The sequence below is a fragment of the Rutidosis leptorrhynchoides genome, chromosome 1, assembly GCF_046630445.1.
Source record: "Rutidosis leptorrhynchoides isolate AG116_Rl617_1_P2 chromosome 1, CSIRO_AGI_Rlap_v1, whole genome shotgun sequence".
Classification (NCBI taxonomy): domain Eukaryota; kingdom Viridiplantae; phylum Streptophyta; class Magnoliopsida; order Asterales; family Asteraceae; genus Rutidosis; species Rutidosis leptorrhynchoides.
In genome coordinates, this window is record NC_092333.1 from 680,779,125 (window position 1) to 680,851,213 (window position 72,089).

The window sequence follows — 72,089 nt, forward strand, 5'->3', positions numbered from 1 at the left end:
TTAGTAAATTAGTTTAAGTTATTTTCTTTTACTGTTATTTTACAATTGCCTAATCCAAAACCCTCTTTAATTTAGTTTGACATCAAAGACTATTAAAAACCATTAAACACTCCATCTCCCTGTGGAACGAATCGGATTTACCAACAAACTAAACTACACGGATAGGACTAGTTGCCTATATATATGTGTGAAATCAACCTAAAATCAATAAAATACCACATATACAATAAATCAATTCGTGTAACAAAACAACTCAAATCCGTTCATAAATAAAGGTCTCGATCGCACACATCAATATATATATATATATATATATATATATATATATATATATATATATTTGCTCTGTATTATTTCAAGATATTATTAGTATACATAAAATATTACGACGGAGTGATGTCCGAGTGATTTCAAAATAGTTTTTTGAATGAGTCGAAGCTAAGGAAATTATGGGTTATAGCTATGGAGGTGATGGGTATGGTTCATGGGTATGCTCGTGAGGTCAATCTAGTGTTTATCATCTCCGTTGCGTCTACGTACTTTCCTGCAATATTGAATCTCAATATTGATACGTGAGCACTCATAACTTAACTTTTATATATCAATAGTGTATCCCTGACTAGTGCTCGAGTATATAGGATTATGCATGCTTGTACATTCGATATTGTCCTTAGATAGGTTTGTTGAATCCTGAATTAGATACATATGCTACTGAGATAGGGTATATGATATGCATGTCATTGGAAAGCTAGCGAAAAATTAAGAACTTTTCATTTAGATATCGAATGGTTTCGATGAACGGATTAGAAGTTATAGTCAACTGAATTTTAGTATTATTGTTAAAATGATTATTATTACTATCGTCGTTATTATTTTAATAGAAATATCATTGTTATTATAAAATATCATTATTAATATTATGTTAGTAAAATCATTTTATCATAATACCATTTTTAGTAAATATAAATATTGTTATAGAATAATAATAATTATTATTACAAAATAATACAACTTTTACTTATTATTATTATGATCAATATTATTTTATCAAATAAATAGGGGATACAAAGATATTTTTCACCACGCGTAATATAATTACATTAATAATACTTACCACTATAGTTTTACGATATTAAGTGAACTTTATAAATTTTACTACTTAAGATATATAAAAGTATATATTATATATAAACGTTAATATAAATTTTTATTAATAAATGACTTTTATTATTATAAAATCTAATAAATATATTTACATATATAAAACGACTATAGTTAAGTTATATAATAAACACGTATAAATTTTAGAAGTCATTTTGGGTCAAGTTGACTTTTGTTGACTTTTGCATATTAGTCTCGAGCATTAGGATTGTGGTACACTATGACTTGAACAAAAATTGTTAGACAAATATTGACCAACATATAAATATATATAATTAATATAGGTTAGTGAATCCGAGGCCAACCTTGCACTTGTTAAATGACGTTATATGTATTTTTACTACGAAATACAGTATGGTGAGTTTTCATAGCTCCCTTTTTAAATGCTTTTGCATTATATATTTTTGGGCTGAGAATACATGCATATTTTATAACTGTTTTACGAAATAGGCACAAGTACTAAAACTAATTCTACGTGGGTTTAAACCAGAAATATCCCCTTAGCTTGGTAACTATAACTACTGGTGTATGACTGGTAGGCGCGAATCCTAAAGATAGATCTATTGGGCCTGACAAACCCCATCCTGACTATGGGATGCTTTAGTACTTCGAGGTTTATATAACACACCTGATTCGGTGTACTTTCAGAGGGTAAAACATGAACGTTAAGGCTTGTTAACGAGTGCCTACAACTTATAGAATACTTTTATACACTTGCGAGTGTACATATATTTATAAACGAAAATCGTGTGGTCTATTAATATATTGAAATGATTGTTATGATAAACCTATGAACTCACCAACCTTTTGGTTGACACTTTAAAGCATGTTTATTCTCAGGTATTAAAGAAATCTTCCGCTGTGCATTAGCTCATTTTAAGGATATTACTTGGAGTCATTCATGGCATATTTTGAAAGACGTTGTATTCGAGTCATTGAGTTCATCGAGATTATTATTATGTCAATTATAGTTGGATGTATTATCAAATGGTGTGCATGCCGTCAACTTTCGTTGTAAAGAAAGTTTGTCTTTTAAAAACGAATGCAATGTTTGTAAAATGTATCATATAGAGGTCAAATACCTCGCGATGTAATCAACTATTGTGAATCGTTTATAATATATATGAACGGGTCCTTTCAGTTGGTATCAGAGCGGTGGTCTTAGCGAACCAAGTCTGCATTAGTGTGTCTAACTGATAGTCGTTAGGATGCATTAGTGAGCCTGGACTTCGACCGTGTCTGCATGTCAAAAGTTTTGCTTATCATTTTTGTCGGAATTGCCTGCTTATCATTCTTAGTCTAGACACGTCTTACTGCATTGATTGCATAAATAGTGTATAGACAAAATACATATCTTAGCGTATCTGCTAATCCATATCTTAGCGTATCTGTTACTGTAAACTTTGCCTGACATATCACGTAAATTCCTCCGTAATCTACGAAATCTTTTGCGCTATATATATAGATATTCTATGTAATTAGAATACCACCCGATAGCCGAAAAATCATTTCATATCGAAAAATCCTTTATTCAATTGAACGAAATGGAATTCGTCATTAGTTCAAGTCCCTCGAATTCCGATATGAAATCCCACTCAAGCTCCGAAAGCAGTGTGACCGGAATGGATCAACCAATTAGCCATCATCTATTCTAGATGAATTGGGGATAGGTTCGTAGCCTCCTCAATAATTGGAAACAAGAAGAAGGTGATCCCTTCAATCCACCACATTGCCCTCTTGGCGATGAACCTGAAGCACTTATCGGCGAACCGGTCTGAAACACTATTTTCTCTCTCATTTCCAGAGTATCTCGTCACGATTATATACTACATTAAATTCTAGATTTTATTTATCCGCTCGTCCGAACCGACAATCACCCCGGTGTAATAGAAGAAGTCAACGAGCTTCGCGCTCGAGTAGTGGCTTTAGAGAATATGGTGCAAGGGTTACAAACACCAACAAATAACGAAGTATTAATTCATAATTTCAATTTTATTGAATAAATACTCCGTAAAAGTTATGTAATTTTTAAAGTCTTTAGGGATTATTCAGTTCTAGTTTCAACCGTAAATCAAATGAGTTTAATTTAATATTAACTCATTAAATTTATGTTACATCTGAAGAAAATATGCACATATATATTTTCATAAAGACTGTAATAATATTCTGTTGTACAAAATATTAATTGTGAAAATTTTTTTAACGGGTAGGTAATACCCGAGAGATATCTAAATTCAAAATTAATATGTTACATTTTTCGAATCTGATTAAGCAAATCATCAACTATACTCCCAAAATCTCACAACAATATACATTCTTGTATAGTAATCAAAACAACCATTCTCACCCAAATTTGATTACGCATTCTGATTTTGACAAATCAAAATCCAAGTCATGATTTAACAGAAGACATCACTCTTAGATTCCTACATCTTTCAAAGCTATACTTTGGCTTCAAAAGTGTGTTAGAACATCATATGTATATTAACGATTACAAACTGTGTTCAAACTCTTCGAAGTTTTCGAAGACACTTCAAACAATGAACAATCGAGATGATGATCCAACCACATATTACCCACATTTATGTAGCTAAAAAGCTCTCGAAGCCAAAGTCATAGTTCGACGCGTATACGTGTCAGACCCTTTGGCATTTATTAGCTAAAATGACTTTTCAATTCCTTTTCAAAGTAGACAGTTTTGTCACAGCTCCAGCAAGTCAACTTCGACTTTTCAGTCGGACTAGTCTTATTGTAACCTCAATAGATACGTTGCCCTTTCGTCATCGTTACTGGGGGCCTTTCATATCTCGCCACCTTAGCAATAAACTTACCAACAACTTCAATTATCTTTGACTTTTCAAAAAATCATTATATTTATTGAAATCACATCATTTACTCATTCGCATCTTGTAACGAGAATTGTCATACGAATCATCGGAAAACAGTAACCAGTATTTTGAAATCTCGCAGCATGTCTACGCCAACAGTTATATGTGTACGTAAAACGTCTATCTCCTGGACTTACATACTTTGAATGTGAAGTTCTGAAAAATATTTTGAACTGCAAACTAGTTCTTGAAATGCTGACGAAGCATCAAAAACTGTAAACGATCTTAACAGTAAAAAAGTTTGATGACAAAGAATAGTAAGGTAGTAAAGCTGAGAAAAAGAGAAGGTTTGGAACTGGAAAACGGATTGAACAGACTATGAAGGAGGCTGTGGACAAATCACAAAGACTAAATCTGCCTTCAAAGAATCCAAATGATTCAGTGCCTGCTAAAGTCGTTAACGAATACCTTACTCTTTATCTGAAGTCATTTATCTCTTTGCGCTATCAGTGTTACATCATATAAGAAACTATTAGTTTCTATATTCTATAAACTTTCGAGTTTAAATTATGAATGTTTTGAAGTAGTGTTGGGAACTGAAGCATGAGTTAGTATAATATAATGACACTTGATCAACGTGATTATATTACAGTAAGTCATGCTGAGTTTCTAATGGGACATGACGATTCACAGACCATGCCGTCATCATGTTCCATGTTACAAGACTCTTGTATTCTATTTAATCTCTAAAAATATCAAGAATATATTTTCTTGATGATTCGGTCTTTTCAGGGTATTCTGGTAAATTAATAATCAAGATCGTGCCATTACCATTTCCTTCTTAGAACATTAACTATGTTCATTCTGAAATTCATATCTGCGAATACTGGACCATTACAAACGTTGCTTAATCGCAAGAAGAAGAAACGAAAGGACAAAACTCCAAAATAGAAATTGGAGTATAAATCGTAGCAAATAGAAGGGAGCATTAACTGTGGATGTCAATGATTATAGAAGACAAAAGCAGGGGCTTTGAAATATAAGGGAAGATATAAAACCCAACAACCACCCAAAAATTATAAATCATATATCTCGATGCATAATGCAATATAAAGACACGGAAGAACTAAAAACACTATAAAACCGAGAGTATAGTAGAAGTAAATAGATTCTTCCAGAGGCAGATGAAAAAGAAGAACGACAGATATGAAAATGAGGAGTATATCGAGAATCAGTACTGGATGAAGCATATTGACAAATACTTTAAAATATGAGTTGAGGGAGAGAGAATAGAAGGTGTGAGTTGTAAGAAAACGAAGGAGGTGGATTTATAATGAAATACCCGACAGAGAAATCAAGATGGATTATCGTATTAATTTGAAGAGAATCATAATCTCCCTAATCACCGAAGCATCAAATCCAACCTAGATTACAAAGATTTTCTTTAAATTCGGAGATCAATTGTGATGATGTCAAAAGATATGAAGAATCACTATAATCTTATTTCCTTCATTTAAGATAACTTCCCTCATACGCTTCGAGTAATCGAATTATTTTATCCATACTTCTTAGACATGATAAAACTTCATAATCGTTACGTCATAATAACATTCTCATTGTTAGCCATAACGACCTCTATCAAATTTCGGGGACGAAATTTCTTTAACGGGTAGGTACTGTGACGACCCGGAAATTTCCGACTAAATTTAAACTTTATCTTTATATTATTCTGACACGATAAGCAATGTTTGTTAAGTTAAACCTCAAGGATTTTAAACTATGTTTATACATTCATTTAAACCTCGACCAAATTCCAATGATTCACGAACCATTAAATGAACATATATGAATATGTATGTATATGTGTATATGTTATAAATTGAAAGTGTCAACAAAGTATTTAAACGTATAATGCTTTATATGAACGTATTTGTTTCAATATGATTATCGGCGAAATTAAAAAAATATATATTAAATGATTGAATTATCAGAAACATTGAATTATGATTACAAGTCTCTGTTGAGAGGTCCACTATGATTTGAGAAAATCTATTCCTCTTAACGATATTCGAAATAATTTGTAAAGCTATTTATAAATAAAAATAAAAAGTGTCATTTACGAAAGTTAGACAAAAGCTAGTGGAAAATTGGTTTCCATAATATTCTATTAATCTATTTTCAAACGTACAAAAACATTTTCAGTTTAAAAAGAACTTTATTATTAAAACGTATATAACTTTTATAAATATCTAGAATCACTTTTGACAACTCATTACTTAACCAGTATAATAAATATAACGATATTTATATTTTATTTCATTAAATATATATAACGATTTAAATTAATATTATATATATTTATACGCGTATTATACATACATAGTTTTTATACTTTTACTATACTTTAACTTTACCTTTACTTTACTTTTACTTTACTTTAACTTTAATAATTCACTTTAATAGTTCATACTTTAATAATTCACTTTAATAATTCATACTTTAATAATTCACTTTAATAATTCATACTTTAATAATTCACTTTAATAATTCACTTTAATAATTCATACTTTAATAATTCATACTTTAATAATTCACTTTAATAATTCATACTTTAATAATTCACTTTAATAATTCATACTTTAATAATTCACTTTAATAATTCAAAAATCTATTATAAATAGAATTCAATAGGTTTCATTATTTCATAGAAACTTGAAAATATATTTCTCTAAACTCTCTCAATCGATTTACACATATATATATATATATATATATATATATATATATATATATATATATATATATATATATATATATATATATATATATATTTGCTCTGTATTATTTCAAGATATTATTAGTATACATAAAATATTACGACGGAGTGATGTCCGAGTGATTTCAAAATAGTTTTTTGAATGAGTCGAAGCTAAGGAAATTATGGGTTATAGCTATGGAGGTGATGGGTATGGTTCATGGGTATGCTCGTGAGGTCAATTTAGTGTTTATCATCTCCGTTGCGTCTACGTACTTTCCTGCAATATTGAATCTCAATATTGATACGTGAGCACTCATAACTTAACTTTTATATATCAATAGTGTATCCCTGACTAGTGCTCGAGTATATAGGATTATGCATGCTTGTACATTCGATATAGTCCTTAGATAGGTTTGTTGAATCCTGAATTAGATACATATGCTACTGAGATAGGGTATATGATATGCATGTCATTGGAAAGCTAGCGAAAAATTAAGAACTTTTCATTTAGATATCGAATGGTTTCGATGAACGGATTAGAAGTTATAGTCAACTGAATTTTAGTATTATTGTTAAAATGATTATTATTACTATCGTCGTTATTATTTTAATAGAAATATCATTGTTATTATAAAATATCATTATTACTATTATGTTAGTATTATCATTTTATCATAATACCATTTTTAGTAAATATAAATATTGTTATAGAATAATAATAATTATTATTACAAAATAATACAACTTTTACTTATTATTATTATGATCAATATTATTTTATCAAATAAATAGGGGATACAAAGATATTTTTCACCACGCGTAATATAATTACATTAATAATACTTACCACTATAGTTTTACGATATTAAGTGAACTTTATAAATTTTACTACTTAAGATATATAAAAGTATATATTATATATAAACGTTAATATAAATTTTTATTAATAAATGACTTTTATTATTATAAAATCTAATAAATATATTTACATATATAAAACGACTATAGTTAAGTTATATAATAAACACGTATAAATTTTAGAAGTCATTTTGGGTCAAGTTGACTTTTGTTGACTTTTGCATATTAGTCTCGAGCATTAGGATTGTGGTACACTATGACTTGACCAAAAATTGTTAGACAAATATTGACGAACATATAAATATATATAATTAATATAGGTTCGTGAATCCGAGGCCAACCTTGCACTTGTTAAATGACGTTATATGTATTTTTACTACGAAATACAGTATGGTGAGTTTTCATAGCTCCCTTTTTAAATGCTTTTGCATTATATATTTTTGGGCTGAGAATACATGCATATTTTATAACTGTTTTACGAAATAGGCACAAGTACTAAAACTAATTCTACGTGGGTTTAAACCAGAAATATCCCCTTAGCTTGGTAACTATAACTACTGGTGTATGACTGGTAGGCGCGAATCCTAAAGATAGATCTATTGGGCCTGACAAACCCCATCCTGACTATGGGATGCTTTAGTACTTCGAGGTTTATATAACACATCTGATTCGGTGTACTTTCAGAGGGTAAAACATGAACGTTAAGGCTTGTTAACGAGTGCCTACAACTTATAGAATACTTTTATACACTTGCGAGTGTACATATATTTATAAACGAAAATCTTGTGGTCTATTAATATATTGAAATGATTGTTATGATAAACCTATGAACTCACCAACCTTTTGGTTGACACTTTAAAGCATGTTTATTCTTAGGTATTAAAGAAATCTTCCGCTGTGCATTAGCTCATTTTAAGGATATTACTTGGAGTCATTCATGGCATATTTTGAAAGACGTTGCATTCGAGTCATTGAGTTCATCAAGATTATTATTATGTCAATTATAGTTGGATGTATTATCAAATGGTGTGCATGCCGTCAACTTTCGTTGTAAAGAAAGTTTGTCTTTTAAAAACGAATGCAATGTTTGTAAAATGTATCATATAGAGGTCAAATACCTCGTGATGTAATCAACTATTGTGAATCGTTTATAATATATATGAACGGGTCCTTTCATAGCTGCTTCTGATTGTTGTTGTTGCGGTTGTTATTGTTGTTGGGATGATTGTTGTAGTTGCTGTTGTTGTTGTTGTTGTTGTTGTTGTTGTTGTTGTTATTGGGCCGTTTGTTGTAGTTGCGATTGATGTTGCGATTGTTGGGATAATTGTTGCGATTATTGTTGTAATTGCCGTTGTTGTTGTATTGGTGATTCTTATCACCGTTTTCCTCCCACTTTCTTTTGACTTGCTTCACATTGGCCTCTTCAGCCGTCTGTTCTTTAATTCTTTCCTCAATCTGGTTCACTAGTTTGTGAGCCATTCTACATGCCTGTTGTATGGAGGCAGGCTCGTGTGAACTTATATCTTCTTGGATTCTTTCCGGTAATCCTTTCACAAACGCGTCGATCTTCTCTTCCTCATCTTCGAACGCTCCCGGACACAATTGGCATAATTCTGTGAATCGTCTTTCGTACGTGGTAATATCAAATCCTTGGGTTCGTAACCCTCTAAGTTCTGTCTTGAGCTTATTGACCTCAGTTCTGGGATGATACTTCTCGTTCATCAAGTGCTTGAATGCTGACCACGGTAGTGCGTAAGCATCATCTTGTCCCACTTGCTCTAGATAGGTATTCCACCATGTTAACGCAGAACCTGTGAAGGTATGCATAGCGTACTTCACTTTGTCCTCTTCAGTACACTTACTTATGGCAAACACCGATTCGACCTTCTCGGTCCACCGTTTCAATCCGATCGGTCCTTCGGTTCCATCAAATTCCAAAGGTTTGCAGGCAGTGAATTCTTTGTAGGTGCATCCTACACGATTTCATGTACTGCTAGATCCAAGGTTATTGTTGGTATGTAGCGCAGCCTGTACTGCGGCTATGTTTGAAGCTAGAAAAGTACGGAATTCCTCTTCATTCATATTCACGGTGTGTCGAGTAGTCGGTGCCATTTCCTTCAAAATAGTCAAATGGAACAAGTTAATCATACAGAATATTAAGAGTAGTTAATAGTATTTCGTAGCATAATATGAACTCATTTATAAAAGCTTTTTCTTCATATTAGCATTTTATAAGTTTAAATTCGGGTAGTACCTACCCATTAAGTTCATACTTAGTAGCTAATATACAATTCAACTACTACAATTCTATATGAAAAACTGATTATAATAATATTTCGCGTTCAAACTTTTATACAATACTTTACAAACTTACAATACCGCTTATTTTACATAAAGCATGAAATATAGCACACAATAACTTTGATACAAGATAGTTGTGAAGATAATTCTAGCTAGTACACAAGTCGTTCAGCAAAGGCAATAAAGACGCATAATTCATACGTCCAGAAACAAGTCATGCATTCTGGTTTTACTAGGACTACTTCCCATCCTTGGTCTTGTAGAACATAATCGTTATGGCCGTTGATAAGACAGCGTGTTGTAACGTCGTCAAAGGGACGAGGGTTACGTAATGACCAACAGTCTCGTAATAACCTAAAAACCTCATTTCTTACCCCAATTACCGACTCCGTCACTTGTGGGAACGTTTTGTTTAATAGTTGTAGCCCGATGTTCTTTTTCTCACTTTGGTGAGAAGCGAACATTACTAACCCGTAAGCATAGCATGCTTCTTTATGTTGCATGTTAGCGGCTTTTTCTAAATCATGAAGTCCTATATTCGGATACATTGAGTCAAAATAATTTCTTAACCCGTTGCGTAAAATAGCATTTGGGTTCCCCACAATATATGCGTCAAAGTAAACACATCGTAACTTATGGGTTTCCCAATGTGATATCCCCCATCTTTCAAACGAAAGTCTCTTATAAACCAAGACATTCTTGGAACGTTCTTCGAATGTCTTACAAACTGATTTCGCCGTAAATAGTTGTGCCGAAGAATTCTGACCGACTCTAGACAAGATTTCATCAATCATGTCTCCGGGTAGGTCTCTTAAAATATTGGGTTGTCTATCCATTTTGTGTTTTTATACTGTAAAATAGACAAGAGTTAGATTCATAAAAAAAAAAATACTTATTAATACAAGCAATTTTTACATATATCATAAAGCATAAGCACACTATATTACATATATTACACCACACGAATACAACTATCTTATTTCGACTCGCCCGTTTCTTCTTCTTCGGTTTTGGTTCGTTTTGCCAAGTTTCTAGGGATATATGATGTTCCCCTAATACGAGCTGTCGTTTTCCACAATGGTTTAGAAAAACCTGGTGGTTTAGAGGTTCCCGGGTCATTGTTACAACTTAAGGGCTTCGGGGGTTGACGATACATATAAAGTTCATCGGGGTTGGAATTAGATTTCTCTATTTTTATGCCCTTTCCCTTATTATTTTCTTTTGCCTTTTTAAAATTCAGTTGGGCTAATTTCTATAACATCATCGAAATTCTCGTAGGAATCCGATTCATCGGAGAATTGGTAATCCTTCCAATATTTTGCTTCCTTGGCGGAAACACCATTGACCATAATTATCCTTGGTCGGTTGGTTGAGGATTTTCTTTTACTTAACTGTTTTATTATTTCCCCCACCGGTTCTATTTCCTCCTCCGGATCCTCCTCTTCCGGTTCTGATTCTTCTTCCGGTTCCTCTTCTGGAACTTGTGAATCAGTCCAATATATATTCGACTCTTCGTTATTATTAGGTGAGTCAATGGGATTTGTGCTAGAGGTAGACATCTATCACACAATATCAAACATGTTAAGAGATTAATATATCACATAATATATACATGTTAATAATATATAGTTTCCAACAAAAATGTTAAGCAATCATTTTTAAAGAAAACACGGTCGAAGTCCAGATTCACTAATGCATCCTAACAAACTCGATAAGACACACTAATGCAAATTTTCTGGTTCTCTAAGACCAACGCTAAGATACCAACTGAAATGTCCCGTTCTTATTGATTAAAAACGTTCCATATTAATTGATTTCGTTGCGAGGTTTTGACCTCTATATGAGACGTTTTTCAAAGACTGCATTCATTTTTAAAACAAACCATAACCTTTATTTCATAAATAAAGGTTTAAAAAGCTTTACGTAGATTATCAAATAATGATAATCTAAAATATCCTATTTACACACGACCATTACATAATGGTTTACAATACAAATATGTTACATCGAAATCAGTTTCTTGAATGCAGTTTTTACACAATATCATACAAACATGGAATCCAAATCTTGTCCTTATTTTAGTATGCAACAGCGGAAGCTCTTAGTATTCACTGAGAATAAACATGCTTTAAACGTCAACAAAAATGTTGGTGAGTTATAGGTTTAACCTATATATATCAAATCGTAACAATAGACCACAAGATTTCATATTTCAATACACATCCCATACATAGAGATAAAAATCATTCATATGGTGAACACCTGGTAACCGACATTAACAAGATGCATATATAAGAATATTCCCATCATTCCGGGACACCCTTCGGATATGATATAAATTTTGAAGTACTAAAGCATCCGGTACTTTGGATGGGGTTTGTTAGGCCCAATAGATCTATCTTTAGGATTCGCGTCAATTAGGGTGTCTGTTCCCTAATTCTTAGATTACCAGACTTAATAAAAAGGGGCATATTCGATTTCGATAATTCAACCATAGAATGTAGTTTCACGTACTTGTGTCTATTTTGTAAATCATTTATAAAACCTGCATGTATTCTCATCCCAAAAATATTAGATTTTAAAAGTAGGACTATAACTCACTTTCACAGATTTTTACTTCATCGGGAAGTAAGACTTGGCCACTGGTTGATTCACGAACCTATAACAATATATACATATATATCAAAGTATGTTCAAAATATATTTACAACACTTTTAATATATTTTGATGTTTTAAGTTTATTAAGTCAGCTGTCCTCGTTAGTAACGTACAACTAGTTGTCCACAGTTAGATGTACAGAAATAAATCGATAAATATTATCTTGAATCAATCCACGACCCACTGTATACGTATCTCAGTATTGATCACAACTCAAACTATATATATTTTGGAATCAACCTCAACCCTGTATAGCTAACTCCAACATTCACATATAGAGTGTCTATGGTTGTTCCGAAATATATATAGATGTGTCGACATGATAGGTTGAAACATTGTATACGTGTCTATGGTATCTCAAGATTACATAATATACAATACAAGTTGATTAAGTTATGGTTGGAATAGATTTGTTACCAATTTTCACGTAGCTAAAATGAGAAAAATTATCCAATCTTGTTTTACCCATAACTTCTTCATTTTAAGTCCGTTTTGAGTGAATCAAATTGCTATGGTTTCATATTGAACTATATTTTATGAATCTAAACAGAAAAAGTATAGGTTTATAGTTGGAAAAATAAGTTACAAGTCGTTTTTGTAAAGGTAGTCATTTCAGTCGAAAGAACGACGTCTAGATGACCATTTTAGAAAACATACTTCCACTTTGAGTTTAACCATAATTTTTGGATATAGTTTCATGTTCATAATAAAAATCATTTTCCCAGAATAACAACTTTTAAATCAAAGTTTATCATAGTTTTTAATTAACTAACCCAAAACAGCCCGCGGTGTTACTACGACGGCGTAAATCTGGTTTTACGGTATTTTTCGTGTTTCTAGGTTTTAAATCATTAAGTTAGCATATCATATAGATATAGAACATGTGTGTAGTTGCTTTTAAAAGTCAAGTTAGAAGGATTAACTTTTATTTGTGAACAAGTTTAGAATTAACTAAACTATGTTCTAGTGATTACAAGTTTAAACCTTCGAATAAGATAGCTTTATATGTATGAATCGAATGATGTTATGAACATCATTACTACCTCAAGTTCCTTGGATAAACCTACTGGAAATGAGAAAAATAGATCTAGCTTCAAAGGATCCTTGGATGGCTTGAAAGTTCTTGAAGCAGAATCATGACACGAAAACAATTTCAAGTAAGATTTCCACTCGAAATAAGATTGTTATAGTTATAGAAATTGAATTAAAGTTTAAATATGATGATTACCTTGTATTAGAAAGATAACCTACTGTAATTAACAAAGGTTTCTTGATCTTGGATGATTACTTGGAATGGATTTAGAAAACTTGAAAGTAAACTTGCAATCTTGGAAGTATTCTTGATTTTATGAAACTAGAACTTTTGGAATTTATGAAGAACACTTAGAACTTGAAGATAGAACTTGAGAGTGATCAATTAGATGAAGAAAATTGAAGAATGAAAGTGTTTGTAGGTGTTTTTGGTCGTTGGTGTATGGATTAGATATAAAGGATATGTAATTTTGTTTTCATGTAAATTAGTCATGAATGATTACTCATATTTTTGTAATTTTATGAGATATTTCATGCTAGTTGCCAAATGATGGTTCCCACATGTGTTAGGTGACTCACATGGGCTGCTAAGAGCTGATCATTGGAGTGTATATACTAATAGTACATACATCTAAAAGCTGTGTATTGTACGAGTACGAATACGGGTGCATACGAGTAGAATTGTTGATGAAACTGAACGAGGATGTAATTGTAAGCATTTTTGTTAAGTAGAAGTATTTTGATAAGTGTCTTGAAGTCTTTCAAAAGTGTATGAATACATATTAAAATACTACATGTATATACATTTTAACTGAGTCGTTAAGTCATCGTTAGTCGTTACATGTAAGTGTTGTTTTGAGACCTTTAGGTTAACGATCTTGTTAAATGTTGTTAACCCAAAGTTTATAATATCAAATGAGATTTTAAATTATTATATCATCATGATATTATGATATATTAATATATCTTAATATGATATATACATTTAAATGTCGTTACAACGATAATCGTTACATATATGTCTCGTTTCGAAATCCTTAAGTTAGTAGTCTTGTTTTTACTTATGTAGTTCATTGTTAATACACTTAATGATATATTTAATTATCATATTATCATGTTATATATAATATAACAATGTATTAATAGGCTTTATATATATATATATTTAGTAAGACGTGGTTATAACGATAATCGTTATATGTATCGTTTCGAGTTTCATACGTCAATAGTCTCCTTTTTAAGTATATAACTTATTGTTACTATTTTTAATGAGATACTTGATGATCATTATATCATGCTAAACATATATATTTATTCATTTATGTATCATCATGTTATATACAATTTATAGCGTTCGTGAATCATTGGTCAAACTGGGTAATCAGACGTTTACAAAATTTCCGTTTCAATTAACCAAGTCTTAACAAGTTTGATTGCTTAACATGTTGGAAACATTTAATCATGTAAATATAGTTTTCATTAAACATATAATCATAGAAAGGTTCGGAAAAGTTCGGGTCACTACAGCGTCGGTTAACCCAAACGGCATCACTAAGAACTCATAATGACGATAATGAGTATGAAATGAAATTTTAGGAATGTCAGATTCAACAACACGAACCTGATGATATTCTGAACGGAAATCTATTTTTGAAAAGAATGAAATTCGTTGAAGCTGATCGAATAAGTCATCTATCCTAGGAAGCGGATACTTACTCTTTATTGTTCTTTTATTTAATTCACTATAATTTATACACATTCAACTGTACCATCATTCCTTTTCACGAATAACACTGGTGCATCCCATGGCAAGAGCTTGGATGTATGAATCCGCGGTCCAACAATTCTTAAATTTAGGACATCATTTCGCGAATTTCTGAAGAATTTAATCTATACGGAGCTTTCATCATCAAAATTAATGGACAACGGAGTCCGTCGCAATCACTATAAGCCACTACCCATTTCACCAGTCACAGAAAAGAGATAATCTTCCTATGGTATTTAATGCTGGCCTTATGGTCACTATGACAATTCATGCCTAACACTACATCCGAGCTTGATATAGGCATCACTAAACAAGTCACAGGGAAAAGGCTACCCTCTATGTCAAAATAATTCCAGACACAAACTTTGTGACTGGAAAAATTCTATCGTCACCCACTTCGACACTTAGGGTTCATTTATTACTCTAATGGGCACATTTAATTCAGTGCAAAATGTAGTTGACACAAACGAGCGATTTGCTCCATAGTCAGAACACAACATTACACTAATCTTTAGACACAAATATAGTCCAGGCATCACCATCTGGTCGGAGTACACAATCAACACACTTCCCAACACTAATAATGGAAAAGTTGATATCTTATGATGGTATTCATCATTAACTTCAACTCAACGACAGAATTCACCATCGTCATAAGCACTGGGTGTTTAAATAGTCACATGCAGTCACTTACACTAGACACAGACTACAAGGCACATTCTAAGCACATATCACTAATCACTAGTGCTCACAATTTCCATAGTCACTTATCAGTCAAGGTCCTAAATTATGTCCTTATGTCACTCGATACGATCAAATTCACGTATTTATTGTCAGGTTTAACTTTTTACACAGTTAAATTCCTTCAAATTTTAAAGCAATGACAACAGAATTCCCTTTATTTCACTAAAATCTGTACTTATGTCCTTAAAACACAACTTTAATTCATTAAAATTGTCTAGGCTAGTCGTATTATATGCGAACGATTCATTGTCCAACAGTCATTTCACGGTCCATGTATGATTCAAGTCAACTAAATTTACTTAAACTTCTCAGAATTCCTGTATGATTTACTATAATATACTTCTGTTGGCCAGGCGCGAGTATATTTCACTAAATCATACCCATATTCTGAGTTACTCGTTGAGGAAATTCCTATATGGATTACACCTTATCCTGGTACACAATTTCCTATTAAGCTCTGTTAAAAGGAAAATTATTATTATTATTTTATTTTATAATCACTAGTCTCAATAGTCTTATGCTATTAACCACCACTAATTCTTCACACATGGTTATCTAATTAACTCTTATCTAGTCATCATTGACAACATATCACAGTGGTTTAAATCCAATTACTTAAGTCATGTCACTTGTAAATCACTAACAGTCTTGGCATTATTAATCTAGTTCCCGAAGATTATAACGTTCAAACTAGAAGGTCACACAATCCCCTGTGCTTAGGAATATATCTAGGTATACCATTTCATCTTAATGATATACTAATCGCAACTTCAAACATTGTCTAACAATCCGCTCTCTTTCCAAATCACAACATGATTCGGGTACAAATCCCCATTCAGGTCAAAAGCTTCATTATTTTCTAAAGACACAACACAAGGGGCACCACCCACGCTCACTTCTAACGGTCACAATTAAATTCGTAAGGGTGCAGGAAAAAAAAACAATTCCTTAAGGTATCACTACGAATCTTATACCACCAGTCTAATCTTGCATATTAAAATAACAGGGCTAGTATCACACTTAACGGTTCATTCATGATTCACATACACGCAAATCACATATTATGTCAACAGAACATAGGGTTCAAGTCCATCATCATACACACCTGTGGACTACTATTCAACCCTAATTCCTAAGGGCCACTACGGGTGTCCCGATAAGTCAAGTACAAGTATTTAATATAAGCCCTACATAGTCCTAGCGAATCATGCATATCACTATATTTAGTCGAATATAACAGTAATGCAGTATCATATGCATATGTAATACAAAACCAATAATTCTCACTAATCATGGTAAGCATATCTAACGCATCACATCTGACCAATCTCACAGAACATGGCAATCACAGTGAGCATGACAGCCCATCAAATGGAGTAAATCCCAATAAGGTCATTAGTAGCTACAGACACAGCTATTGTGACTAAAGCTGTCAAACCACTGGCTACTTCTACCTTATTAGGAAGAAGCAATCATGTCACAACTGTTCTTAGTTGAGCACAATATATATAACAAACATATATAGGCATTTGTTCACAATTAAACGGTACACCTATATATCAAAACGTACCTTGAAAAGTAGGAGAACACTTTCTCTTCTACCCAGAAGATGATGTAGACGATCTCCCAATTGATTCTGCACCTACCCCTGCCCCTAACCCCACCTCAACACTAGATCTTTTCGCATACGGGCATTGCCTCGCTTGATGACCTCCTAACTGACAATTCCAACAAACACCATCTGTATACGAACAAACTTGAGAATCATGCCCAATTACCCCACAACGAAGACACCGTCGTGTCGCTACTGAACATTGTCCAACATGGGGAATTTTACACTGTCTACACCACTTTTTTGATCTCGTTCCTACACTAGATTCACCTTGGAAGGATTGTCCCTTTTTTTATTATTACTATTCTTTTCTTTCTTAGTTGTTACCTTTAGTTTATCTTTCTTCTTTTTCTGGTTGCCACTTTCAAATTTTTCATCATTTTTATCGGTTTCATTTATCACTGGAGTCTGGAAAGAACAAATCGTACCTCTAACCATAGTTCCGTGTCCCAGAGGTAACACACTTAAAAACTGTTGAGTATGAGATGATTCACTTGTCACTGGATTATTTAGAACTGAATATGGATAGGCCATGGAGGGGTGGTTTAGGTAAAGAAATGGGTCTGGAGGTAACTGTGGTACAAATCTTCAAGGTCCAGATGTATAAGGTAGCACTGGAAAACCTGAAGGTGTATTCTGTTTATTGGCTCTCAATGCAACTGGAACTGATGACACTTGCTGTTGTACCATATCAATCATCTTCCCTCGTAACTCCTGAACTTCATCCTGTAATTGCCTAATATACCGATCCTTATCTTGTGATGTAGTTGGATACGATGCTCCGGGTTAATTAGACACACCCACAAAATCATCACACAAGGCTCCAACATCTCTCGGGGTCATAGGGGCTTCTGCGGGGTTTGATTGATCAGCCATACCTGTCTTATCACAACATCTCACAAAAGCTTAGTTGATAATTCGTTAGTACCTATCACTAACCACCGTTATCTAATCATATTGCACTTACATTCACTTGTCCCTTTCCCCCACTTGTATGTTTAACACCCCAGATTTTTTTTTAATTCACAGGGGAAGACTTGTTAATTTACATATCATATATTAGTACCTACTTATATGATTACACAAAATCATGTGTTACTTAAATAATACAAACCATTTGCCCATACTGTTTATTACAAAACATCAGAGTTATTCCCTGTGTCAAACATCTTCATTTGCCTTGCAAAACTCACCAAAAGCTGCTAATCTATACCTGCAGGGCAAAACACTGCGGGGGAATTAGCATAACACTAAGTGAATGGCAATATCTAGGTGGACATCACTACAAGCATCAAGCACGGCTTAAAGGAACTGGTCACTAGATCACTAAAAGCCATAAACAAGAGGACCGGCAACCCATAGCTCATCAAGCTGGAATATACCGATAGTCCACACTACTGAATCACTAGTATAGTCTTCCAGACGTGATGCACTCTTCATTCATACTATACCACTAATCAGTAATGCTTGGACCCAATTCTATTACCCCAAAGAGGTAAACACAATCGACCTCTTACGTCGCACAAAATCCTCGACGTTAGCACTGGGTGCGCACATATTCACATATAGTCACATCACTGGTCAAAGACTCCTACACAGTCTAGTTAATCATGGCACAAATCACTATACTTGTCACTGTATAATCACATCCATAAAGATAATCCCACTCACCTGGAAGCACAAGTACTCAGTTGTCTTATATCACTGAGCCTTCACCTTTCCGTTTATCACCTGAGAATATCAGCTCTCTAGTTAGTACACCTTTTCATCAAATTACTCATTAGAATAATATCACAGCAATACAGTAAATGGGTCAGAATTACACTCTACTCAAACATACAAACACTGTCACTCGCACGGTTGAGGTCTCACTCGTGCACCTGACCAGCTCACTCGTACACTGAAAAAATACACCCACGAGTGACTTTAAAGTCCACTCGCATGATTTAGTAGCTCACACGCACGGTTGGATACCTCACCCGTACGGGTGAGTGTCTCACTCGCACGGTTGAGCAAGAACAGCAGCATAACTGCAATTATAGCTTTTTCCATCCAACATAAATTTGATTTAGTCTTTTAAAACCTTATCATTAGAAGCTACTCCTCAAGACGATTCCAACGATAGTTGATTCATCAAAAACGGAGCTACGATTTGAAAGTTATGACCAAAACAAGTTTCCCCAATTCTGACCAGGGCTCACACGTGTGACTGAGGCCTCACTCGTGCGAGTGAGTCCTCACACGTGCGGTTGACCGTCAAAAGTGTGGTCACTTGTGCGGGTGACCTGTCACTCGTGTGGGAGCAGAAGAACAGCTCCAGCACGCTGGTTTTCGCATTTTTGACCCAAAAACTCGATTTTTGCAAGTTTTGATCAATCCAATGACCCAAGAACACTATATACCACATATATGATCTATTTCTAACCTCAAACAAACATCACAAACACATTAAAGCAAGAATTGATCATTAAAAGCTTACTTTTTCAAAACCCACATAAAACCCAATTGAATTCACCAAAATCTGAGATTTTTACCTTGATTTGATGCTTGAAATCACTACAATCAGATGAACGAAATTACTAGCTTCGAATTACACTTCTTGATTTTAAGGATTTGAGAGCAAATGAGTGTTTAAGGGTTTATGTGTTGGGAAAATAAGGAAGAAATGAACGTACAGGTGTATATGTTAATTTTTTAGGTTTCTTCACTTGAAGGTAAGCTCTTTCGTCTAACACACGGGTATTTACCAGTTATCTGAAACCCAAAATCTTTAATAACTTATTCATTCTAAGTCCAATTTACAAAAGGAAATATGTTCTGTGACCCTTGTCACAAAATGCACATTATCCCATACACAATAATTATAAAACACATAATTATTAAAATCACTATATTAACCCGCAAGGGTAAATGTGTCATTTCTACTAGGCCCAAAGCGAGGCTGTTACATTATCTCAATCGCATATATATTTAATTCATGAACTATCATAAAGTATATAACAACAATAATAAGCATACAAGCATGCATAATCATTTCTACTCGAGCATTAGTCAGGGATACACTATTAATATATAAAAGTTAAGTTATGAGTGCTCACGTATCAATATTGAGATTCAATATTGTAGGAAGGTACGTAGACGCAACAGAGATGATAAACACTAGTTTGACTCATGAGCAAAACCCCCGAACCATACCCATAACCTCCAAAGCTATAACCCATAATTTCCTTAGCTCTATCTCGCTCATAAAACCCGTTTTGGAAACACGCGAGCAGAACCTCGTCGTAGTATTTTATGTAATAATAATAATAATAACAATTCTAATTTCTAATACTACTAATAATAATATTATAATTAATCATAATAATAATAATAATAATAATAATAATAATAATAATAATAATAATAATAATAATATTAATAATAATAATAATAATAATAATAATAATAATAATAATAATAATAATAATAATAATAATAACAATTATAATAATAATAATTATAATAATAATAATTATAATAATAATAATAATAATAATAATAATAATAATAATAATAATAATAATAATAATAATAATAATAATAATAATAATAATAATAATAATAATAATAATAATAATAATAATAATAATAATAATAATAATAATAAATATGTATATAGATAGAGAGTAAAGAGATTGGGAGGAAAACAGATACTGAACTCGGCCAGAAACATTCGAGCTTTATAGGACTTGGTCTCTTTTCTTCTGCCATGCGATTGCATGGGATCACAGGTATAAAGCCATGCTATCGCATGGACACCCTGTCCAGCACTCAATGCGTTTTGATTTCTTCTGCCGACAGTTTATATAATAATATATATATAATATATTTAATATATATAATTATTTATATAATATATAATATTTATAAGTATAGTTAACTTGTAAAATTATTTCCGATGATTCGGACGTTGTCACTCGACTAAAGTCCCGGTTCCGGTTTTTCAAACGAAGTTTCATACGCTAAGAAAACATGCACTTTTCGTTTTGTTACTCGTACCTTTATCAAAATATAGACTTAAGTAAATGAAAAACTATCCCAACCAAAATGTAACTTATTCATTCGAGTGTTTTGGTCATTTACGTTCTTAAATCAAAGTCTCGTTATTTATCAAAGTATGTTTTTAAATCAAAACGTTATATATCAAGGTTTAATAATTTATCATTTTGTAAAATATACATGTACATATATATATTTAGAAATATAAATTTATATATATATATATATATATTATAAATATTTATTGAATAATATAATATTTAGTTTTTCAAATACAAATTATATTTCAAAGTATAATTTAAGATCGTTTACTTAATCGAAAATATTATATCATATAACGTTTACGCTTTAAAACTTAATTTAATATAATTCCTTTATGTGCCAACGTTTATTTTAATTTCCTTAAAATTTCTAAATAATATATCTTAATATCAATCGAATGAAATAACAAGTGTTACTATTGTTTACTTAACTATTTTGAAATCATATTTATTTACTATACATAAACACATCTTAAGTACACGTTTCAAGTTATAGCTAACAATTAATATTCTGACTTACGTTATTTAAACAAAGACATTTTAATAAACAATTTCTATTATATCGAAAAACGTTTTCGCATGTTTGAAAAAAGATCAATCAAGTATTATGAAATTCAATTCTCCACTAACTTTTGTCTAACACTCAATAAGTGACACTTTGTTCTCACATGTAAATTACTTTACCATTTATTCCGAATACCGTTAAAAGAAAAGGTTTCCTAATTCAAAGTGGACCTCTCAACAGAGACCCTTAATCATAACACAATGTATCTGATAAATTAATCATTTGATATTATCTTCTAATTCCGTCGATAAACTTATATTGAAATAAATACGTTCATGTAAAGTATTATACATCTAATACTTTGTTACGTTTTCAATTAACAAATATATATTGTATATACATATCTATATACACATAATTGTTCGTGAATCGTCAGGCATGGTCAAAGGGTATTTGATTACACGAATATAGTTTCAAAATTTTCGAGACTCAATATTACAGACTTTGCTTATCGTGTCGGAAACATATTAAAATTAGGTTTAAATTTGATCGGAAATTTCCGGGTCATCACAGTACCTACCCGTTAAAGAAATTTCGTCCCGAAATTTGATCGAGGTTGTCATGGCTAACTATAAAAATGTTTTCATGATGAATATGAGGTGATAAATCGATTTTTATCATCCTTGAGTAATATAGATTAAACAATTTGATTACGCGAAGAGTATAAGTGAAGCTATCGCAAGAGAGTGAAATGAGTAAATGTGTATTCGTTTTAACCGATGACGTAGCTACGATTGATTTAAAGAAAATCTTCGTAATAAGATTTGGTTCTTCGGCTAAGGAAATCAGGATCTTCTTTGATTAAATGCAATAATCTGTTTCGATTGCTCTGTCGGATATTTCACTATAAATCCACCCCTTTCATTTCCTTATTTCCATATCTCACATCTTCTATTCTTTCTCCTCAATTCATACTTTAAAGCATTCGTTAATATGCTCCATCCAGTTCTGATTCTTGATATACTCCTAACTTTCATATCTGTCATTCTTCTTTTTCATCTGCCGCCGGAAGATTTTATCTTCTTCTATTATTACCTTAGGGTTATAGTGCTCTTAATTCTCCCGTGCCTTTACATTACAATACGTATTGATATGTACGGTTTGTAATTTAGGTGTTGTTGTTGGGCTTTGTATCTTCCTTTTTATATTTCAAAGTCCCTGCTTCTGTATTCTATAATCATTGTCATTAACAGTTTATGCTCTCTTCTATTTGCTGTGATTTATACTCCCCTTTCTATTTCGGAGATTCATTCTTTTGTTTTCGCTTTCCGACTTTAAATCAAGCGAATAATGGTCCAGAATTTGTAGGTATGAAATTCAGAATGAACATAGCTAATGCCCTAAGAAATAAATGGTAATGGCACTATCTTGATTTGTCAAATTACCAGAATATTCAGAAAAGACCGAATCATCAAGAAAATATTTTCTTGATATTTTTAGAGGTTAAATAGAATACAAGAGTCGTGTAACATGGCACATGACGATGGTATGGTCTGTGAATCATCGTGTTCCATTAAAAACTCAGCATGACTTACTGTAATATAATCACGTTGATCAAGTGTCATTATATTATACTAACTCATGCTTCAGTTCCCAACATTACTTCAAAAACATTTATATTTTAAATTCGAATTTTTTTCAGAATTTAGAAACTAACACAGTTTCTTTTCTGTTGTAACGCAGATATTGCGAAGAGATAAATGATTTAAGATAAGAATAGTTGTGAAAATATCTTCAGGAATATTGAAGATATTTATAATGAAAGATACGATGATATCTTAGAATTTCTAATATCGATGGATGATGATGAAGATTTGTCCGTAAAAGTGTAGAGTCAGGAGTAAGGTGTTCACTAACGTTTTCAGCAGACACTGAATCATTTGTATTCTTTGAAGGCAAGTTTAGTCTTTGTGATTTGTCCACAGCCTCCTTTATGATCTGCTCAATCCGTTTTCTAGTTTCCAAACCTTCTCTTTTCTCAGCTTTACCACCATACTATTCTTTATCATCAAACTTTTGACTGTTAAGGTCGTTTACAGATTTTGCTGCTTCGTCAGCATTTTTCCAGATTTTGGAGAACTAGTTCGCAGTTTGGGGTGTTTTTCAGAAACTTCACATTCGAAGTATGTAAGTCTAGGAGATAGATGTTATATGTATACATATAATTATTGAAGTGAAAAACGCCGCGAGATTTGAAATTGATGATTGATGATTTTTGGTAGTTGGTATGGCAATTATTGTTACAGGATGTAGATGAGTACTTGATAAAGTTTCAATGAATAAGTGTCGTGGTTTTTCGGAGAGGCTTAAAGATCAATGAAGTTGTTGATAAGTTTACTGTTAATGTGGCGAGATATGAAAGGTTCCCCGGTAACAATGATGAAGGGGTAATCGTTATAGTAAGGCTTATTCGAATGAACAATTGAAGATGATTTGCTGGAGCTGTGACAAAACTGTCTATTTTGAAAAGAGAAAAGTTATTATAGCTAATAATTTCCAAGGGGTTTGACACAGATACATGTTAAACTATGACTTTAGTTTTGAGGGTTTTTCAGGTACAAGACTGCGGGTAACATGTGGTTGGATCATCATCACGAGTGTCTTCAGGAATTTTGAAGGGTATGAACACAGATTGTAATTGTTAATATACATATGATGTTCTAGGATTTTGAATGATACAATATTTTTTCCTGGGTTCCATGAATAGAAATGATGTTCTAGTACAGTTTTGAAGTCAAAGTATAGTTTTGAAAGATGTAAGAATCTAAGATTGATGATTTCGGTTATATCTCGAATTAAATTCTGAGATATCAAAATCAGAATATGTAATTAGATTTGTATGAGTATGGTTGTTTTGATTTCTATAAAAGAATGTATATTGTTGTGAAAGTTGATGATTTATTGAGTCAGAATCTAAGGATATAACATATTAATTGTGAATTTTATATATCTCTCGGGTATTACCCACCCGTTAAAAAAAATTTCACAAGTAATATTTTGTACCAGAGAATTTTATTACAATCTTTATGAAAATATATGTATATTTTCTTCAGATGTAATACAGATTTGATGAGTTAAGTTCATTTGATCTTAGGCTGGAATTAGAAATGATTAATCTCTAACATTAGAGATTACATAATCTTCACAGAGTGTTTCACTACTGTGATTAATACTTCATTATTTATTCTTATAGATATTTCCTTGGTGAAGGATGTTGATGCTCGTGGAATTCTTGCGAAATTCGCAAGGTACGATTGATGTTTTCTATAAAATTTTGGGTATATCAAAAGTGTAAAAATCAAACATATGATTGAATAATACACTTGGTTTGTTATGGAATGGAATTCATTGAGTTGAAACACAGATTGTAGTTAACGATAGTTAGGTTGTTAACGAAGGATGTACATCATAGCATATTAGTAATATGAATTTAATCGAGTAGTATCTACCCTTTTTCAATTTATACATAATAGCTTAGTACCAAAAAGATTTATTTTGATCTCAAAATATATAAAAATTCCTTTAGAGAGAATGAGTTAATACTTCATAACTCGTTGATACAATATACGCGTTGTTGATTTGTGTCCACAGTAATTTCTTGAACTGGCGGAGCTTGTGATGTTATAGGTGCTGCTAGTGCTGATGATGCTGATAGTACTGACGGTGCTGATGATGCTGACGATATTTTTGGTGCTGGTGATACTGCCGGTAACTGCTGGTGATGCTTGTATAATAAATCTAGCTTGTAAATCGCGCACCATTCTTGTCAGGGTTTCGATTCTTCCCTCTATCATGTCTATCCATTCTACTCATCTAATTTTCGGTTAGAACTAGAAATAGTAATCTCTAAAACTTTTAGAAACTACATATTCTCTGCAGAATATTTCTTCAATGAAGTGATAAATTAATACTTCATTGTTTGTTGTTGTTGGTACTCCTTGGTATCTACGGTGCGTATGATGTTGTTGCTCGAAGTACATATTTTGATGTTGAGGTGTGGGATGCAGATGCCGTTGTTGGTGGTGGTAATGATCCTGTTGATGTTGATGATGGTGGTGCTGTTGATGCCGATGATGCTGCTGGAGCTTGTGGTATTGAGGCTTGCGATGTGGATGTTACTGGCGGTACTGGTGTTGCTGATGGTGCTTGTAATCTTTGCACCATATGTTCCAAAGCCACTACTCGAGTGCGAAGCTTGTTGACTTCTTCTATTATACCGGGATGATCGGTGGTTCGGATGATCGGATAAATAAGGTCTAGAATATGGGATAGTATATAATTATGACGAGATACTCTGGAAATGAGAGAGAAAATGGTGTTTCGAATAGGTTCGCCGGTAAGTGCTTCAAGTTCTTCGCCAAGAGGGGAATGTGGTGGATGGAAGGGATCGCCTTCTTCTTGTCTCCAATGATTAAGTAGATTATGTACCCATCCCCAATTCATCCAGAATAGATGATGGCTAATTGGTTGATCCATTCCGGTCACACTGCTTTCAGAGCTCGAGTGGAAATCCATATCGGAATAGCTGTCGGAATCCGAGGAGTTCGAACTGGTTGAGGGATCCATCTCGTATGATCAGGGAAAGAATTTTTGGTATGAAATAGATTATAGAACTTAGATTTGGTATTCTTCAATACATAATTTACATATGTATATATAATACCAAAATCCCATAAATTACGGACGAATCTTTGAAAGATGTCAGTCAAAGTTCACAGTAACAGATATGCTAAGATAAGAATTCGTCTATACACTATTATGCAATAATTGTAGGAAAACGCGTCTAGACTTAAGAATGATAAGCAGGTAATTTCCTAAGGATGGTAAGTAGATGATTTCCGACTAAAAATGATAAGCAAAACTTTTGACATGCAGACACGGTCGAAGTCCAGACTCACTAATGTATCTTAACGACTATCTGTTAGACACACTAATGCAAGACCTGGTTCACTAAGACCACCGCTCTGATACCACATGAAGCGACCCGTCCAAATCCATAAGGACGAATACGATAACATATGATTACATTGCGAGGTATTGACCTCTATATGATACATTTTACAAACATTGCATTCGTTTTTAAAAGACAAACTTTCATTACATCGAAAATTGACAGGTATGCATACCATTATAATATCCAAACTATAAATGACCTAATCTGTCATTTACTTAATAATAATCTCTAATGAACTTCAACGACTCGAATGCAACGTCTTTGGAAATATGTCATGAATGACTCCAAGTAATATCTTTAAAATGAGTAAGTGCACAACGGAAGATTTCTTTCAAACCTGAGAATAAACATGCTTTCAAGTGTTAACCAAAAGGTTGGTGAGTTCATTAGTTTATCATATTCGATCATTTCCATAATTTTAATAGACCACAAGATTTCATTTTCGTTTCAAGTTGCAGGTCTGTTCACTGCTATAAAAATTCATTCATATGGATTGAACACCTGGTAACCGACATTAACAAGATGCATATAAGAATATCCCCATCATTCCGGGACATCCATTGGACATGATAATAAACCTCGAAGTACTGAAGAATCCGCAACTGTAGTGACCCGAACTTTTCCATGTTTATATATATATTAAATGAAATGGTTATTTACATGATTAAGTGTTTCCAACATGTTAAGCAATCAAACTTGTTAAGACTTGATTAATTGAAATAGGTTTCATATAGACAATTGACCACCCAAGTTGACCGGTGATTCACGAACGTTAAAACTTGTAAAAACTATACGATGATATATATATGGTTATATATATAGTTAACATGATTTTATTATAAGTATGTATCTCATTAGGTATTTTAACAATGAGTTATATACATAAAAATGAGACTATTAATTTAAGAAACTCGAAAACGATATATATAACGATTATCATTATAACAACGTCTTACTAGGTACATATGAATCATATTAAGATATTGATACACTTGGTTAATTATGTTAAATGTTAAGTAAATATATTATTAAGTGTATTAACAATGAAATACATATGTAAAAATAAGACTACTAACTTAATGATTTCGAAACGAGACATATATGTAACGATTATCGTTGTAACGACATTTAACTGTATATACATCATACTAAGATATATTATATATCATAATATCATGATAATATAACAATTTAACATCTCATTTGTTATAATAAACAATGGGTTAACAACATTCAACAAGATCGTTAACCTAAAGGTTTCAAAACAACATTTACATGTAACGACTAACGATGACTTAACGACTCAGTTAAAATGTATATACATGTAGTGTTTTAATATGTATTTATACACTTTTGAAAGACTTTAATACACTTATCAAAATACTTCTACTTAACAAAAATGCTTACAATTACATCCTCGTTCAGTTTCATCAACAATTCTACTCGTATACACCCGTATTCGTACTCGTACAATACACAGCTTTTAGATGTATGTACTATTGGTATATACACTCCAATGATCAGCTCTTAGCAGCCCATGTGAGTCACCTAACACATGTGGGAACCATCATTTGGCAACTAGCATGAAATATCTCATAAAATTACAAAAATATGAGTAATCATTCATGACTTATTTACATGAAAACAAAATTACATATCCTTTATATCTAATCCATACACCAACGACCAAAAACACCTACAAATAATTTCATTCTTCAATTTTCTTCATCTAATTAATCTCACTCAAGTTCTATCTTCAAGTTCTAAGTGTTCTTCATAAATTCTACAAGTTCTAGTTACATAAAATCAAGAATACTTTCAAGTTTGCTAGCTCACTTCCAATCTTATAAGGTGATCATCCAACCTCAAGAAATCTTTGTTTCTTACAGTAGGTTATCATTCTAATACAAGGTAATAATCATATTCAAACTTTGGTTCAATTTCTATAACTATAACAATCTTATTTCAAGTGATGATCTTACTTGAACTTGTGTTCGTGTCATGATTCTGCTTCAAGAACTTCGAGCCATCCAAGGATCCAATGAAGCTAGATCCATTTTTCTCTTTTCCAGTAGGTTTATCCAAGGAACTTAAGGTAGTAATGATGTTCATAACATCATTCGATTCATACATATAAAGCTATCTTATTCGAAGGTTTAAACTTGTAATCACTAGAACATAGTTTAGTTAATTCTAAACTTGTTCGCAAATAAAAGTTAATCCTTCTAACTTGACTTTTAAAATAAACTAAACACATGTTCTATATCTATATGATATGCTAACTTAATGATTTAAAACCTGGAAACACGAAAAACACCGTAAAACCGGATTTACGCCGTCGTAGTAACACCGCGGGCTGTTTTGGGTTAGTTAATTAAAAACTATGATAAACTTTGATTTAAAAGTTGTTATTCTGAGAAAATGATTTTTATTATGAACATGAAACTATATCCAAAAATTATGGTTAAACTCAAAGTGGAAGTATGTTTTCTAAAATGGTCATCTAGACGTCGTTCTTTCGACTGAAATGACTACTTTTACAAAAATGACTTGTAACTTATTTTTCCGACGATAAACCTATACTTTTTATGTTTAGATTCATAAAATAGAGTTCAATATGAAACCATAGCAATTTGATTCACTCAAAACGGATTTAAAATGAAGAAGTTATGGGTAAAACAAGATTGGATAATTTTTCTCATTTTAGCTACGTGAAAATTGGTAACAAATCTATTCCAACCATAACTTAATCAACTTGTATTGTATATTATGTAATCTTGAGATACCATAGACACGTATACAATGTTTCGACCTATCATGTCGATACATCTATATATATTTCGGAACAACCATAGACACTCTATATGTGAATGTTGGAGTTAGCTATACAGGGTTGAGGTTGATTCCAAAATATATATAGTTTGAGTTGTGATCAATACTGAGATACGTATAAACTGGGTCGTGGATTGATTCAAGATAATATTTATCGATTTATTTCTGTACATCTAACTGTGGACAACTAGTTGTAGGTTACTAACGAGGACAGCTGACTTAATAAACTTAAAACATCAAAATATATTAAAAGTGTTGTAAATATATTTTGAACATACTTTGATATATATGTATATATTGTTATAGGTTCGTGAATCAACCAGTGGCCAAGTCTTACTTCCCGACGAAGTAAAAATCTGTGAAAGTGAGTTATAGTCCCACTTTTAAAATCTAATATTTTTAGGATGAGAATACATGCAGGTTTTATAAATGATTTACAAAATAGACACAAGTACGTGAAACTACATTCTATGGTTGAATTATCGAAATCGAATATGCCCCTTTTTATTAAGTCTGGTAATCTAATAATTAGGGAACAGACACCCTAATTGACGCGAATCCTAAAGATAGATCTATTGGGCCTAACAAACCCCATCCAAAGTACCGGATGCTCTAGTACTTCGAAATTTATATCATATCCGAAGGGTGTCCCGGAATGATGGGGATATTCTTATATATGCATCTTGTTAATGTCAGTTACCAGGTGTTCACCATATGAATGATTTTTATCTCTATGTATGGGATGTGTATTGAAATATGAAATCTTGTGGTCTATTATTATGATTTGATATATATAGGTTAAACCTATAACTCACCAACATTTTGTTGACGTTTTAAGCATGTTTATTCTCAGGTGATTATTAAGAGCTTCTGCTGTCGCATACTTAAATAAGGACGAGATTTGGAGTCCATGCTTGTATGATATTGTGTAAAAACTGCATTCAAGAAACTTATTTTGTTGTAACATATTTGTATTGTAAACTATTATGTAATGGTCGTGTGTAAACAGGATATTTTAGATTATCATTATTTGATAATCTAAGTAAAGCTTTTTACCTTTATCTATGAAATAAAGGTTATGGTTTGTTTTAAAAATGAATGCAGTCTTTGAAAAACGTCTCATATAGAGGTCAAAACCTCGCAACGAAATCAATTAATATGGAACGTTTTTAATCAATAAGAACGGGACATTTCAGTTGGTATCCGAGCGTTGGTCTTAGAGAACCAGAATTTTGCATTAGTGTGTCTTATCGAGTTTGTTAGGATGCATTAGTGAGTCTGGACTTCGATCGTGTTTACTTCAAAAATGATTGCTTAACAAATTTTGTTGGAAACTATATATTTTTAACATGTGAATATTATGTGATATATTAATCTCTTAACGCGTTTGATATTATGTGATAGATGTCTACCTCTAGAACAAGTCCCGTTGACTCACCTAATAATAATGAAGAGTCAAATGTAAATTGGAATGATTCGTGGACTGATTCACAAGTTCTCGAAGAGGAACCGGAAGAAGAGTCGGAACCGGAAGAAGAATCGGAACCGGAAGAAGAATTGGAACTGGATGAAGAAATAGAACCGGTGGGGGAATAATAAAACGGTTAAGTAAAAGAAAATCCTCAACCAACCGACCAAGGTTAATTATGGTCAATGGTGTTTCCGCCAAGGAAGCAAAATATTGGGAGGATTACCAATTCTCCGATGAATCGGATTCCGACGAGAATTCCGATGATGTTATAGAAATTACCCCAACTGAATTTAAAAAGGCAAAAGAAAATAATAAGGGAAAGGGCATAAAAATAGAGAAATCTAATTCCAACCCCGATGAACTTTATATGTATCGTCAACCCCCGAAGTCTTTAAGTTGTAACAATGACCCGGGAACCTCTAAACCACCAGGTTTTTCTAAACCAATGTGGAAAACGACGGCTCGTATTAGGAGAACATCATATATCCCTAGAAACTTGGCAAAACGAACCAAAACCGAAGAAGAAGAAACAAGCGAGTCGGAATAAGATAGTTGTATTAGCTACTAAGTATGAACTTAACGGGTAGGTACTACCCGAATTTAAACTTATAAAACGCTAATCTGAAGAAAAAGCTTTTATAAATGAGTTCATATTATGCTACGAAATACTATTAACTACTCTTAATATTCTGTATGATTAACTTGTTCCATTTGACTATTTTGAAGGAAATGGCACCGACTACTCGACACACTGTGAATATGAATGAAGAGGAATTCCGTACTTTTCTAGCTTCAAACATAGCCGCAGTACAGGCTGCGCTACATACCAACAATAACCTTGGATCTAGCAGTACAGGAAATCTTGTAGGATGCACCTACAAGGAATTCACTGCCTGCAAACCTTTGGAATTTGATGGAATCGAAGGACCGATAGGATTGAAACAGTGGACCGAGAAGTTCGAATCGGTGTTTGCCATAAGTAAGTGTACTGAAGAGGACAAAGTGAAGTACGCAACGCATACCTTCACAGGTTCTGCGTTAACATGGTGGAATACCTATCTAGAGCAAGTGGGACAAGACGATGCATACGCACTACCGTGGTCAGCATTCAAGCACTTGATGAACGAGAAGTACCGTCCCAGAACCGAGGTCAATAAGCTCAAGACAGAACTTAGAGGGTTACGAACCCAAGGATTTGATATTACCACGTACGAAAGACGATTCACAGAATTGTGCCTATTGTGTCCGGGAGCATTCGAAGATGAGGAAGAGAAGATCGACGCGTTTGTGAAAGGATTACCGGAAAGAATCCAAGAAGATATAAGTTCACATGAGCCCGCCTCCATACAACAGGCATGTAGAATGGCTCACAAACTAGTAAACCAGATTGAAGAAAGAATTAAAGAACAGACTGCTGAAGAGGCCAATGTGAAGCAAGTCAAAAGAAAGTGGGAGGAAAACGGTGATAAGAATCACCAATACAACAACAACAGCAATTACAACAATAATCGCAACAATTATCCCAACAATCGCAACATCAATCGCAACTACAACAAACGGCCCAACAACAACAACAACAACAACAACAACAACAACAACAACAACAACAACAACAACAACTATAATAATCATCCCAACAACAATAATAACCGCAACAACAACAACAATCAGAAGCAGCTATGCCAAAGGTGTGAAAAGTATCACTCGGGGTTCTGCACCAAATTTTGCAACAAGTGTAAAAGAAATGGTCATAGCGCGGTGAAGTGTGAGGTCTACGGACCAGGGGTTAATAGAACGAAAGGAACAAATGGTGTCGGAACGAGTAATGGCAGAGCAAGTAGTGTCGGAGCAAGTTATGCCAATGTAGTTTGTTATAAATGTGAAAAACCGGGCCACATTATTAGAAATTGCCCGAACCAGGAGAACACGAATGGACAAGGCCGCGGAAGAGTTTTCAATATTAATGCGGCAGAGGCACAGGAAGACCCGGAGCTTGTTACGGGTACGTTTCTTATTGACAATAAATCTGCTTACGTTTTATTTGATTCGGGTGCGGATAGAAGCTATATGAGTAGAGATTTTTGTGCTAAATTAAGTTATCCATTGACGCCTTTGGATAGTAAATTTTTACTCGAATTAGCAAATGGTAAATTAATTTCAGCAGATAATATAAGTTGGAATCGAGAAATTAAACTGGTTAGCGAAACATTTAAGATTGATTTGATACCAGTAGAGTTAGGGAGTTTTGATGTGATAATCGGTATGGACTGGTTGAAAGAAGTGAAAGCAGAGATCGTTTGTTACAAAAATGCAATTCGCATTATACGAGAAAAAGGAAAACCCTTAATGGTGTACGGAGAAAAGGGCAACACGAAGCTACATCTTATTAGTAATTTGAAGGCACAAAAACTAATAAGAAAAGGTTGCTATGCTGTTCTAGCACACGTCGAGAAAGTACAAACTGAAGAAAAGAGCATCAATGATGTTCCCGTCGCAAAAGAATTTCCCGATGTATTTCCTAAAGAATTACCGGGATTACCCCCATATCGATCCGTTGAATTTCAAATAGATCTTGTACCAGGAGCTGCACCAATAGCTCGTGCTCCTTACAAACTCGCACCCAGCGAGATGAAAGAACTGCAAAGCCAATTACAAGAACTTTTAGAGCGTGGTTTCATTCGACCAAGCACATCACCGTGGGGAGCTCCTGTTTTGTTTGTCAAGAAGAAAGATGGTACATTCAGGTTGTGTATAGACTACCGAGAGTTGAACAAACTTACCATCAAGAACCGCTACCCACTACCGAGAATCGACGACTTATTTGATCAACTACAAGGCTCGTCTGTTTATTCAAAGATTGACTTACGTTCCGGGTATCATCAAATGCGGGTGAAAGAAGATGATATTCCAAAGACTGCTTTCAGAACACGTTACGGTCATTACGAGTTTATGGTCATGCCGTTTGGTTTAACTAATGCACCAGCTGTGTTCATGGACCTTATGAACCGAGTGTGTGGACCATACCTTGACAAGTTTGTCATTGTTTTCATTGATGACATACTTATTTACTCAAAGAATGACCAAGAACACGGTGAACATTTGAGAAAGGTGTTAGAAGTATTGAGGAAGGAAGAATTGTATGCTAAATTTTTAAAGTGTGCATTTTGGTTGGAAGAAGTTCAATTCCTCGGTCACATAATGAACAAAAAAGGTATTAAGGCGGATCCGGCAAAGATAGAAACTGTTGAAAAGTGGGAAACCCCGAAAACTCCGAAACACATACGCCAGTTTTTAGGACTAGCTGGTTACTACAGAAGGTTAATCCAAGACTTTTCCAGAATAGCAAAACCCTTGACTGCATTAACGCATAAAGGGAGGAAATTTGAATGGAAGGATGAACAAGAGAAAGCGTTTCAGTTATTGAAGAAAAAGCTAACTACGGCACCTATATTGTAATTGCCTGAAGGGAATGATGATTTTGTGATTTATTGTGACGCATCAAAGCAAGGTCTCGGTTGTGTATTAATGCAACGAACGAAGGTGATTGCTTATGCGTCTAGACAATTGAAGATTCATGAGCAAAATTATACGACGCATGATTTGGAATTAGGCGCGGTTATTTTTGCATTAAAGACTTGGAGGCACTACTTATATGGGGTCAAAAGTATTATATATACCGACCACAAAAGTGTTCAACACATATTTAATCAGAAACAACTGAATATGAGGCAGCGTAGGTGGATTGAATTATTGAATGATTACGACTTTGAGATTCGTTACCACCCGGGGAAGGCAAATGTGGTAGCCGATGCCTTGAGCAGGAAGGACAGAGAACCCATTCGAGTAAAATCTATGAATATAATGATTCATAATAACCTTACTACTCAAATAAAGGAGGCGCAACAAGGAGTTTTAAAAGAGGGAAATTTAAAGGATGAAATACCCAAAGGATCGGAGCAGCATCTTAATATTCGGGAAGACGGAACCCGGTATAGGGCTGAAAGGATTTGGGTACCAAAATTTGGAGATATGAGAGAAATGGTACTTAGATAAGCTCATAAAACCAGATACTCAATACATCCTGGAACGGGGAAGATGTACAAGGATCTCAAGAAACATTTTTGGTGGCCGGGTATGAAAGCCGATGTTGCTAAATACATAGGAGAATGTTTGACGTGTTCTAAGGTCAAAGCTGAGCATCAGAAACCATCAGGTCTACTTCAACAACCCGAAATCCCAGAATGGAAATGGGAAAACATTACCATGGATTTCATCACTAAATTGCCAAGGACCGCAAGTGGTTTTGATACTATTTGGGTAATAGTTGATCGTCTCACCAAATCAGCACACTTCCTGCCAATAAGAGAAGATGACAAGATGGAGAAGTTAGCACGACTGTATTTGAAGGAAGTCATCTCCAGACATGGAATACCAATCTCTATTATCTCTGATAGGGATGGCAGATTTATTTCAAGATTCTGGCAGACATTACAGCAAGCATTAGGAACTCGTCTAGACATGAGTACTGCCTATCATCCACAAACTGATGGGCAGAGCGAAAGTACGATACAAACGCTTGAAGACATGCTACGAACATGTGTTATTGATTTCGGAAACAGTTGGGATCGACATCTACCGTTAGCAGAATTTTCCTACAACAACAGCTACCATTCAAGCATTGAGATGGCGCCGTTTGAAGCACTTTATGGTAGAAAGTGCAGGTCTCCGATTTGTTGGAGTGAAGTGGGGGATAGACAGATTACGGGTCCGGAGATTATACAAGAAACTACCGAGAAGATCATCCAAATTCAATAACGGTTGAAAACCGCCCAAAGTCGACAAAAGAGCTACGCAGACATTAAAAGAAAAGATATAGAATTTGAAATTGGAGAGATGGTCATGCTTAAAGTTGCACCTTGGAAAGGCGTTGTTCGATTTGGTAAACGAGGGAAATTAAATCCAAGGTATATTGGACCATTCAAGATTATTGATCGTGTCGGACCAGTAGCTTACCGACTTGAGTTACCTCAATAACTCGTGGCTGTACATAACACTTTCCACGTATCAAATTTGAAGAAATGTTTTGCTAAAGAAGATCTCACTATTCCGTTAGATGAAATCCAAATCAACGAAAAACTCCAATTCATCGAAGAACCCGTCAAAATAATGGATCGTGAGGTTAAAAGACTTAAGCAAAATAAGATACCAATTGTTAAGGTTCGATGGAATGCTCGTAGAGGACCCGAGTTCACCTGGGAGCGTAAAGATCAGATGAAGAAGAAATACCCGCATCTATTTCCAGAAGATTCGTCAACACCTCCAACTGCTTAAAATTTCGGGACGAAATTTATTTAACAGGTAGGTACTGTAGTGACCCGAACTTTTCCATGTTTATATATATATTAAATGAAATGGTTATTTACATGATTAAGTGTTTCCAACATGTTAAGCAATCAAACTTGTTAAGACTTGATTAATTGAAATAGGTTTCATATAGACAATTGACCAACCAAGTTGACCGGTGATTCACGAACGTTAAAACTTGTAAAAACTATACGATGACATATATATGGTTATATATATAGTTAACATGATTTTATTATAAGTATGTATCTCATTAGGTATTTTAACAATGAGTTATATACATAAAAATGAGACTATTAATTTAAGAAACTCGAAAACGATATATATAACGATTATCGTTATAACAACGTCTTACTAGGTACATATGAATCATATTAAGATATTGATACACTTGGTTAATTATGTTAAATGATAAGTAAATATATTATTAAGTGTATTAACAATGAAATACATATGTAAAAATAAGACTACTAACTTAATGATTTCGAAACGAGACATATATGTAACGATTATCGTTGTAACGACATTTAACTGTATATACATCATACTAAGATATATTATATATCATAATATCATGATAATATAACAATTTAACATCCCATTTGTTATAATAAACAATGGGTTAACAACATTCAACAAGATCGTTAACCTAAAGGTTTCAAAACAACATTTACATGTAACGACTAACGATGACTTAACGACTCAGTTAAAATGTATATACATGTAGTGTTTTAATATGTATTTATACACTTTTGAAAGACTTCAATACACTTATCAAAATACTTCTACTTAACAAAAATGCTTACAATTACATCCTCGTTCAGTTTCATCAACAATTCTACTCGTATGCACCCGTATTCGTACTCGTACAATACACAGCTTTTAGATGTATGTACTATTGGTATATACACTCCATTGATTAGCTCTTAGCAGCCCATGTGAGTCACCTAACACATGTAGGAACCATCATTTGGCAACTAGCATGAAATATCTCATAAAATTACAAAAATATGAGTAATCATTCATGACTTATTTACATGAAAACAAAATTACATATCCTTTATATCTAATCCATACACCAACGACCAAAAACACCTACAAACACTTTCATTCTTCAATTTTCTTCATCTAATTGATCTCTCTCAAGTTCTATCTTCAAGTTCTAAGTGTTCTTCATAAATTCTACAAGTTCTAGTTACATAAAATCAAGAATACTTTCAAGTTTGCTAGCTCACTTTCAATCTTGTAAGGTGATCATTCAACCTCAAGAAATCTTTGTTTCTTACAGTAGGTTATCATTATAATATAAAGTAATAATCATATTCAAACTTTGGTTCAATTTCTATAACTATAACAATCTTATTTCAAGTGATGATCTTACTTGAACTTGTTTTCGTGTCATGATTCTGCTTCAAGAACTTCGAGCCATCCAAGGATCCATTGAAGCTAGATCCATTTTTCTCTTTTCCAGTAGGTTTATCCAAGGAACTTAAGGTAGTAATGATGTTCATAACATCATTCGATTCATACATATAAAGCTATCTTATTCGAAGGTTTAAACTTGTAATCACTAGAACATAGTTTAGTTAATTCTAAACTTGTTCGCAAATCAAAGTTAATCCTTCTAACTTGACTTTTAAAATCAACTAAACACATGTTCTATATCTATATTATATGCTAACTTAATGATTTAAAACCTGGAAACACGAAAAACACCGTAAAACCGGATTTACGCCGTCGTAGTAACACCGCGGGCTGTTTTGGGTTAGTTAATTAAAAACTATGATAAACTTTGATTTAAAAGTTGTTATTCTGAGAAAATGATTTTTATTATGAACATGAAACTATATCCAAAAATTATGGTTAAACTCAAAGTGGAAGTATGTTTTCTAAAATGGTCATCTAGACGTCGTTCTTTCGACTGAAATGACTACTTTTACAAAAACGACTTGTAACTCATTTTTCCGACTATAAACCTATACTTTTTCTATTTAGATTCATAAAATAGAGTTCAATATGAAACCATAGCAATTTGATTCACTCAAAACGGATTTAAAATTAAGAAGTTATGGGTAAAACAAGATTGGATAATTTTTCTCATTTTAGCTACGTAAAAATTGGTAACAAATCTATTCCAACCATAACTTAATCAACTTGTATTGTATATTATGTAATCTTGAGATACCATAGACACGTATACAATGTTTCGACCTATCATGTCGACACATCTATATATATTTCGGAACAACCATAGACACTCTATATGTGAATGTTGGAGTTAGCTATACAGGGTTGAGGTTGATTCCAAAAAATATATAGTTTGAGTTGTGATCAATACTGAGATACGTATACACTGGGTCGTGGATTGATTCAAAATAATATTTATCGATTTATTTCTGTACATCTAACTGTGGACAACTAGTTGTAGGTTACTAACGAGGACAGCTGACTTAATAAACTTAAAACATCAAAATATATTAAAAGTGTTGTAAATATATTTTGAACATACTTTGATATATATATATATATATATATATATATATATATATATATATATATATATATATATATATATATATATATATATATATATATATATATATATATATTGTTATAGGTTCGTGAATCAACAGTGGCCAAGTCTTACTTCCCGGCGAAGTAAAAATCTTTAAAAGTGAGTTATAGTCCCACTTTTAAAATCTAATATTTTTAGGATGAGAATACATGCAGGTTTTATAAATGATTTACAAAATAGACACAAGTACGTGAAACTACATTCTATGGTTGAGTTATCGAAATTGAATATGCCCCTTTTTATTAAGTCTGGTAATCTAAGAATTAGGGAACAGACACCCTAATTGACGTGAATCCTAAAGATAGATCTATTGGGCCTAACAAATCCCATCCAAAGTACCGGATGCTTTAGTACTTTGAAATTTATATCATATCCGAAGGGTATCCCGGAATGATGGGGATATTCTTATATATGCATCTTGTTAATGTCGGTTACCAGGTGTTCACCATATGAATGATTTTTATCTCTATGTATGGGAAGTGTATTGAAATATGAAATCTTGTGGTCTATTATTATGATTTGATATATATAGGTTAAACCTATAACTCACCAACATTTTGTTGACGTTTTAAGCATGTTTATTCTCAGGTGATTATTAAGAGCTTCCGATGTCGCATACTTAAATAAGGACGAGATTTGGAGTCCATGCTTGTATGATATTGTGTAAAAACTGCATTCAAGAAACTTATTTTGTTGTAACATACTTGTATTGTAAACCATTATGAATGCAGTCTTTGAAAAACGTTTCATATAGAGGTCAAAACCTCGCAACGAAATCAATTAATATGGAACGTTTTTAATCAATAAGAACGGGACATTTCAGCAACAACGAATGGGGTTTGTTAGGCCCAAAAGATCTATCTTTAGGATTCGCGTCAATTAGTGGACTGGTTCACTAATTCTTAGGCTACCAAGCAAAAAGCGGCATATTCGGCTTCGATCATTCAACCAAATAATGTAGTTTCGATTACTTGTTTCTATTTCGTTAAATATTTATAAAAGCGCATGTATTCTCAGTCCCAAAAATATATATTGCAAAAGCATTTAAAAATGGAGTAATGAAAACTCACCAGACTGTATTTCGTAGTAAAAATACATATGACGTCATTGAACAAGTGTAAGGTTGGCCTCAGATTCACGAACCTAAATTAATTATATATATTTATATGTTGGTCAATATCTGTCTAACAATTTAGGTCAAGTCGTAGTGTATCACAATCCTAATGCTCGAGATTATTATGCAAAAGTCAACAAAAGTCAATTTGACTCAAAATGATTTCCAAAATTTATACATGTGTATTATATAAGTTAAATATAGACATTTTATATATTTAAATATATATAACAGATTTTATTAGTGTAAATAATACAAGTCCTTTATTAATAATGAAAATTTATTTTAAATTTAAATATGATAAAAATATACTTTTATATATCTTAAGTAATAAAATTTATAAAGTTCACTTAGTATCATAATAATATAATTATATGAATTATGAATGTAATTATATTACATGTAGTAAAAATATCTTTGTATCACATATTTATTTGATAAAATAATATTGATAATAATAATAATAAAAATAATAATAATAATAATAATAATAATAATAATATTTATAATAATAATAAGTAAAAGTTGTATTATTTTGTAATAATAATAATTTTTATTATTCTACTAATAATAACAATATTTATATTTATAATGTTTGTAATAAAATAATAATTCTAATCATGATAACGATACTTTTTAATATTAACTCTAATAATAATAATATTTTATAAAATAATAATTCTATTTAAAAATTGATAATTTTTAATAATAATAATACTAAAATGATAATAAAAATGATATTTTATAACAAAGATGATATTCTATCAAAATGATAATTTTAATAAAAATGCTAGTTTTAATATTAATGATGCTTTTAATAACGATAAAATAATAACTTGATAGTTTTGATAAAAATATTAATTATTTTAATAATATTAATAATAATAATAATAATAATAATAATAATAATAATAATAATAATAATAATAATAATATTGATTATTAAATAATAATAATAATAATAATAATAATAATAACAATAACGATACTGACGACGATAACGATAACGATAACGATAACGATAATCATTTTAACAATAATGCTATAAAATTATAGATATATCAATTGATGATATCTTTTAATCCGTTCATCAAAACCATACTATATCTAAATGAAAAGTTTATAGTATTTCGCCAGCTTTCCAACAACATGCATATCATATACCTTATCTCAATCGCATATGTATTTAATTCATGAACTATCATAAAGTATATAATAACAATAATAAGCATACAAGCATGCATAATCATTTCTACTCGAGCACTAGTCAGGGATACACTATTAAATTATAAAAGTTAAGTTATGAGTGCTCACGTATCAATATTGAGATTCAATATTGCAGGAAGGTACGTACATGCAACGGAGATGATAAACACTAGTTTGACTCACGAGCAAAACCCCCGAACCATACCCATAACCTCCATAGCTATAACCCATAATTTTCTTAGCTCTATCCCGCTCATAAAACCCGTTTTGAAAACATGCGAGCAGAACCTCGTCGTAGTATTTTATGTAATAATAATACTAATAACAATTCTAATTTCTAATACTACTAATAATAATAATCTAATTAATCACAATAATAATAATAATAATAATAATAATAATAATAATAATAATAATAATAATAATAATAATAATAATATAATAATAATAATAATAATAATAATAATAATAATAATAATAATAATAATAATAATAATAATAATAATAATAATAATAATAATAATAATAATAAATATGTATATAGATAGAGAGTAAAGAGATTGAGAGGAAAACAGATACTGAACTCGGCCAGAAACATTCGAGCTTTATAGGACTTGGCCTCTTTTCTCCTTCCATGCGATCGCATGGGATCACAGGTATAAATCCATGTGATCGCATGGACACCCTGTCCAGCACTCAATGCGTTTTGATTTCTTCTTCTGACAGTTTATATAATAATATATATATAATATATTTAATATATATAATTATTTATATAATATATAATATTTATAGGTATAGTTACCTTGTAAAATTATTTCCGATGATTCAGACATTGTCACTCGACTAAAGTCCTAGTTCCGGTTTTTCAAACGAAGTTTCGTACGCTAAGAAAACTTGCACTTTTCGTTTTGTGACTCGTACCTTTATCAAAATATATACTTAAGTAAATGAAAAACTATCCCACTCAAAATATAACTTATTCATTCGAGTGTTTTGGTCATTTACGTTCTTAAATCAAAGTCTCGTTATTTTTCAAAGTATGTTTTTAAATCAAAACGTTATATATCAAGGTTTAGTTTATCATTTTGTAAAATATACATGTACATATATATTTAGAAATATAAATTTATATATATATATATATATATATATATATATATATATATATATATATATATATATATATATATATATATATATATATATATATATATATATATATATATATATATATATATATTATGAATATTTATTAAATAATATAATATTTAGTTTTTCAAATACTAATTATATTTCAAAGTATAATTTAAGATCGTTTACTTAATCGAAAATATTATATCATATAACGTTTACGCTTTAAAACTTAATTTAATATAATTCCTTTATGCGCCAACGTTTATTTTAATTTCCTTAAACTTTCTAAATAATATATCTTAATATCAATCGAATCAAATAACAAGTGTTACTATTGTTTACTTAACTATTTTGAAATCATATTTATTTAATATACATAAACACGTCTTAAGTACACGTTGCAAGTTATATATAACAATTAATATTCTGACTTACGTTATTTAAACAAAGACATTTTAATAAACAAATTCTATTATATCGAAAAACGTTTTCGCATGTTTGAAAAAAGATCAATCAAGTATTATGAAATTCAATTCTCCACTAACTTTTGTCTAACACTCAATAAGTGACACTTTGTTCTCACATGTAAATTACTTTACCATTTATTCCGAATACCGTTAAAAGAAAAGGTTTCCTAATTCAAAGTGGACCTCTCAATAGAGACCCTTAATCATAACACAATGTATCTGATAAATCAATCATTTGATATTATCTTCTAATTTTGTCGATAAACTTATATTGAAACAAATACGTTCATATAAAGTATTATACATCTAATACTTTGTTACGTTTTCAATTAACAAGTATATATTGTATATACATATCTATATACACATAATTGTTCGTGAATCGTCAGGCATGGTCAAAGATATTTGATTACATGAATATAGTTTCAATATTTTCGAGACTCAATATTATAGACTTTTCTTATCGTGTCGGAAACATATCAAGATTAGGTTTAAATTTGATCGGAAATTTCCGGGTCATCACAATTATGATCGACAAAAACTCAATTGATTTTGATTTGGGGTTTTTTTTAACAGTAGACGATACGTGATATTTTTATAGAAAATAAATGTAAATTTGTCGGGTTAACACAATTGCTTAGATGGTTAGGATGTTGCTTGGTAGGGAGGAGGTCGTGGGTTCTAGTCCCTTTTCCAACTTTTTACATTCTTAATTATTAATAATGTATTAACTTTTTCAATGTTGCTTGTAGATGGACCGGAATACTTGGATGTACGAGATAGGTCGCGTGACCTCTGAGTTTATGGATAGTGTTGATGAATTTATTACAGTTGCCGAAACTGATCAACTAGAAAAAGGAAACATCACAATTAGTTGTCCTTGTAAGAAATTCAAAAATGCACAGTGGTATGCTGATTCAACCGATATCAAAAATCATCTAACTACACACGGATTTATGAGAGGGTACACATGTTGGTCTTTTCATGGTGAGTCATTAGCTGACCTTAACCCGTCTGTTTCGAATAACGATACTGATAATGAAGAAGATTCATACAATAGTGATAATAATGTTAATTTTGATGACATGTTTGACGATTTGGATATGGAGGATAATGTTGCTGATAAGTATCATGACATATTACAACAACTATTTGTTGACGCTGAAAAACCTTTATATACCGGTTGTATGAATTTTACAAAACTTTTTGCTTTGATACAACTGGTTAACTTAAAATCAAACAATGGTTGGAGCGACACAACTTTCACTAGCCTGTTACAGTTGTTGAACAAAATGCTACCAGAAGGTAATGAGTTGCCGGTTTCAACATACCAAGCAAAGAAATTAATGTGCCCAATGGGATTGGAAATACATAGAATACATGCTTGTCCAAATGATTGTATGTTATACATGAATGAAGACAAAGACCTTCATCAATGTAAGGTATGTGTTACATCTAGGTATAAACGTGGAAAACCAACTGATAATGTTGATAGTGATGTGTCGAAAAATGGACCTCCTGCAAAATTATTGTGGTACTTGCCTATCATACCAAGATTAAAGAGATTATTTGTGAATGAGAAAGATGCAAAATTATTATGTTGGCATGCTGAAGATCGTAAAAATTATGGAAAAATGCGACACGTGGCCGATTCACTTCAATGGAAAAATTTTGATAAAGATTTTGAAGAATTTGGGGATGAGATACGTAATATAAGGTTCGGACTCAGTTCAGATGGAATTAATCCTTTCAGAGATTTGAGTAGCCATCACAGCACGTGGCCTATTCTTCTATGCATTTATAACCTACCGCCTTGGCTATGTATGAAAAGAAAATACATAATGATGTCTCTTTTGATTTAAGGCCCAAAGCAACCTGGAAACAACATTGATGTTTATTTGCAACCATTAGTTGATGAAATGATGGAATTATGGAGTACCGACATACACGTTTATGATGCATACAAGAAAGAATACTTCCAACTACGGGCAATGCTTTTTTGCACCATTAATGATTTTACTGCTTATGGTAGTTTGTCTGGATATAGTACGAAGGGAAAAAAAGGCATGTCCTATTTGTGAGGAAAATACTCACTCGATATGGCTCACAAATTGTAAGTAACCGGCATTTATGGGGCATTAGAGAGAGCTTGCTGAGAATCACCCGTATCGTAAAAGTCGATTTATTTGATGGTACTATAGAGGATAGAAAACTACCACCACCATTGGATGGAGAAACTACACTCTCCAAAGTTGCTAATATAAATGTTGTGTTGGGAAAGAAAGGTTTTGGTCCTACCAAAGGTATTTGGAAGAAAAAGTCTATTTTGGAAATTACCCTACTGGAAGCATTTACGAGTCCGCCATTGTCTTGATGTTATGCATATTGAGAAAAATGTTTGTGAAAGTTTGATAGGGTTACTGTTGAACATTCCTGGAAAAACAAAAGATGGAATTAAAGTTAGAAGGGACATGGAATTAATGAATATCAGACCAGAGCTACAACCTAAAGATATTTATGGAAGGTCCACCAAGTTTCTTCCTCCGGCCTGTTATACTATGTCGAAGGTCGAGAAAACTAAATTTTATCAATGTTTACATGGTATTAAGGTTCCATCAGGATACTCTGCTAACATTAGGAAGTTGGTTTCGATGAAAGATTTGAAGTTACTTGGTATGAAGTCACATGATTGTCATGTACTAATGACCCAGATGATTCCTATCGCACTTCGTGAAATTCTACCCAACCGTATTCGACACACAATAACAAAACTATGCTTATTTTTCAACATGATTCATTCAAAGATGATTGATCCTGATGTGCTGGATGAATATCAAAGAGATATCATACTTACTCTTTGCGAACTCGAGATGTACTTTCCACCTTCTATCTTTGATGTCATGGTTCATTTGGTATCTCATATTGTAGGAGAAATAAAGGCATGTGGTCCAGTTTTCTTACGGTATATGCATCCATTTGAAAGATATATAGGTATCTTGAAAGGTTATGTAAGGAACCTTAATCGACCAGAAGGCAGTATCGTTGAAGGATATGCATCCGAAGAGGTGATCGAATTCTGCACAAACTATATGGATGGGTTTAAAAGTGTCGGGATTCCACAAAGTCGTCATGAAGGAAGACTATCAGGTCAAGGGACACTTGGGCGCAAGACGGGCTATTCAAATGTTGCTGCTTATCAAGAGGCACATTTTAATGTCTTACAACACACTACATCTATTGATCCGTTCATACAAGAACACATGTCGTTCTTGAGATAACAAAACCCTAAAAAGAGTGCAAAGTGGTTGGCAAATCAACATAAAAAAACTTTTTCAGAATGGTTGAAAGACAAAGTTAGGAGGACACTTCCAAATATTGATAAAACGGTCGAAGCTTTAGGATTCATCCCTAAACATGTGTTCCAATATCAAGGATATGACATAAATGGGTATACCTTTTACACTAAAGCTCAAGATAAGAAGTAAAACGCAAAATAGCGGTGTCACGGTGATAGCCTCGTCAACTGAATTCACCATGGTCAATCATGAAGAAAGATCAAGGATCGCTAAAAAATCTTATTATGGTGTCATTCAAGAAATATGGGATTTAGATTATGGTAATTCGTACACTATACCCTTGTTCAAGTGTAAGTGGGTTGATAATGATTGCGGTGTTCAAGTTGATGAAGATGGTTTTACAACTGTTAATCTTTCCACCAAAGGATATAAAGAAGAACCATTCATTCTAGCAAAACTAGTTACTCAAGTATTCTTTATCGAAGACCCAAAGTATCCTAGATATCATGTGGTTCAGTATGGAAAACGACGGATTTTTGGTGTCGAAAACGTTGTTGATGAGGATGAGTACGACCAATTTAACGAGTTACCACCATTTTTGGTCGGTGTTCAACCTTTGAATGAAGTTGTTGTTGGAAATAATACAATCTACTTTAGAGAAGACCATGAGGAAGGAGACGAGGTTGCAGACACATAAAAATTGTTAAAACATATGATTGATTACCTTTTTTGTGTACAAACATGAGTATATTTTTTAATGACTTATGCAACATGTCTTTTATGTCTTTTGTTAATTTTTTTTATTAATTTTTTTTTACCATAAAAATTTACTTTATGTTATTACCTTTTAAATTAATAATAACAATCTATACAATACAAATACAAATACAAATAATTCTAAAAAACAAATATATATATATATATATATATATATATATATATATATATATATATATATATATATATATATATATATATATATATACACATATATATATATATATACATATATATATATATATATACATATATATATATATATATACATATATATATATATATATATATATATATATATATAAACACATATATATGCACAGTTTTCAATTTTAATACCAGGAACAAACCGCGATCACAAAACCATCCAACTTCTTCGTATACCCTAAACCATCCCACTTCATTATCAAACCACCGGAAACACCCTACTCCATCATCATAGAATGGCGATTATTTGACGAAAGAAATCGATTTCGTCCTCACGGCTGAAGGATCGTCGAAAATACAGGTACATATGGTTTTTTTAGTTATCTAATTGTTCTTTACTCGAATATTCTTGTTATAGACGTAATGACCATAAAATTAGACTATTATACTTGAATCGAGTTGTGTGATTAGGAAACAATAATCTAAAATTAGGTTATATACATGCACATTTTGTCTTAGATTATTCAGAAAATTGACACATTAGGGTTTAAAAGTGGTTAATAGATGCGGCAGAAAGAGTCTAATATATTTAGTGTTAAAGACGAAATGCCCTAAATATCAGACTATTCTACCTAAATCTAGTTGTGTTAATTTGACCATAATTATCATTGTTACCTACATAACTGATATGTACATATATGTTGATTTTACAGAAGCAGAAATACTCTCTGACGTTGTCATTTATGGCTACCTACAATCGTCCACCATCGTTCATCCACATAATACGATTAGCAGATAAGCTTGAACTGGTATTGTTTTGTTTCTGTTTTAACCTTAAAATTATATATTTTATACAGCAAAACCATTGTAAGACATATCAGGTTATTATGTTTTGTTACAGGCTTTGCCACATGAATGGTATGTTGACCATTATGATACAATGGTTCCAAGACATTCTGTTTTCAACCACACCCTGCAAGGATATAAATCTGAAGTTACATTTTCGATGAATGATCGTAGCCGTATGATACTTGGCGATGGCTGGCTGAAGATCATGAATGATCTTGATATTGGAGAAGGTGATATCCTTCTAATGACTGGAATCGACAAAAGAAACTATGAGTTGGCAATTTACTCACCTGACCTGTTTCAAAAGAATTTTTTTTGATCCATTCACATCTTTTAGTGTATTGACTCGAATTCAAGCAAAAATGTATGAAAATGCTCCATACAGACGTTTTCCTTCATTCATGAAATTCGTCAACAATCCAAATGAACCAGGATTGGTATGCTCATTTTTCGCTCTCGCATATGTAACACACATTTAGTATGTGTACATGATTATTATCTTAACAAATTAGTTTTATATCTCTTTAACAAAAATAGCATTATTTTTGATTGGATGTAGATACTGCCAAAGGAATGGTTAACAACTACTTATGGAAACTCTGGACCCAAACAATAAATGATTGTTCACTTTCATAGATGGTACAAGAAAAGGGTGGTGGTAATCTCAGTTGAAGACGATGTTATCATGTGGGAAGGATGGTCTGAGTTGCTTAGAGACCTTAAAGTGGCGTCTGGTGATTGTATGGTCTTTTATGCAACTGATTCGGAAAATCTTGAGCTGGTGATTTATGACCACCATGGTGTAGAAAAGGGTTGTTTATTAACTTTTCACCTGACGGACGATGATGTTTCTACTAACTGGGAAAGAGGATCAACTTCCCAATCCATTTCTGAAATCATTTACATTGATGATAGTTTAGACAGTGATACTGAAAGTGATACCTCAGAAGATGAACCAATGCCTCAACAACATCATGATCCTGAACGTGTTGTGATTATCAAAATACCGTCTGGTAAATTGTTGGTACGCTTCTTATCTTTTTATAGTTTAACATTCATCAACTGATAAATGCTGGTACACTATTTGTCTTATCTTTTTACATATCAATTTATGCTTCATCATTAAATAATAACAATTTGGTTAAACCTTTGGCTAAATATGTATTTTCTTTTTCGTTAGCGTCTTCCAAAGGAGATTATTGGACTTCCAGGACTGAGGAGTGGGTGTTATGTGAATTGCTTTAATCATGATGGTGATGAATTCAAGTGGCGGTTGAAGCAGGAGACGGGGAAAAAGAAACCAAATCTGGCAGTTACTTATGGTTTTCCAGAGTACCGAACAATCAATGGCGTGATTCCTGGTCAATATTATGAACTCACGTAGAATCTGGAGCAACAAAACTTTTATCTTTAGTTTGTTGATTTAAACAATGTTAGTTACTTTTGGTATATAAGTGCTGTACAATCTGGATGTTGTTAGCTTACATATTTTTTGTTGCACTTATACCATGTATTTAAATGTATTTGTTGTAATCTTTTGGATACGATAATGTTTTCTAATGATGCATGAAGTTTAGTAATATTTACTTCTTGCATTACTTTTGATTACAAATCTGCAACTCAATGCAATAATAAGCATTTACCAATGATGGAACAATAGACTCATTTAAAACATAGATTTCATTAGAAAATCTTGTACATGTACTACATTACAATTTACCATGACAAGTGAACCATCTTTTAAGGTTGTTACTTGTGACGCGCAACTTCAAATATAATCAAACTTGAATTAGACAAAATAGTTTATTGTAAACTACAATGTTCCATTACTAAACAAGATTAACGAACATACACATCGAACAATAATTGTATGCGATTACGGTAGTAATTTACCAAACATCAACATCGACTATCAAATACGAACATAATTTACATATCATAATATAGAATTCTTACATACATTAGTAAATCTAAAACATAAATTGTTCTCCGGTGAGGAACTTAAAAGTTATCAAAACATGTACACGTGTAATTCGTACATAGACTATAACTACTCCACAAATTAGAGTTATTAAAGCTGCACTATCAAAAGACTATTGACCCTAATGAGATTGTTAAAGTGGGTGGCTTCCATCCATGACCATGAAAAAACTCTTGTACCGACGGGAGAACCCAATCATACACCTATCACCCACTTTGTACCCATTCAAAGCCACAAATTACTCCCAGCCTTTCGAAACAAAAAGCTTTTTTTTTGGTTACATCTGTGGCCTGTTTTATGTCCCACCAATGGAATATCCCTTCCATATCCGAGCATATATAGGTGTAACTAGCCTCGAGTTCTCGGATGCGGTTAAAGTCCTCAGGTATTTCCTAAATGACATTGACATATTATTTGTTAATGATTTCATAATTATTTGTCATTGCTATATACACAAATACGTTTAACTGTTTCTCTAAAAAATTATCTAACTCACCCAAAAAGTTTCCCTTGGTATGTCGAAGAAGATGTATGTGACATCAACGGTGCTCCATATGTTGTACCTTTCAGCTGGTCAATGGCGAGTGCACATGTTTGACTAGTAGAGGCATCATTGTTTCCAGCTGTATTTGTGATTCAATTCATTAATATGCAAACAAAGAACAAAATACTCAATTACATCACAGATCAATTGTTAGATTTAAAATGGTTAGATAAAATGTATATGCTGTCATTTTTAAACATAAGCAAACTATATTGGTATTGTAGCTTGAAAGTTCACAATACATATTGCTGTAACATAAATCAAACCCTAAGTAACCTGTTGGGAATCTGCAGATAATTAGCAAATATTATATACAGGTGCAATATCATAAATGAACATTTGGTATGAACTTAAAGGTATAACACAATAAATTTACAGACTCACACCTGCATGAGTGTAATTCCAAAGAAAAACACAGATATTATATATGCACATAACTGTGAGATAAAATCGATTCAGGTGCAAATAAAAAAGCATAAATACATGTGAAGTGTAGATCTGTTGTTTGATTTTCATGATTTAAAATAAACAAATGTGATGATAAACTTTGTTCTATATTTTTTAGGTTTTCACTTCGGAAAACCCTGTGCTTATAGTTAATAAACAACAAATTTTGTTTTAGAAAACACATTAACCTGAGCTCGACATGGCGGGAGATGGTTGTAGTTGATCGCTATTGCAAGTACAGAGATGGTGGCAGGTGAAAAGATACTCAGTATGAGGTACTTGAGAAGGCGAGGGATTTTTTGTATTGCCTTTTTTTTAAACAGATATTTTTTAAAATACCGGATCATTTTTGCCTGGGCCGGGTCAAGCTTATTACGGTGTATTAAAAAATACGAAATATTTTACTATAGGTAAAATACCTAAACTTCTTAATCTTCAGATCAATTTAATGGCCAAATCACCCACCATTTGGTCTCGAAAATTTCAAATTAACCGCCAACCTAATTAACATCACTAATTGACACAAAACAACCCGATCATAATTGAAACAAACCGCCAGTCTCATTTACTGTTGTATTATTTTCACAAACCCTAGCAGTGATCCAAACTCCTTCAAATCGCTACTACAAACTGTCAGTTAATCATTTTGATGTTTTGCGATTACATAGTACTATACACAATCCCACGAACTCTGTAGGTAACTGCAGAAACCCCCTAAATTCGATAAATTCAAGAACTTGATACATCAAACATCATGGTACGTTTATGATTTCAATTCTATTGTATGCATACCTAGAACTACTAGTATTGTTAAGGTATTAGTCTTGTTATTATTGTTAGATTCTTATTATTGATTTTTTTAATGTATACAGAGCCAAAACAATAGGCCTAAACGAGGAGTTAGCAAACTTAAAGAAAAATCAGTGATTCCATTTGTAGTTGAATTTGACCAATTTGGGCATGCTATAGGAAAATATCAAGCTTTGTTTTCCAGTAACATAGGTGTTCTTACAAGGCGTCGGATTGATTTTCTTGAGGATGATTGGAAAGTAGTATATGAAGATGAGAAAGACGCGTTATGGTTGGACATAAAGGTATCAAATCATAACTTATAAGAATTTTGTTTCATAAAGGTATCAGAATTTGTTAAACTAATGTTTAATTATATATATGTAACAACATTTACAGGAACATCATTTTATCAAAGATGATTTTGCGAAGAAACAAACGCTTCATCATTGCAACGGGGCTTTTAAGAGATTCAGGGCCAAGTTAAGAATGTATATGGTGTAGTGACCCGAACTTTTCCATGTTTATATATATTAAATGAAATTTTTATTTACATGATTAAGTGTTTCCAACATGTTAAGCAATCAAACTTGTTAAGACTTGATTAATTGAAATAGGTTTCATATAGACAATTGACCACCCAAGTTGACCGGTGATTCACGGACGTTAAAACTTGTAAAAACTATACGATGACATATATATGGTTATATATATAGTTAACATGATTTTATTATAAGTATGTATCTCATTAGGTATTTTAACAATAAGTTATATACATAAAAATGAGACTATTAATTTAAGAAACTCGAAAACGATATATATAACGATTATCGTTATAACAACGTCTTACTAGGTACATATGAATCATATTAAGATATTGATACACTTGGTTAATTATGTTAAATGATAAGTAAATATATTATTAAGTGTATTAACAATGAAATACATATGTAAAAATAAGACTACTAACTTAATGATTTCGAAACGAGACATATATGTAACGATTATCGTTGTAACGACATTTAACTGTATATACATCATACTAAGATATATTATATATCATAATATCATGATAATATAACAATTTAACATCTCATTTGTTATAATAAACAATGGGTTAACAACATTCAACAAGATCGTTAACCTAAAGGTTTCAAAACAACATTTACATGTAACGACTAACGATGACTTAACGACTCAGTTAAAATGTATATACATGTAGTGTTTTAATATGTATTCATACACTTTTGAAAAACTTCAAGACACTTATCAAAATACTTCTACTTAACAAAAATGCTTACAATTACATCCTCGTTCAGTTTCATCAACAATTCTACTCGTATGCACCCGTATTTGTACTCGTACAATACACAGCTTTTAGATGTTTGTACTATTGGTATATACACTCCAATGATCATCTCTTAGCAGCCCATGTGAGTCACATAATACATGTGGGAATCATCATTTGGCAACTAGCATGAAATATCTCATAAAATTACAAAAATATGAGTAATCATTCATGCCTTATTTACATGAAAACAAAATTACATATCCTTTATATCTAATCCATACACCAACGACCAAAAACACCTAAAAACACTTTCATTCTTCAATTTTATTCATCTAATTGATCTCTCTCAAGTTCTATCTTCAAGTTCTAAGTGTTCTTCATAAATTCCAAAAGTTCTAGTTTCATAAAATCAAGAATACTTCCAAGATTGCAAGTTTACTTCCAAGTTTTCTAAATCCATTCCAAGTAATCATCCAAGATCAAGAAACCTTTGTTACTTACAGTAGGTTATCTTTCTAATAAAAGGTAATAATCATATTCAAACTTTAATTCAATTTCTATAACTATAACAATCTTATTTCGAGTGGAAATCTTACTTGAAATTATTTTCGTGTCATGATTCTGCTTCAAGAACTTTCAAGCCATCCAAGGATCCTTTGAAGCTAGATCTATTTTTCTCATTTCCAGTAGGTTTATCCAAGGAACTTGAGGTAGTAATGATATTCATAACATCATTCGATTCATACATATAAAGCTATCTTATTCGAAGGTTTAAACTTGTAATCACTAGAACATAGTTTAGTTAATTCTAAACTTGTTCGCAAATAAAAGTTAATCCTTCTAACTTGACTTTTAAAATTAACTAAACATATTTTCTATATCTATATGATATGCTAACTTAATGATTTAAAACCTGGAAACACGAAAAACACCGTAAAACCGGATTTACGCCGTCGTAGTAACACCGCGGGCTGTTTTGGGTTAGTTAATTAAAAACTATGATAAACTTTGATTTAAAAGTTGTTATTCTGGGAAAATAATTTTTATTATGAACATGAAACTATATCCAAAAATTATGGTTAAACTCAAAGTGGAAGTATGTTTTCTAAAATGGTCATCTAGACGTCGTTCTTTCGACTGAAATGACTACCTTTACAAAAACGACTTGTAACTTATTTTTCCGACTATAAACCTATACTTTTTCTGTTTAGATTCATAAAATAGAGTTCAATATGAAACTATAGCAATTTGATTCACTCAAAACGGATTTAAAATGAAGAAGTTATGGGTAAAACAAGATTGGATAATTTTTCTCATTTTAGCTACGTGAAAATTGGTAACAAATCTATTCCAACCATAACTTAATCAACTTGTATTGTATATTATGTAATCTTGAGATACCATAGACACGTATACAATGTTTTGACCTATCATGTCGACACATCTATATATATTTCGGAACAACCATAGACACTTTATATGTGAATGTTGGAGTTAGCTATACAGGGTTGAGGTTGATTCTAAAATATATATAGTTTGAGTTGTGATCAATACTGAGATACGTATACACTGGGTCGTGGATTGATTCAAGATAATATTTATCGATTTATTTCTGTACATCTAACTGTGGACAACTAGTTGTAGGTTACTAACGAGGACAGCTGACTTAATAAACTTAAAACATCAAAATATATTAAAAGTGTAGTAAATATATTTTGAACATACTTTGATATATATGTATATATTGTTATAGGTTCGTGAATTAACCAGTGGCCAAGTCTTACTTCCCGACGAAGTAAAAATCTGTGAAAGTGAGTTATAGTCCCACTTTTAAAATCTAATATTTTTTTAGATGAGAATACATGCAGGTTTTATAAATGATTTACAAAATAGACACAAGTACGTGAAACTACATTCTATGGTTGAATTATCGAAATCGAATATGCCCCTTTTTATTAAGTCTGGTAATCTAAGAATTAGGGAACAGACACCCTAATTGACGCGAATCCTAAAGATAGATCTATTGGGCCTAACAAACCCCATCCAAAGTACCGGATGCTTTAGTACTTCGAAATTTATATCATATCCGAAGGGTGTCCCGGAATGATGGGGATATTCTTATATATATGCATCTTGTTAATGTCGGTTACCAGGTGTTCACCATATGAATGATTTTTATCTCTATGTATGGGATGTGTATTGAAATATGAAATCTTGTGGTCTATTGTTACGATTTGATATATATAGGTTAAACCTATAACTCACCAACATTTTTGTTGACGTTTAAAGCATGTTTATTCTCAGGTGAATACTAAGAGCTTTCGCTGTTGCATACTAAAATAAGGACAAGATTTGGAGTCCATGTTTGTATGATATTGTGTAAAAACTGCATTCAAGAAACTTATTTCGATGTAACATATTTGTATTGTAAACCATTATGTAATGGTCGTGTGTAAACAGGATATTTTAGATTATCATTATTTGAAAATCTACGTAAAGCTTTTTAAACCTTTATTTATGAAATAAAGGTTATGGTTTATTTTAAAAATGAATGCAGTCTTTGAAAAACGTCTCATATAGAGGTCAAAACCTCGTAACGAAATCAATTAATATGGAACGTTTTTAATCAATAAGAACGGGACATTTCAGTTGGTATCCGAGCGTTGGTCTTAGAGAACCAGAAATTTGCATTAGTGTGTCTTATCGAGTTTGTTAGGATGCATTAGTGAGTCTGGACTTCGACCGTGTTTTCTTTAAAAATGATTGATAACATTTTTGTTGGAAACTATATATTATTAACATGTATATATTATGTGATATATTAATCTATTAACATGTTTGATATTGTGTGATAGATGTCTACCTCTAGCACAAATCCCATTGACTCACCTAATAATAACGAAGAGTCGAATATATATTGGACTGATTCACAAGTTCCCGAAGAAGAACCGGAAGAAGAATCAGAACCGGAGGAAGAATCAGAACCGGAAGAGGAGGAACCGGAGAAGGAAATAGAACCGGCGGGGGAAATAATAAAATGGTTAAGTAAAAGAAAATCCTCAACCAACCGACCAAGGTTAATTATGGTCAATGGTGTTTCTGCCAAGGAAGCAAAATATTGGGAGGATTACCAATTCTCCGATGAATTGGATTCCGACGAGAATTCCGATGATGTTATAGAAATTACTATAGAAATTACCCCAACTGAATTTAAAAAGGCAAAAGAAAATAATAAGGGAAAGGGCATAAAAATAGAGAAATCTAATTTCAACCCCGATGAACTTTATATGTATCATCAACCCCCGAAGCCTTTAAGTTGTAACAATGACCCGGGAACCTCTAAACCACCAGGTTTTTCTAAACCGTTGTGGAAAACGACAGCTCGTATTAGGGGAACATCATATATCCCTAGAAACTTGGCAAAACGAACCAAAACCGAAGAAGAAGAAACGAGCGAGTCGGAATACGATAGTTGTATTCGTGTGGTGTAATATATGTAATATAGTGTGCTTATGCTTTATGATATATGTAAAAATTGCTTGTATTAATAAGTATTTTTTTTTTATGAATCTAACTCTTGTCTATTTTACAGTATAAAAACACAAAATGGATAGACAACCCAATATTTTAAGAGACCTACCCGGAGACATGATTGATGAAATCTTGTCTATAGTCGGTCAGAATTCTTCGGCACAACTATTTACGGCGAAATCAGTTTGTAAGACATTCGAAGAACGTTCCAAGAATGTCTTGGTTTATAAGAGACTATCGTTTGAAAGATGGGGGATATCACATTGGGAAACCCATAAGTTACGATGTGTTTACTTTGACGCATATATTGCGGGGAACCCAAATGCTATTTTACGCAACGGGTTAAGAAATTATTTTGACTCAATGTATCCGAATATCGGACTTCATGATTTAGAAAAAGCGGCTAACATGCAACATAAAGAAGCATGCTATGCTTACGGGTTAGTAATGTTCGCTTCTCACCAAAGTGAGAAAAAGAACATCGGGCTACAACTATTAAACAAAACGTTCCCACAAGTGACGGAGTCGGTAATTGGGGTAATAAATGAGGTTTTTAGGTTATTACGAGACTGTTGGTCATTACGTAACCCTCGTCCCTTTGACGACGTTACAACACGCTGTCTCATCAACGGCCATAACGGTTATGTTCCACAAGACCAAGGATGGGAAGTAGTCCTAGTAAAACCAGAATGCATGACTTGTTTCTGGACGTATGAATTACGTGTCTTTATTGCCTTTGCTGAACGACTTGTGTCCTAGCTAGAATTATCTTCACAACTATCTTGTATCAAAGTTATTGTGTGCTATATTTCATGTTTTATGTAAAATAAGCGGTATTGTAAGTTTGTAAAATATTGTATAAAAGTTTGAACGCGAAATATTATTATAATCAGTTTTTCATATAGAATTGTAGTAGTTGAATTGTATATTAGCTACTAAGTATGAACTTAACGGGTAGGTACTACCCGAATTTAAACTTATAAAACGCTAATATGAAGAAAAAGCTTTTATAAATGAGTTCATATTATGCTACGAAATACTATTAACTACTCTTAATATTCTGTATGATTAACTTGTTCCATTTGACTATTTTGAAGGAAATGACACCGACTACTCGACACACCGTGAATATGAATGAAGAGGAATTCCGTACTTTTCTAGCTTCAAACATAGCCGCAGTACAGGCTGCGCTACATACCAACAATAATCTTAGATCTAGCAGTACATGAAATCATGTAGGATGCACCTACAAAGAATTCACTGCCTGCAAACCTTTGGAATTTGATGGAACCGAAGGACCGATCGGATTGAAACGGTGGACCGAGAAGGTCGAATCGGTGTTTGCCATAAGTAAGTGTACTGAAGAGGACAAAGTGAAGTACGCTACGCATACCTTCACAGGTTCTGCGTTAACATGGTGGAATACCTATCTAGAGCAAGTGGGACAAGATGATGCGTACGCACTACCGTGGTCAACATTCAAGCACTTGATGAACGAGAAGTACCATCCCAGAACCGAGGTCAATAAGCTCAAGACAGAACTTAGAGGGTTACGAACCCAAGGATTTGATATTACCACGTACGAAAGACGATTCACAGAATTGTACCTATTGTGCCCCGGAGCATTCGAAGATGAGGAAGAGAAGATCGACGCGTTTGTGAAAGGATTACCGGAAAGAATCCAAGAAGATATAAGTTCACACGAGCCCGCCTCCATACAACAGGCATGTAGAATGGCTCACAAACTAGTGAACCAGATTGAGGAAAGAATTAAAGAACAGATGACTGAAGAGTCCAATGTGAAGCAAGTCAAAAGAAAGTGGGAGGAAAACGGTGATAAGAATCACCAATACAACAACAACAACAACAACAACAACAACAACAACAACAACAACAACAACAACAACAACAACAACAACAACAACAACAACAACAACAACAACAACAACAACAACAACAACAACAACAACAACAACAACAACAACAACAACAACAACAACAACAACAACAACAACAACAACAACAACAACAACAACAACAACAACAACAACAACAACAACAACAACAACAACAACAACAACAACAACAACAACAACAACAACAACAACAACAACAACAACAACAACAACAACAACAACAACAACAACAACAACAACAACAACAACAACAACAACAACAACAACAACAACAACAACAACAACAACAACAACAACAACAACAACAACAACAACAACAACAACAACAACAACAACAACAACAACAACAACAACAACAACAACAATCAGAAGCAGCTATGCCAAAGATGTGAAAAGTATCACTCAGGGTTCTGCACCAAATTTTGCAACAAGTGTAAAAGAAATGGTCATAGCGCGGCGAAGTGTGAGGTCTACGGACCAGGGGTTAACAGAATGAAAGGAACAAATGGTGTCGGAACGAGTAATGGCGGAGCAAGTAGTGTCGGAGCAAGTTATGCCAATGTAGTTTGTTATAAATGTGGAAAACCGGGCCACATTATTAGAAATTGCCCGAACCAGGAGAACACGAATGGACAAGGCCGTGGAAGAGTTTTCAATATTAATGCGACAGAGGCACAGGAAGACCCGGAGCTTGTTACGGGTACGTTTCTTATTGACAATAAATCTGCTTACGTTTTGTTTGATTCAGGTGCAGATAGAAGCTATATGAGTAGAGATTTTTGTGCTAAATTAAGTTGTCCATTGACGCCGTTGGATAGTAAATTTTTACTCGAATTAGCAAATGGTAAATTAATTTCAGCAGATAATATATGTCGGAATCGAGAAATTAAACTGGTTAGCGAAACATTTAAGATTGACTTGATACCAGTAGAGTTAGGGAGTTTTGATGTGATAATCGGTATGGACTGGTTGAAAGAAGTGAAAGCAGAGATCATTTGTTACAAAAATGAAATTCGCATTATACGAGAAAAAGGAAAACCCTTAATGGTGTACGGAGAAAAGGGCAACATGAAGCTACATCTTATTAGTAATTTGAAGGCACAAAAACTAATAAGAAAAGGTTGCTATGCTGTTCTAGCACACGTCGAGAAAGTACAAACTGAAGAAAAGAGCATCAATGATGTTCCCGTCGCAAAAGATTTTCCCGATGTATTTCCGAAAGAATTACCGGGACTACCTCCACATCGATCTGTTGAATTTCAAATAGATCTTGTACCAGGAGCTGCACCAATAGCTCGTGCTCCTTACAGACTCACACCCAACGAGATGAAAGAACTGCAAAGTCAACTGCAAGAACTATTAGAACGTGGTTTCATTCGACCAAGCACATCACCATGGGGAGCTCCTATTTTGTTTGTCAAGAAGAAGGATGGTACATTTAGGTTGTGTATTGACTACAGAGAGTTGAACAAACTTACCATCAAAAACCGTTATCCACTGCCGAGAATTGACGACTTATTTGATCAACTACAAGGCTCGTCGGTTTATTCGAAGATCGATTTAAGTTCTGGATATCATCAAATGCGATAAAAGGAAGATGATATTCCAAAGACTGCTTTCAGAACACGTTACGGTCATTACGAGTTTATGGTCATGCCGTTTGGTTTAACTAATGCACCAGCTGTGTTCATGGACCTTATGAACCGAGTGTGTGGACCATACCTTGACAAGTTTGTCATTGTTTTCATTGATGACATACTTATTTACTCAAAGAATGGCCAAGAACACGGTGAACATTTGAGAAAGGTGTTAGAAGTATTGAGGAAGGAAGAATTGTACGCTAAATTTTCAAAGTGTGCATTTTGGTTGGAAGAAGTTCAATTCCTCGGTCACATAGTGAACAAAAAGGTATTAAGGTGGATCCGGCAAAGATAGAAACTGTTGAAAAGTGGGAAACCCCGAAAACTCCGAAACACATACGCCAGTTTTTAGGACTAGCTGGTTACTACAGAAGGTTCATCCAAGACTTTTCTAGAATAGCAAAACCCTTGACTGCATTAACGCATAAAGGGAAGAAATTTGAATGGAAGGATGAACAAGAGAAAGCGTTTCAGTTATTGAAGAAAAAGCTAACTACGGCACCTATATTGTCATTGCCTGAAGGGAATGATGATTTTTTGATTTATTGTGATGCATCAAAGCAAGGTCTCGGTTGTGTATTAATGCAACGAACGAAGGTGATTGCTTATGCGTCTAGACAATTGAAGATTCACGAACAAAATTATACGACGCATGATTTGGAATTAGGCGCGGTTGTTTTTGCATTAAAGACTTAGAGGCACTACTTATATAGGGTCAAGAGTATTATATATACCGACCACAAAAGTCTTCAACACATATTTAATCAGAAACAACTGAATATGAGGCAGCGTAGGTGGATTGAATTGTTGAATGATTATGACTTTGAGATTCGTTACCACCCGGGGAAGGAAAATGTGGTAGCCGACGCCTTGAGCAGAAAGGACAGAGAACCCATTCGAGTAAAATCTATGAATATAATGATTCACACTAACCTTACTACTCAAATAAAGGAGGCGCAACAAGGAGTTTTAAAAGAGGGAAATTTAAAGGATGAAATACCCAAAGGATCGGAGAAGCATCTTAATATTCAGGAAGACGGAACCCGGTATAGGGCTGAAAGAATTTGGGTACCAAAATTTGGAGATATGAGAGAAATGGTACTTAGAGAAGCTCATAAAACCAGATACTCAATACATCCTGGAACGGGGAAGATGTACAAGGATCTCAAGAAACATTTTTGGTGGCCGGGTATGAAAGCCGATGTTGCTAAATATGTAGGAGAATGTTTGACATGTTCTAAGGTCAAAGCTAAGCATCAGAAACCATCAGGTCTACTTCAATAACCCGAAATCCCGGAATGGAAATGGGAAAACATTACCATGGATTTCATCACTAAATTGCCAAGGACTGCAAGTGGTTTTGATACTATTTGGGTAATAGTTGATCGTCTCACCAAATCAGCACACTTCCTGCTAATAAGAGAAGATGACAAGATGGAGAAGTTAGCACGACTGTATTTGAAGGAAGTCGTCTCCAGACATGGAATACCAATCTCTATTATCTCTGATAGGGATGGCAGATTTATTTCAAGATTCTGGCAGACATTACAGCAAGCATTAGGAACTCGTCTAGACATGAGTACTGCCTATCATCCACAAACTGATGGGCAGAGCGAAAGGACAATACAAACGCTTGAAGACATGCTACGAGCATGTGTTATTGATTTCGAAAACAGTTGGGATCGACATCTACTGTTAGCAGAATTTTCCTACAACAACAGCTACCATTCAAGCATTGAGATGGCGCCATTTGAAGCACTTTATGGAAGAAAGTGCAGGTCTCTGATTTGTTGGAGTGAAGTGGGGGATAGACAGATTACGGGTCCGGAGATAATACAAGAAACTACCGAGAAGATCATCCAAATTCAACAACGGTTGAAAACCGCCCAAAGTCGACAAAAGAGCTACGCTGACATTAAAAGAAAAGATATAGAATTTGAAATTGGAGAGATGGTCATGCTTAAAGTTGCACCTTGGAAAGGCGTTGTTCGATTTGGTAAACGAGGGAAATTAAATCCAAGGTATATTGGACCATTCAAGATTATTGATCGTGTCGGAGCGGTAGCTTACCGACTTGAGTTACCTCAACAACTCGCGGCTGTACATAACACTTTCCACGTCTCGAATTTGAAGAAATGTTTTGCTAAAGAAGATCTCACTATTCCGTTAGATGAAATCCAAATCAACGAAAAACTTCAATTTATCGAAGAACCCGTCGAAATAATGGATCGTGAGGTTAAAAGACTTAAGCAAAACAAGATATCAATTGTTAAGGTTCGATGGAATGCTCGTAGAGGACTCGACTTCACCTGGGAACGAGAAGATCAGATGAAGAAGAAATACCCGCATTTATTTCCAGAAGATACGTCAACACCTCCAACTGCATAAAATTTTGGGGCAAAATTTATTTAACGGGTAGGTACTGTAGTGACCCGAACTTTTCCATGTTTATATATATATATATATTAAATGAAATTGTTATTTATATGATTAAGTGTTTCCAACATGTTAAGCAATCAAACTTGTTAAGACTTGATTAATTGAAATAGGTTTCATATAGACAATTGACCACCCAAGTTGACCGGTGATTCACGAACGTTAAAACTTGTAAAAACTATACGATGACATATATATGGTTATATATATAGTTAACATGATTTATTATAAGTATGTATCTTATTAGGTATTTTAACAATGAGTTATATACATAAAAATGAGACTATTAATTTAAGAAACTCGAAAACGATATATATAACAATTATCGTTATAACAACGTCTTACTAGGTACTTATGAATCATATTAAGATATTGATACACTTGGTTAATTATGTTAAAATATAAGTAAATATATTATTAAGTGTATTAACAATGAAATACATATGTAAAAATGATAGTTATGCGAGGTGTATATAAAATAGCTATTAATTTTAGCAGGAAATACTATTAAATACGATACAATTTTACACAAGATATTTATTTATTTAGAGAATGGATATACTTAAACCTTGCTACAACACTTATAGGCAGTGTACCTAATCGTACAGTAGTGTAGTTTTTAGTAAGTCCGGTTCGTTCCACAGGGAAAATCTTTAAACAAAGCTTAACGTTATATTAGTTTACTTTTATAAAAATACAAATATATATATAAGTAATATTATTATTATAAAGAGGGGTTTTTACCGTTTAATGACCGGTTTGTCGATTTTAAAACTTCAGTCGCAGTTAAAACCAAATGTAAAATAATAAATAAAAGACTTAATTTAAAGCGTAAATTAAATAACGATAATGAAATTGCGATTAATAAAAATGCGATAAAATAAACTTGTGATAATTAAAAAGTACGATAATTAAAAGTGCAATTAAATACAATAACAATAAAAATGCGATAATTAGAAGTGCAATTAAATATAAAATAAAGGAAATTAAATATGAAATAAAAGAATTATGCTTATTTAAACTTCCGTAATCATGATGTTTGACGTGTTGATTTTAGTTTTATGCCCATGGGTTAATTGTCCTTTGTCCTGGATTATTTAATATGTCCGTCTGGTTTTTGTCCATAACAGTCCATCAGTCATAAATATAAAGTGCGAGTGTCCTCGTCAAATTATTCTTATACCCGAAGTTAAATATTCCAACTAATTGGGGACTTAAACTGTAACAAGATTTTAATACTTTGTTTAATAATTACACCAGGATGTCGACTGAGTGTAACCCAAGGTTTTAATATTTTGTTATCAATTATACCAAGTGTCCTTGTACATAATTTCACCCCTGTTTTAATTATTATAGTGGCTATTAATCCATTCCCGTGTCCGGTTAAATGAACGATTATTCGTACATATAAATACCCCGCCCATCGTGTCCGATCGAGTGTATATGGTAATTTATAGGGACGCCCAATTGTAAATCTTTATATTAACATTAACAAACTATCATTTAGTTAAACAAATATAAAGCCCATTAATAGCCCATAATCTAATTTCCACAAGTGTCGTTCCTTTGTCCAAACCCCAATTATGGTACAAAGCCCAATTACCCAATTTTAGTAATTAGCCCAACATCATGATTACTTTGGATTAAATAAGCATAATAATAACTTAGCTACGAGACATTAAATTAAAAAGGTTGAACATAACTTACAATGATTAAAAATAGCGTAGCGTTACACGGACAGATTTTCGACATACACCCTTACAACATTCGCTAACATACCCTTATTATTAGAATTAAAATTAAAATTTAAATATAAATTATAAATATAAATATTACGATATAGATAGAGAGATGGATGGATATATGTTTTATGAAAAATGATCAGAATTCGGTTGGCTTTATAGGGAATTGAGTTCAGGGATACTCCGCGACTCGCGGCATTTTTTGCCTTCAAACTCCGCGAGTCGCGGAGTTTGAAAATACAGCGCACTCCAAATTGGATCTTAGTCTGCCGACGGTTTTAAATATTAATATAATATATATATAATTTTTAAGAATTATTTATATATTATATTATATTCATGTGCATAGTTGACTTGTAATTTTTAGTCCGTTGCGTCGAGCGTTGAGAGTTGACTCTGGTCCCGGTTCCGGATTTTCGAACGTCCTTGCGTACAATTTAATATCTTGTACTTTGCGTTTTTCGAACGTCCTTGCATACAACACATGTGGGAACCATCATTTGGCAACTAGCATGAAATATCTCATAAAATTACAAAAAAATGACTAATCATTCATGACTTATTTACATGAAAACAAAATTACATATCCTTTATATCTAATCCATTCACCAACGACCAAAAACACCTACAAACACTTTCATTCTTCAATTTTCTTCATCTAATTGATCTCTCTCAAGTTCTATCTTCAAGTTCTAAGTGTTCTTCATAAATTCCAAAAGTTCTAGTTTCATAAAATCAAGAATACTTCCAAGATTGCAAGTTTACTTCCAAGTTTTCTAAATCCATTCTAAGTAATCATCCAAGATCAAGAAACCTTTGTTACTTACAGTAGGTTATCTTTCTAATAAAAGGTAATAATCATATTCAAACTTTAATTCAATTTCTATAACTATAACAATCTTATTTCGAGTGGAAATCTTACTTGAAATTGTTTTCATGTCATGATTCTGCTTCAAGAACTTTCAAGCCATCCAAGGATCCTTTGAAGCTAGATCTATTTTTCTCATTTCCAGTAGGTTTATCCAAGGAACTTGAGGTAGTAATGATGTTCATAACATCATTCGATTCATACATATAAAGCTATCTTATTCGAAGGTTTAAACATGTAATCACTAGAACATAGTTTAGTTAATTCTAAACTTGTTCGCAAATAAAAGTTAATCCTTCTAACTTGACTTTTAAAATCAACTAAACACATGTTCTATATCTATATGATATGCTAACTTAATGATTTAAAACCTGGAAACATGAAAAACAACGTAAAACCGGATTTACGCCGTCGTAGTAACACCGCGGGCTGTTTTGGGTTAGTTAATTAAAAACTATGATAAACTTTGTTTTAAAAGTTGTTATTCTGGGAAAATGATTTTTATTATTAACATGAAACTATATCCAAAAATTATGGTTAAACTCAAAGTGGAAGTATGTTTTCTAAAATGGTCATCTAGACGTCGTTCTTTCGACTGAAATGACTACCTTTACAAAAACGACTTGTAACTTATTTTTCCGACTATAAACCAATACTTTTTCTATTTAGATTCATAAAATAGAGTTCAATATGAAACCATAGCAATTTGATTCACTCAAAACGGATTTAAAATGAAGAAGTTATGGGTAAAACAAGATTGGATAATTTTTCTCATTTTAGCTACGTGAAAATTGGTAACAAATCTATTCCAACCATAACTTAATCAACTTGTATTGTATATTATGTAATCTTGAGATACCATAGACACGTATACAATGTTTCGACCTATCATGTCGACACATCTATATATATTTCGGAACAACCATAGACACTTTATATGTGAATGTTGGAGTTAGCTATACAGGGTTGAGGTTGATTCCAAAATATATATAGTTTGAGTTGTGATCAATACTGAGATACGTATACACTGGGTCGTGGATTGATTCAAGATAATATTTATCGATTTATTTCTGTACATCTAACTGTGGACAACTAGTTGTAGGTTACTAACGAGGACAGCTGACTTAATAAACTTAAAACATCAAAATATATTAAAAGTGTTGTAAATATATTTTGAACATACTTTGATATATATGTATATATTGTTATAGGTTCGTGAATCAACCAGTGGCCAAGTCTTACTTCCCGACGAAGTAAAAATCTGTGAAAGTGAGTTATAGTCCCACTTTTAAAATCTAATATTTTTTAGATGAGAATACATGCAGGTTTTATAAATGATTTACAAAATAGACACAAGTACGTGAAACTACATTCTATGGTTGAATTATCGAAATCGAATATGCCCCTTTTTATTAAGTCTGGTAATCTAAGAATTAGGGAACAGACACCCTAATTGACGCGAATCCTAAAGATAGATCTATTGGGCCTAACAAACCCCATCCAAAGTACCGGATGCTTTAGTACTTCGAAATTTATATCATATCCGAAGGGTGTCCCGGAATGATGGGGATATTCTTATATATATGCATCTTGTTAATGTCGGTTACCAGGTATTCACCATATGAATGATTTTTATCTCTATGTATGGGATGTGTATTGAAATATGAAATCTTGTGGTCTATTGTTACGATTTGATATATATAGGTTAAACCTATAACTCACCAACATTTTTGTTGACGTTTAAAGAATGTTTATTCTCAGGTGAATACTAAGAGCTTCCGCTGTTGCATACTAAAATAAGGACAAGATTTGGAGTCCATGTTTGTATGATATTGTGTAAAAACTGCATTCAAGAAACTGATTTCGATGTAACATATTTGTATTGTAAACCATTATGTAATGGTCGTGTGTAAACAGGATATTTTAGATTATCATTATTTGATAATCTACGTAAAGCTTTTTAAACCTTTATTTATGAAATAAAGGTTATGGTTTATTTTAAAAATGAATGCAGTCTTTGAAAAACGTCTCATATAGAGGTCAAAACCTCGCAACGAAATCAATTAATATGGAACGTTTTTAATCAATAAGAACGGGACATTTCATATGGTTCAAGGCAAGCTTCCTTATGAAGAAGTTCCAGATTAAGGTTTCATAACTCCAGTAAAATGGAGAGAATTTTGTGAACTTGAAGACACACCAGCAAAAAGGGTTAGTGTTATTCATTTGCTTTTAAACATGTATGGAATTACATTTTTAAATTGATGGCAACTAATGTGCTTTTTAATCCCATGCAAATTGTAAAGGAATTACGAGAAAAAGGCAGAGCAAACGCCTTTAAACAATCAAAAGATAATTACGCCCGTGTAGGTCGTTCAGGTTATCGAGGCCATAAAGAAGAATGGGAGTTGGAGAAAAATGATCTTGAAAGGCGTACCGTATACCACAATATCTCCAATCCTGCTGCAAGGAATTATGTACTCGGAAGGATGAAGCGAACGAAAGAAAAGAAGAGGCCAATAGTTCCAGATACGAATGTGTCCCTTGTAGATAAAATTGTAATATACTTTAAATTGATTTTATAGCCTTATTAACCTAGAATTGTTTTATAACCGATTAATTTTCTTGTTTTGTTCCAGGTTAAGACAGATAAACAAGGTGATGATGCCTTGTTAGTGAATGTGGGGAAAGAACACAGCGGTAGAACCAGAGGTGTTAGTAGCACGCTAGGATATAGCAAATTTGGTAAGAAACAAAAGGGAGACCAATTCATAACAATGGAAAAGGTACAGGAATTTGTGGCTAAGGAGGTGCAAAGGTTGGTGGTGGAAAGAGAAAAAACTGGAACACATGAAACTTCACATGAAATAGCTACAACACCTGAACATCATTACCCGACAGAACATCACGACACGACAGGAAATATGCAACTGGTAGACGAACAAGTCAACGAACCGGTAGATGCACTGGAAGTCTTACAGGTAGACGAACTGGAACAGGTAAACGAACATGTGGTGTTGAATGACAAGTTTGTTGAGAGAAAACGGGGAATGGAAGATCACCCAGTTGTGGAGAAACAAGTAGAGATCCAGCAAATAGAGGTGGAACAAGATAGAGTGGCTAAAAAATAGAAAGTGGATGCACTAGGCATGCGAAAAGAAGTGATTCATGATGAAATGTCCCGTTCTTATTGATTAAAAACGTTCCATATTAATTGATTTCGTTGCGAGGTTTTGACCTCTATATGAGACGTTTTTCAAAGACTGCATTCATTTTAAAACAAACCATAACCTTTATTTCATCAATAAAGGTTTAAAAAGCTTTACGTAGATTATCAAATAATGATAATCTAAAATATCCTGTTTACACACGACCATTACATAATGGTTTACAATACAAATATGTTACAACAAAATAAGTTTCTTGAATGCAGTTTTTACACAATATCATACAAGCATGGACTCCAAATCTCGTCCTTATTTAAGTATGCGACAGCGGAAGCTCTTAATAATCACCTGAGAATAAACATGCTTAAAACGTCAACAAAAATGTTGGTGAGTTATAGGTTTAACCTATATATATCAAATCATAATAATAGACCACAAGATTTCATATTTCAATACACATCCCATACATAGAGATAAAAATCATTCATATGGTGAACACCTGGTAACCGACATTAACAAGATGCATATATAAGAATATCCCTATCATTTCGGGACACCCTTCGGATATGATATAAATTTTGAAGTACTAAAGCATCCGGTACTTTGGATGGGGTTTGTTAGGCCCAATAGATCTATCTTTAGGATTCGCGTCAATTAGGGTGTCTGTTCCCTAATTCTTAGATTACCAGACTTAATAAAAAGGGGCATATTCGATTTCGATAATTCAACCATAGAATGTAGTTTCACGTACTTGTGTCTATTTTGTAAATCATTTATAAAACCTGCATGTATTCTCATCCCAAAAATATTAGATTTTAAAAGTGGGACTATAACTCACATTCACAGATTTTTACTTCATCGGGAAGTAAGACTTGGCCACTGGTTGATTCACGAACCTATAACAATATATACATATATATCAAAGTATGTTCAAAATATATTTACAACACTTTTAATATATTTTGATGTTTTAAGTTTATTAAGTCTGATGTCCTCGTTAGTAACCTACAACTAGTTGTCCACAGTTAGATGTACAGAAATAAATCGATAAATATTATCTTGAATCAATCCACGACCCAGTGTATACGTATCTCAGTATTGATCACAACTCAAACTATATATATTTTGGAATCAACCTCAACCCTGTATAGCTAACTCCAACATTCACATATAGAGTGTCTATGGTTGTTCCGAAATATATATAGATGTGTCGACATGATAGGTCGAAACATTGTATACGTGTCTATGGTATCTCAATATTACATAATATACAATACAAGTTGATTAAGTTATGGTTGGAATAGATTTGTTACCAATTTTCACGTAGCTAAAATGAGAAAAATTATCCAATCTTGTTTTACCCATAACTTCTTCATTTTAAATCTGTTTTAAGTGAATCAAATTGCTATGGTTTCATATTGAACTCTATTTTATGAATCTAAACATAAAAAGTATGGGTTTATAGTCGGAAAAATAAGTTACAAGTCATTTTTGTAAAGGTAGTCATTTCAGTCGAAAGAACGACGTCTAGATGACCATTTTAGAAAACATACTTCCACTTTGAGTTTAACCATAATTTTTGGATATAGTTTCATGTTCATAATAAAAATCATTTTCTCAGAATAACAACTTTTAAATCAAAGTTTATCATAGTTTTTAATTAACTAACCCAAAACAGCCCGCGGTGTTACTACGACGGCGTAAATCCGGTTTTACGGTGTTTTTCGTGTTTCCAGGTTTTAAATCATTAAGTTAGCATATCATATAGATATAGAACATGTGTTTAGTTTATTTTAAAAGTCAAGTTAGAAGGATTAACTTTTGTTTGCGAACAAGTTTAGAATTAACTAAACTATGTTCTAGTGATTACAAGTTTAAACCTTCGAATAAGATAGCTTTATATGTATGAATCGAATGATGTTATGAACATCATTACTACCTTAAGTTCCTTGGATAAACCTACTGGAAAAGAGAAAAATAGATCTAGCTTCAACGGATCCTTGGATGGCTCGAAGTTCTTGAAGAAGAATCATGACACGAAAACAAGTTCAAGTAAGATCATCACTTGAAATAAGATTGTTATAGTTATAGAAATTGAACCAAAGTTTGAATATGATTATTACCTTGTATTAGAATGATAATATACTGTAAGAAACAAAGATTTCTTGAGGTTGGATGATCACCTTACAAGATTGGAAGTGAGCTAGCAAACTTGAAAGTATTCTTGATTTTATGTAACTAGAACTTGTAAAAAATATATGAAGAACACTTAGAACTTGAAGATAGAACTTGAGAGAGATCAATTAGATGAAGAAAATTGAAGAATGAAAGTGTTTGTAGGTGTTTTTGGTCGTTGGTGTATGGATTAGATATAAAGGATATGAAATTTTGTTTTCATGTAAATAAGTCATGAATGATTACTCATATTTTTGTAATTTTATGATATATTTCATGCTAGTTATCAAATGATGGTTCCCACATGTGTTAGGTGACTCACATGGGCTGATAAGAGCTGATCATTGGAGTGTATATACTAATAGTACATACATCTAAAAGCTGTGTATTGTAAGAGTACGAATACGGGTGCATACGAGTAGAATTGTTGACGAAACTGAACGAGGATGTAATTGTAAGCATTTTTGTTAAGTAGAAGTATTTTGATAAGTGTCTTTAAGTCTTTCAAAAGTGTATGAATACATATTAAAACACTACAAGTATATACATTTTAACTGAGTCGTTAAGTCATCGTTAGTCGTTACATGTAAATGTTGTTTTGAAACCTTTAGGTTAACGATCTTGTTGAATGTTGTTAACCCATTGTTTATTATAACAAATGAGATGTTAAATTGTTATATTATCATGATATTATGATATATAATATATCTTAGTATGATATATATACAGTTAAATGTCGTTACAACGATAATCGTTACATATATGTCTCGTTTCGAAATCATTAAGTTAGTAGTCTTATTTTTACATATGTATTTCATTGTTAATACACTTAATAATATATTTAATTATCATTTAACATAATTAACCAAGTTATGATTCATATGTACCTAGTAAGACGTTGTTATAACGATAATCGTTATATATATATCGTTTTCGAGTTTCTTAAATTAATAGTCTCATTTTTATGTATATAACTCATTGTTAAAATACCTAATGAGATACATACTT

At 32.6% G+C, this 72,089-nt stretch overlaps 1 protein-coding gene across 1 annotated transcript; it reads left to right on the forward strand.

Annotated features, from left to right (window-relative positions):
• Nucleotides 1-18,239: 18,239 nt before the first annotated feature.
• LOC139851891 (uncharacterized) lies at nucleotides 18,240-46,763 on the forward strand. The gene is made up of 5 exons (XM_071841092.1): nucleotides 18,240-18,446; nucleotides 44,238-45,306; nucleotides 45,349-45,549; nucleotides 45,687-45,788; nucleotides 45,901-46,763. Exons 1-5 carry the CDS (start codon nucleotides 18,240-18,242, stop codon nucleotides 46,761-46,763), a joined length of 2,442 nt encoding a protein of 813 aa, XP_071697193.1.
• Nucleotides 46,764-72,089: the final 25,326 nt, after the last annotated feature.

Bases quoted from the DNA above. Each gene is read 5' to 3' on its own strand.
- LOC139851891 (XM_071841092.1), top strand. From the start codon at position 18,240: ATGGATAGGCCATGGAGGGGTGGTTTAGGTAAAGAAATGGGTCTGGAG. The intron at 45,550-45,686 runs GCATGTCCTATT...ATGGTACTATAG, and splicing joins TAGTACGAAGGGAAAAAAAG to AGGATAGAAAACTACCACCA. The intron at 45,789-45,900 runs GTATTTGGAAGA...AAAGTTTGATAG, and splicing joins AGGTTTTGGTCCTACCAAAG to GGTTACTGTTGAACATTCCT.